Source organism: Phlebotomus papatasi, chromosome 3 (genome assembly GCF_024763615.1).
Source record: "Phlebotomus papatasi isolate M1 chromosome 3, Ppap_2.1, whole genome shotgun sequence".
NCBI classification, from domain to species: domain Eukaryota; kingdom Metazoa; phylum Arthropoda; class Insecta; order Diptera; family Psychodidae; genus Phlebotomus; species Phlebotomus papatasi.
Window position 1 is genome coordinate 75,720,405 of NC_077224.1, and position 60,948 is coordinate 75,781,352.

The 60,948-nt window shown below is 34.2% G+C and overlaps 2 protein-coding genes across 4 annotated transcripts; both read right to left on the bottom strand.

Annotated features, from left to right (window-relative positions):
- Positions 1-33,559: 33,559 nt before the first annotated feature.
- Positions 33,560-43,015, bottom strand: LOC129805820 (cyclin-A2-like). Its single transcript, XM_055854009.1, has 4 exons — positions 42,657-43,015; positions 42,335-42,570; positions 42,242-42,267; positions 33,560-35,286 (listed from the first exon to the last, which is right to left on the bottom strand). Exons 1-4 carry the CDS (start codon positions 42,780-42,782, stop codon positions 34,349-34,351), a joined length of 1,326 nt encoding a protein of 441 aa, XP_055709984.1. The 5' UTR covers positions 42,783-43,015; the 3' UTR covers positions 33,560-34,348.
- A 430-nt stretch (positions 43,016-43,445) lies between these two features.
- LOC129805812 (alanine aminotransferase 2-like) lies at positions 43,446-60,025 on the bottom strand. 3 transcript variants are annotated; one of them, XM_055853993.1, is made up of 5 exons: positions 59,820-60,025; positions 58,804-59,190; positions 58,354-58,443; positions 47,634-48,720; positions 43,446-43,674 (listed from the first exon to the last, which is right to left on the bottom strand). In XM_055853993.1, the coding sequence occupies exons 2-5, from the start codon at positions 59,059-59,061 to the stop codon at positions 43,526-43,528; spliced, it is 1,584 nt and encodes a 527-aa protein (XP_055709968.1). In that variant the 5' UTR covers positions 59,062-59,190; positions 59,820-60,025; the 3' UTR covers positions 43,446-43,525. The 3 variants fall into 3 exon arrangements, with proteins under 3 accessions (XP_055709968.1, XP_055709969.1, XP_055709970.1); XM_055853994.1 differs by having other exon boundaries at positions 59,815-60,025; XM_055853995.1 differs by lacking the exon at positions 58,804-59,190 and having other exon boundaries at positions 59,820-60,019.
- Positions 60,026-60,948: the final 923 nt, after the last annotated feature.

Genomic DNA, 60,948 nt, shown 5'->3' on the forward strand with positions numbered 1-60,948 from the left:
ATAAATAAAGGCTTGAGATTTGAGGTTTAACCAGATGGGTTAACTTCTCTTTAATATCTTATCAGTTGAGACTTTTGGGAAAATTTCAAAGGGAATAGCACAAATAAAGGTACTTTTTCTCCAGAACATTTTTTTAGTACATGACTGTCCTCATGTGATTCTGCATTATCGACTTTTCTTTGTGTTAGTTCCTGTCTCGACTGTTTTCTTCAGTGCTCGTCGTGTTCCAAATCGTCAAATAGTCGTGACAGGAACCAATAGAATGAAAAGTCGATTATACTGATGCACATAAGAACTAGGGTGGAATCACCACTTCTCGCCAGTGCCCCACTTTTCGCCACTTATATTGAAATCGCAATTTTTCGCGATTTATGAAATAAATGAGCCGCAAAGTTACTTGTATTTTTACTGCTGCTACGTAAAGAGTCGAAAAATAGTAATTATTCGTTTTGAATTTAAGATTTTGATCATTTTTTAGAGCAATATTTTAAACAAGTGCATCGAATCCAGTATTTCTTATCCAATATACTAAGTGTCATCAAACTTTCATCAAGTAAAATGTACCTTTTTGGATAAATAATTTGTCTATTAAATATTTAATTACACTTGTCGAATAGACAAAATTTGTATTTAGTTAAATTAATATTTCATTTTATATAATATTTATATAAAAAATGAGGCATGGCGAAAACTGGTAATATTTTGGAATGATTTTACCACCTGTCGCCATCTCATTTCAAAAGGCAACTTCACTTCGTAGATTCTCAGTTGTCAAATCTGGATTTTTTACTCTAAGCAATAGTCCAATAGTTTGATTTCTCAAATAAATACGAAGAAAAATCATTTAAAGTGAGTAATAATACGGTGATCATGAGAAAAGAGAAATACTGAATGTATTCTTTGCATAATATTGCCCAAAATAATTGAGTTTGAACCTTTCCAAGTGGGTGGCGAGAAGTGGTTACAGAACTGGCGAAAAGTGGTAAAAAGCGTCGACGAAGTGATTATTTTTGCATTGTTAATAAAAATCAGTTTATAAGTAGTCCAGCGTTAAATTGGAGGACTATTGTTTTCACTAATTTGCAGCCAATACATCTAAGTAACTTTGTGTCAAATTTGAGTTATCTTGTAAAAAGGATTCAAAAGTTATAAAAAAAATTAATTCCCGTTTTTCCTAAACATGGCGATAAGTGGTTATTCCGCCCTATCATGTACTAAAGCAAATGTTCAGAGAAAAATTTCTCCTTTTCGTTATTTTAACACTAAACCTACCGACCGTTTTTGATCGTTTTCGATCAAATGAGAAACCGCGGTAGGGTAGGATACTCAATAATTTTTTCTTGGAAAAGATGAAAAAATTAAAATTTAAACACTGAAAAACTGCATATTTTAAGAAATTTATAAGATTTGATAGTGACATTGTACCGTTTAAATATGTGTTAATTTTAAACCGGTCAATTTGGCCGGGTCTTGGTAGGTTTAGGGTTAATGGAATAAAATCACAAAAAGCGCGGAACACGGTTTCCTCACAATACTCAAGAAAGAAATAATTTCAATAATCTCAAAAAACTGATTTGATCTACACGGAAAATTTTAATAAATTGCTTACACATTTCATATAAGCAGATACGACAACTGCATAATGTATGCAGTAAACAAAGAGTATTCGAAACCAATCCATTTTCATTTTATAGAATAAATTCTTTATCATTTAACCTCGAAGTATATTGAGGTAAAATGGTAAAAACACTTCCACAATTAATTAAGATAATATTAATGCATCTAAATATAACTACTCATATGACACTATAGATAATGCAGATAAACGAAAATAAATCCTCAGATACAATCTAAAACTTAAGACAAAGATTCAAAAACTAAAAAATATCTTTTTACTTACAGTTATTGAAAATCTGTGTCCAACTCTAATAACATAAGATAAAATCCAAATATCTCGGCAGAAAGTCCACATTCCAATTATAAAGACATCAATGATTGGATGCATTTCGATAAAAAATAACAATAGTGAAAAATAAAAAGCACTGCATAGATAAATTATATACACAGTAAGGCTTCCGAATAGCAGTTTTCCAAAAGCATCGTTAATCTTATTCTTAAGATTTAGGGCATCAGAGATGAGATGTAAGATTTTTCCATTCAACTTAACCTTTCCACACTGTAGGCATTGCTGTAATTTGTCCAACAGTATAGTGAACTTACTCACAACCTCAATAATATAGAGGAGAGTAATGTCCTTTGCATTAATAACCATCACGAAGATAACACGTAGGAACACATCATCAACATTTCGCCAGTCATCTGCTAAGATAGCATATGCTGCATCTGTGAGAACTGAGTGAGTAATCAAGGCTGAGAGCAAAAGCTTGTACATCCAGGAAGTGACAGATTGAGTGGGAACGATATGCTCCAGGGACTTGTGAAAATCTCTCAGGATCTCAAGAAGTTGCAAATGTCTTCTGTTGCTCACAATAGCCATCACAGTTAAGAGTGTTATGCAAAAGCGCTCACCAAAACCATCGAAAATGCTAACAATATCCGTAACGGAAGTTATTATCCGCAGAACCTCACCTCCATCAAACACCAATTGGCTGATAGTCACACAATTCATGATTAGAAGGAAGGATATTCGGAGAACAAAGACACCCCAATAGCGCCATGAATCTCGCGGAGGAAGGTCATGGTTGGGTAAGGTGAGAAAGTGCTGAATGGTGATGAGAACACCCAAATCATCCGGTAGCACCATTTGAGACGATTTTCTGCCACTAAAGAGCTCCCCTTTCAGCACCATCAACACAAAAGACCAAATTAATTGTCTCACCTACCCCATACCACCAGCTTCACACACTAATTATGCTGAAAGTCCCATTTGGTGTGAATTATTGAAATGTGATATATTTGCCCGACATTTTGTGGGCTTCAGAGACAAAAAGCCTACGTTCTCTAATAAACCATATGAATCTCTTTAAGTTATTTCATCTGTTTAGCTATAAATACGGATAATTTTCAACGATCAATGTGATTCTCCCCTTATGCTAAAATCGCGAAATTGACCAGGAAGTGTTTCGCTCCACTGTCCTGAAGTTTATAATTCGACTCAAAGAAGTCAAGGCTGTTCCTTAGAAGCCAGGAGGAAGTGGCCGAAAGTTTAGAATTCAGGACAAGGGGATGGAAAAGAAAATGCTTGAGGTTTTCGAGAAGCAACCCAATCTTTTAGTGCGAGATGTTGGTTAAAAGATAGGAATACATTGGAACTTGGTTCATAAAATCAAGAAGAGGAATAGTTTGACAATCCACAAAGCAAAGGCTGCTCCACATCGGACCGGCAAATACCGTCAAAATGTTAAAACAAGGTCGCGGAAAGTCAACGATCATCTTCTCAAAGGATTCCAAGGCTATGGGAAAGATATTTAACCCACCCTGAACTCCGGAAGATCTAGAAAGAATGGGGAATTTTGAAGACAAATCTCAGGAAGAAGGACCAGACTGCAGAAAACTTGCCGGATTTCGAGAGGAAGTGGAAGAAAGCCCTCCGAGATCGTGTAGATGGGTTTATCAACTCCTTAATGAAGGGAATGAAGAAGAGGTTGTGAGAATTCTGAAAGTTCCAAGAAGAAATTTCTGGGCAATATTGGTGTCTGAGGACAAAATGTCCACCTTGGTAACATCTAAAACATATCCAAAAATGAAAAGTATCAATAGTTTTGTTCTTGATTTATTTCCAAAGAGTGGTTTCTGAAAGATCCAAGAAATGGAGGAGAGCGCAAGGAAAATCGCAATCAATGACGAAGAGCTAAAATTCCAGTTTTTGGTCCTTATGCACCAAATACGGAAAACTTTAAGATTAGACAAGGACACGCTTGTAAACGAAGAACAACTGAAAAGAATTTTTTAAAATAAATAAAAAACCAGCTAAAAAATGAAGAATTTTTTTTATGATAAGGAAAAAGAAAAAAAAGGAAAAAAGAAAAGGAAAAAAGGAAAAAAAAGAAAAAAAGAAAGAAAAAAGATGTGTACAAATTTCTTGAAGTGATGTACCCTTGTAATTCATACGAGTAACACTTTTATCTGAAGTAGTCTTAATACGAACCTAAGTCCTTTACAAGTTCTGGCTTCATGTGGAGTTCGAGATAAACACACATGTAACACTGAGAGAAATCCGAAAAAGTCAAAATAACATTCCGGAAATATTAATTTTACCCTGCAGTATTGATCCGAAATCGGTGTAAATATTGCCCTTTTTAGGTGTATTAAGGGTTAAAGTTACTCTTTTTTTATGTTGATTTTACCCTCAAAAGGTGTAAAATTAACATTAAAAAATGTTGATATATTTTTACACCCGAAAAGTGTTAAAGTTATGGCGAAAAAAAGTTAATTGTAGCCTCTTTTTTTTCTCAGTGAAGGTAAAGTACCCTGTAGTCGGCCGGTTTCTCAACTCGGCCAGTGCGACTATTTATTCAATTTACTTAGATTTGTTATAATATGGTCTTACCGATTTAACATTATAAGGTGTATTATATTATATATAACGTAAATCAGTGAAAATTTCATAGAAGTTGACTATAAAACGTTAAAAAATTGGTTAAATAATTCAACTGACCGAGTTGAGAAACCGGCCGACTAGAGGGTACTTTACCTTACCCTAGTTTATCTTTGATTAAGTATATAGTGAATAATATGCCTTATAAATTAGAGACATCTTGCTCTATCATTTTATAAGTCATCGTCACCTTCGGATCCTTCACTATAGAGGAATGTTGGCATGATTCTCACAGAGTCAACCTTCAAACAACGCAAATTTTGTCTGTGCTTGCAACGAGCTAGTTCATTATTTTTTTGCCATAAGATAGATCATTATTAAGCTCACGTAACGAGATGAGAAATGGTAGATCAGCTCTCTGCAAACAAAGAGAAAATTCGCATCGTTTAAAGGTTGACCCTGTGCGAACCATGCCTACATTCCTCTAATAATTTTTATTATTTGAATATCAGTTTTTTGTGCTATCTGAACATTAGTTCCAAATAGAAGCAAATTTTATTCAATACAAGTGATTAGAAAAATACATCTGATCTATGAAAATCTGAAAAATCCTTTTTCGTATTTAAATATGATTTATTAAATAACATATTAATGGAAACATAAAACAATGTTTCTTCATTTAAGAATTCCCTTCCAATTGTCTGAATTGCATCAAGATGACATTGTAAGATACTACACAGGCAAAAATCTGAAAGAAAGAATCAACTTAGAGTCTAGATCAGTTACTTCACAAAGTCACTCAACAACCCTAAATACGCTGGATTTGTTGATATTGAAGAAACCTAATGCTGAAATTTTTACTCCATCACCATCTTGATGGAGTTTCTTCAGCTGAAAGAGGTGAACATTAAAGTAATGTATCTGGGTCCCTTGTTCATCACTCATGCATCTGTTGAGGGTTACTTGATAGTGAAAGAGGGCTGAACAAAAGTGATCACAAGCCGCAGCAATATGAAGAAGGAAGATGAACGACCTCAATACCCAAATTGTACATGCTAAGACATAGCAGTATTTATAGTCGAACTTGTGTCTAGTGGATAGAAGCCAAATAAGGAAGAAGGTGCTGATACAGCTACTGATAAAGTGTGTGGTCATAGTCACAAAGAGCATTATACCGAATGTTGCACTGAAGGCAGTCAGGATATTTAGGGAATCTTTATCGAATGACAATATTTTTTGATTTAGAGAGATTTTACCCGTATTTATCTTCATTCCCGCTTTAACAAGAATATCACCCAAGATTCGTGCCATGGAAGCTATGTAGAAACTGACTGTGTCTGCTATTACTATACTGAAACTGTAGAAAAAGAACCAGAGAGGAGAATCTGTTCTGTATTTCGCCTCTTCAAGAACCCATACCACAGTGTTCATCAAAACCATCTGTATAATACTCAAGATGAATTTTGCGTTGTTTAGAAATTTGACTGATGCGTTTGGCTTGGTCATAAACTCTATAAATTTTTGCTGATAGTCCTCTACATGGTGTAACATTCCAATGTGACGTTGATTGTGAATAATAGCAGATACTGCAACAATCCCCATAATAACCTTCATCATGATAAAATCGAATTCAGAAACAATATAAGCTATACGACTGAACTCAGAAAATCCTTCGGTGTGACTACTTTTGTAGACAAATACTTGGAAAAAATCAACCCCGATGAAGATGACGAATGGAAGGATTCTAATGCTTGTAACCAACTTTAACTGCAACGGATTCCAATCAGACAATAATCCATAGTTTGGGATTATGATGAATTTCTGAACCGTAAAGAGAACGCCCAGATCTTTAAGGATTGTCATATTTCAACAAACTGATTATAAATGCCACACTATTCGAACCTCTATCAACAGAAGTTGTTGATGACATAATATGATGATTAATTGATGAAATCAATTAAGTATAATTAGGACGACATCCTGTACATAAAGCATTGGATATTAATTTTCAGTCGGTCTAAGTGAATGAAAATCAAGTTATTGAAAATATCAATTCCAGGAAGAATAGGGAAAGAATACTAAAACTGTCTCTCATCAGATGTTGTATGAATCAATCAACCTTTTAGTATTACTACATAATGTGGAATTGGTGTTGCAAACTTGGTCAGTGGCTTTTCTCTCTTCAAAAGTACACCTTAATTCTCCCAAGAGAAAGCCATAAGATCCTAACATTACTTCGTATTACTTTTATGTTTTTTGGTGCTACTTTAGCGCTCTACAATATTTTTCTAACAACCCAGATGGATTTCTCTGAAGAACTTATACGAGACTACGCATCATTGACGTTCATTTCAACTTTTTTTGATATAGTTATTCCCAATTGTGTCCTCGTCATTGTTTTTATCATTCTTTTAATCAAAAGAAAGGTTATTGTTAACACCGTGAACACAATTTTAAATGTAAAGACTATCCTAGAACATAAATTACAAGATCAGAATATTTCAAAGACTATCATTAAGTATACTGTTGGAGATTTTATTATGATTATAGGTACCAAAATCGGACTAGTTTTGCCTACATATATAATTCTTTATTACAATCCAGAAGATGACACAGGTTACTACATTAACATTATACTATACATCTCACAAACTTCCTACTTTGGATGGGCTTTGTTGTACATAATTACCTGTTTAGACTTCTTGACCATATCTAATTCGTCAATTGAGAAAAAGTTCAGGAATTGTTGTACATCACTGAATTTATTGAAATTTTCTATTAAAATTATCAATACCATCAATCAAATACAGAAAAATCTTGGAAGTCTCATTGCAATAATTCTCGGTTATGCACTTTCAAATACCCTCAATCAATGTTTTTATATCTACTGGGTCATACAGAAACCTGATAGGAGACCTTACTCATTATCAGGATATTTTTACTTAATCTCATGCATTATTTGGAGTCTCGCAGAAATAATTATTGTACTAAGAGTAGCTTCGACAACAGAGAGAACTCATCAGCAGGTAAATATTTATTGTAACTTGTCTGAAAACCATCTTTTATAATAACCTAACTCGATATTCTGTCTACTAATGCAAGTTGACTGAAAAGTTCGTGGAATTGTAGGGGAAAGTGCCCATGCTTGATACCATTGGAAGCTTCGTAATGACTAAATTTTTCCTATGTTTCTCAATAAACGTGACTCTGCAATATATTTTAAAAACTGGCCACATTCCCACAGTTTTTAACCCTTTAAAGACGAGAAGCTTTCCTCTGAGCGAAATTCAATGAAATCAATTTTCCCTCGATATTTTAGCCTAAATAACAGATTTATGGTTAGAAAAAAATTTTCCTATCCCTAGAAGTCCTGGAAAACTATGGGTCATATATGACCCAATCGTCCATAAAGGTAAAAAAGCACAAAATTTTTCAGACGACTAATTTACTCGTTTGCTCTGTTATTTTTGTAGGAGGAATAACTTGAATATATTTGTGATAACAAAAAGAGTTATTTAGAGTACGAGTAAAAATTAAAACGATCAAAAATTAATTTAAAAAAATATCTCATTCAATTTTTGGTCTCAAAGAATCTTGAAGAGTGGTACACAAAAAAATAATTTTTATCATAAAAATGTATTAATGTTTGCTTCATTTTTTATTTTTATGATATTAATTGAAACAATTTCGAATACTGGTAACACAGAGATAAATGTCGCATGCCTCACAAATACAATTGGTCTTATAATCCTTTTTTTCTAATAGCACCATGTGCACCTGCGCCTTTCCTCAGTTTTCTTCAAAACATGTTTCATGGTAATGGGTAGGTGCAATGTTAGTTGTCTCTGCGAATTTCAGACGTAGTTGCACATTGCTGTGAATCCGGGAGTTCTTCCGGCGTTGATGCGTTCTCGATGAAAATTCAAAGTCCACTTCATCCACATCTTGTTCCAAGTATATTTTGTCGCTTTCGTTCAGGATTAAATTGTCGTCTGGGCATTATGTGGATGATTTCGTGGTCAATGATCTTGATTTTCTTTTTCCATTTTTGAAATCATCTACAAGAGTAAAAAGTTATGAATTTACAACATTTACGTAGAAGTATTTTATAAATTATCAAAATATTACCTGCTTCAGTCAGTATTTCACTGAGAAATCTCATCTAAATGATATTATCACACAATATTACACGAATAATTGACTATTTTGCACACACATAAACAAAAACATGAAACAGTCTAACCTCAAATCTTCGAAAATCCACTAGAGACATATTCGGTGTCTTTTTACCTTTATGGACGATTGGGTCATAAATGACCCATGCAAATTATAAAGCTTTCCTGAAAATACCAATAAACTATAATTTTTACTTTGTTGAGAAATATTATGTGCAGTTATTACAATTTCTAGTCCCAAGAGGTTTTTGCTTAAAAAAAATTAGAAATATCAAAAATATTAAAATTCAAGCACCAGTCTGAAAATTTGAAAATTCGTCATTTATGAGCTTAAATATTTTTTATATAGCAACAGCAAGTAGCTGGAGATTTGCAAAAAATATTCTAGAGTCCTACATCTTTCTACTTTGTGATTAGGTACAAACATTAGAAAGAAATAACTTCAAGTATAGTCAGGAAAAATTAAGGTAGTCAGGACAGAGTCACGGGTGACCTAGTCGTCCTTAAAGGGTTAAAATATGGTTGCGATGAGTCACATATACATATATTGTGAAACATAGAAAATTTAGTCATTATGAAACTTCCAATGGTATCAAGCATAGCATACTTTCCCTTATATGTAAAAAATTCTGAAATATAAATGCTGAAATCATAAATGAGGGCCCCTTTATAGCTATGTAATACACCGGTGTAATACACTGGCGTAATACATCGGTGTATTACGCCGATTATACTCGATTATTTAGTATCGCTCTTGGTATAAATCAAAGTTCAATTTCATCAGTAATTAAGTTTATAATTAATGTAAGTTAATGATGCTATTCCAATAAAAAATGAATATATTTTTTGCACTGTATACTGTTCTCAGTAGCCTCTGCATTACCGACTTTTCTTTGTGTAGGTTATTATCTCAATTTGTTTGCTCCAGGCCTAGTCATGTTCTAAAACCATCAACAATCGTGATAGGAATTACCACAAAGAAAAGTCGATAATGCAGAAACACTTGAAAACAGTAAAGTTCTAAAAAATCGTGTTCATTTTTCATTGGAATAGAACCATAACATAGTTTTTTTTTAAGCTTTCCGAACTTTTCACTCAACCGGTGCAATTAATTCCAAAGGTGTTAGTCATAAATAACTGATTGGCAATCCAGGATATAAAACTCTCTTGATTGAACTATGTCCAGTCTATTGCGATGTCCAAAGTGAAATCCATGGGACCTCTTTTGAAGTTTCATGACTTTCTTTTTGTACCAGAATCAATTGGGAAAAATCTAGTCTATAGATTTATCAGGCAATATACAGCTCTAGGATGTCTTATCATCTACCTTCTCTACAATGTATTTGTGTTAATTACTTGGCGCGATGAACCTCAAGTTATCGAACATAGTGTTGTAGTGAGTGGGACGTTGCTCTTTCTCGAAGGAAAACTTGTACACTTCATCTGCGTCTTTGTGCCAATCTTGGGCATTGTTTGTAAAAAGCACGATAAGAAACTTGTTGTTAAATTTAAATTAGTAGAAAGACAATTAATATTTCCAAGAAATTCCAAAGATAAAATCAAAAGCTCCTCTCGTTGGAATTTGTTCTTCATCGTAGTTATGAAAATCTTTGTAATTTGGCCACTGCAAGTTTTCTTCTACGGATTAAACGGAGACAGTAATTTGTCATCCCATTACTTCAACATAGCCTACAATATTAGCATGTTTATAATCGAGGTGGAGTTTCTCCGAGCCATAACATTTATAGATCTCTTTGTCATACAACTTGCAATAGCAAATGCCTATCCAGGATTAAATTCTGTCCCAAGTTTGAATCTGCTAATTAATTATTTGAACTTAATTGTAATACTTGAGAAATCTTTTCTTCCTAGTATTGTCGTTTCGATATCTTTGATCTGTGCAAGTATTCTGGCTCAATTTTTCTATATGATTTACTGGGGTTTCTTTATGCAAGACGAAATGTATTATTTCGTTGATCATGGAATCGCGCTTTACTGGATCGGTTCTATACTTTACATAACAACCAATATCTTCTTACTGATTCGATTGGCTATCGTCGGAGATAAACTCAAAGAACAGGTAAAAGCTAGAAAATGTCATTCAAAATGTGAAAAATATATTTTTTGATGTTATTTCTTTTATTATATCTTTTTATGTTAAGATTCTACATAACTGAATGCAATAGATTAGATATCGTACGAAATAATTGTAAACGGAAAAAATTAATTTTTTTCTTAAATTCTTTTGTCAAAGTGATAATTACTATAATGATGGGATTGGATTTGAAAATAAAATAAAATTATTGGTATGGGCTCAAAGTGAAAACAATCAATCGATTTCTTCGTCATCAGGGATCCCTCCTTCTACTATGTCGCCAATATATATCTCATAAAAAATATTGATTATATTCATTTTTTCAAAGTCAAAATTCAACTACACAGAAAGCTTACTTCTCAACAGAATTTTATTGAATTTAACTGAAAGATTTTGAAACTTCCAACCGAGCTACATCGACCCCAATCAGTATATAACATTTTAGAATACCGTTGTATAGAATCATATTAAATGGTAATAAATAAAATTTAATATATCAAAATGGAATTTATATAACACATCTACGCGGATGCAAACTGATTTAAAAATTCAACTTTATATCACCTACAATATTTTGGTATAATTTTCAGAATAATAAAATAATTTGTTGATTAATATATGAATGACATATGATTACAGATATAAATTTTATAAGGGGTAGCAAAGCTTCGCAGGCTTTACAAAATACTCGAACTCGTGACTTAGATGTTATACCTCAAAATTACTTTCGTTTCATTTACCTATATTATTAAAGTTCTTTGTTGATTCAATTCAAGAAGAAAAGAGTAGTGCACTCGATTACAAGTATTTCGCAGAAGTTTTCCACTGAGCAATTTCCTCTTAAAGTTACTGGTTCATAACCAATCTGAAGCGATTCATATCTTACTTAAAAGGTTGCCCAAAATATCTTATAAGTAATATAATTCAATTTATTATAAAAATTAATTATCTATTATGAACCGGTTCATTATCGGTTACTGAACCGGTTCAGACTTGTTAAAAATTCCAAGACCTTTCCAACAAGCATAAATATAATACCACTCGATTAAAAAATTTTTAGATCTAGAGCCTTAAAAACTTTTGACCTTGAAAAACCATTATTAGAAATTCTGCAACAGTATTTTCGTATATGGACGAAATATCCAACTAGGAAACTTATAAAACATATCCAAAAATGAAAAGAAAAATCTCATGACACATTTTCGAGTAATCCATAAAACATGCTTTTGGAGGGGCGGGGGATGAATGGGTTAATGGGCCCAGGGTCGACTTACGGAAGAGTGTCTCGAATGTTCCAAGTATCTATTTCTAGGCGTGGTAACAACCGGACGGACGAACGAACGAACAAACAGCCTTACGTCAGAAAAATCGAAGCTACAGATTTCCAAAATCCTAAACCTCAGTGGATCAGTTGGTAGAGTAGTGTCTCTGTAACTGTGAGGTCTCGGGTTCGAAACTCGGCAGCTGCGGATTTTTGAGTAGCCGTATCTAATTAATCCAGTGAATGGATGAAAAAGTAATGCCTAATGCATTGTCAATGAACCGTCTAAACAAGAGAGTCTGGTATAGAAACACGAATTCGGCATAAAGAGATCTGTCGGATCTGTCGATGCAAATACACATTCACTGCAACTGATCCAACCAAGGCTGGTCTGCCGCAATATAGAAACGGCACTATGTGTGTGTACTCTGGCACACAGAAGCCGAGATATCGTCCGACGAGATAACCGACGATATAAAGATGTAGGACCGCCTTGGGGATTCAGATAGAATGGAGTAATGGGGAGTGCATAATGGGCCCAAATAAGTGGCCTGGATGCAACGTAACCGATAAAGGTTTAAGCCAACCTATAGACAAATCTTAAATCTTAATCTTTCCAAAATCCTGCCAAAATATGATACGCTTAGGGGGTAACGAGTCGAAATATATATAACTCAAAATCGAGAGATTATATTCTTCTCTCTTTGTCGGGGTCAAGCAGTCAAAAAATCAGATGAGAGAAATTTATGCGAAAAACCTCTAATAGTGGTCCTAAACTCTCACTCACAGTGTGTTATTGCTAAGGCTGATCCCTTACCCTAAAGGTTCATTTGCTAAATATCCTAGAATATCATTCCGCGGCTACTTTAATGAAAGTTGATATTGTGATCTATAATAAACGAGAAACAACAATTGAAAGTAAACCGAGAACAATTTTAGTAGACCAAAAACATCAAAGATCGCCAAAATGATTTTAATCTAATTTTCTGAGATTCTAGAGAGAATTTTTTAATTGACTCTAAATCTTAAAGATGGTAAAAACCTTAACATTAACCATTCACTTTTGCCAGTATTTGGCTCCCAGCAGTTAAGTCATATACTGAGCCAAACTTAGAAAAAATATAATAATAAGCATAAAATCCTAATATTTGAGCATAATGTGTAGTTTTTTTATTATCGCTTTCCGAACTTTTCAGTCAACCTGTGCAATTAATTCTAAAGGTCTTAGTCGTAAATAAGTGATTAGCAATCAAGGGTATAAAACCCTATTGATTGAACTATGTCCAGTCTATTTCGATGTCTAAAGTGCAATCCATGGGACCACTTTTGAAGTTTCATGACTTTCTTTTTGTACCAGAATCAATTGGGAAAAATCTAGTCTATAGATTTATCAGGCAATATACAACTCTAGGATGTCTTATCATCTACCTTCTTTACAATTTATTTGTGTTGATTGACTGGTGCGATGAACCTGAAGTAATCGAACATAGTGTAGTAGTGAGTGGGACGTTGCTTTTTCTTGAAGAAAAACTTGTTCAGCTTATATGCCTTTTTGTTCCAATTATAGGCATAGTTTGCCTAAAGCACGATAAAAAACTGATCGTTAAATTTAAGTTACTAGAAGGACAATTAATAATTCCAAGAAATTCCAAAGATAAAATCAAAAGCTCCTCTCGTTGGAATTTGTTCTTCATCGTAGCCATGAAAATCTTTGCAATCTTGCCACTGCAACTTTTTTTCTTCAGAATAAGCGCAGAGGACGTGGTGTCGTCCCATTACTTCAACATAGCCTACGACATTAGCATGTTTATAATCGAGATGGAATTTCTCCGAGCCATAACATTTTTAGATCTCTTTGCCATACAACTTGCAATGGCAAATGCCTATCTAGGATTACATTGTGTTCCAAATTTGAATCTGCTAATTAATTATTTGAACTTAATTGTAATACTTGAGAAATCTTTTCTTCCTAGTATTGTCGTTTCGATATCTTTCATCTCTGCCTGTATCCTTGCTCAATTTTTCTATATGATTTATTGGGGTTTTTGTATGAAAGAAGAACTGTATTATTTCGCTGCTTATGGAACCGCTCCTCTCTGGATCGGTTCTATACTTTACGTAACAACCAATATCTTCTTACTGATTCGATTGGCTATCGTCGGAGATAAACTCAAAGAACAGGTAAAACTAGCAAATTTCTTTTAAAATGTAAAAAGAAATAAGTTTTAGGGTTATTTTTTTTATTTTTTATGTTAAGATCCTACATCACCTAACGCTATAGATATCACAAGAAATGATATTAAATGGAAATAAAAAAATATTTCTTGAAATCATTTTGTGAAGATGAGATTCACTAAAGCTAGGCTTAGATCCAAAAATAAAATAAATTAAAATGGTATTTTTCTTGGAATAAATGTGCGAACTCAATGTGAAAGCAATCAAGGGGGGGACCTGAATTAGAAGGCCATAATTAGCAATTTTTCATGATTTTTTTAGTGAAGGAAACGGCCAAGCTTTATAAAATTTTAGTGTATACTTTTATATATACTTGAAGTAACACCAATTTTTTTCGATGAAAATGTCACATAATGGGGGTCTAACGAATTACTTAGCTATACAGATTTCAGACCTAAGGCTTAGCCATCTGGCTTAACACCTCTAATTCCTTATCAGGCATGATTTTTTTTTTGGAAATTGCTGTTTTGGATTAAAATTAAAGACAAAACATCCATTAGATTTTGAAAAATCAATAAAATTGCATGTTATTTAGATTTTTAAGACCTTCGGGAACTGGGCTAAAATCCAGTCTGAAGCCGGCACTACATTGCTTCGTCGTAACACACCCCAATTGGTGGGAAAAAATATGCAGCTCTTAATTGTTGTGTGATAAAGAAACTTTAGATTTTATATTTTTTATTAATGTTAAACTCAAAACCGAAAAAAATCTTAAATACTAAACTTACTTTAGGGTTTAAAAAAGAGAATTCACATATCGGGATAAAACTCAGGTTTTATCACTTCATAAAAACTCAATCAGATACTAGGGTTGGGAACACCTGTTCGACAGGAACCACCTATTGGCAATTTCGCCAAAATATTGAAAATTTATCAATGCCTATTAAAATGCAAGTAATATGACATATTTTTCATTAATTTCCATTTCCATTTCATTCATTTCCTAAGGGGATTTATTCATTCATTTTCAACCGCTTATCCCTATTGGGGTCGCGGGTTCATGACATCCAAATTAGCAGCCTATGCTTGTCGATCCTCCGCCACTTCAGGAAGATGTTCGGGTTTGATCCCGAGGCGTTCCAAGGCAAGATTCTGAATTTGATTCAGCCACCTTGTCCTCTCGAGGTCGAGGTCTCCTCACAATGGCTTGCATAGCTTTTCTGGGAATTGGCAAACGTACGACTTTTTTCGGAACGGAGGTACTACAAAAATAGGGTGCCAATAAGTCAAGGTACGATTTCTTATAGTGATTTCTTAAAGTTGCATGCAAGCGTCAAAGTCTCAAGTTTGAAATGTAATATTTTAAATTCAAATTGAGTTTTTTATTCTTTCTTCTAAAAGAGTGTTGCTTGGAACCTTGTAAAGAGTTTACCGTCTTTATTTACTCTAAAATCATTCTTAATACATTTTAAAATGAATAAAAATATAGACATAGCTTTGGTGCCCTATTTCGACCACCTTCATTCTCATAGTTCCTTGCCCTTCAGGAATTCTTCCAATATCTTTTTCACGCCATCTCGTTTGTCGAAGCTACATTTTTTGTTAGTCTTTTGCATTCTACAATCTCTAGAGTACGTAAAATCTAAAAGTTCATGGAAATTCGAGGAACAAAAAAGGTGGCTGAAATTGCAAGCTGCCCGGAATTTGGCACACATAGCCTAGATAAAAAAGGAACACTTTCAAAACTTCGTACACTGGTAAAAATAAAAGGATCAAATTGATCCAAATTTGATCCTTTTCCAAAGGATGGATCAAATTTCAAACTCTGCACATTTTTTTCACAATAGAACATGTTACTTTGATACATCCTTTGCAAAAGGATCAATTTGACCCTTTTATTTTTACCTGTGTATTATGTGGTATCTGTTTCACCAATTGATAAGAACAAAATATGATTCATACTTTTGAAAGATTCTTTTAATTCTTTCAAAAGTATAAAAGTTTGGCTTGAATTACAATTGATCACGATTCATGTCAATTAAATCATTTTTTAAAAAGATCAGTGATTTAATATTATGAGAAAGGATAAATAGGATGAAACTATTTAAAGGATACCTTTTGATCCATTATTTTTTTAGTGTATATCGATAGAATCGATTTCTAGCTTGTCACTTGTTCAATCGTCGCGATAGGATTAATCAATTAACGTAAGCATATACAAACATAAACACGTAGATAAAAGGAAATGTCTATCATTTTTGGACAGTATATTACAATGTCTGTTGTAGAATCCATACGACCTCTGCTTAAAGTTCACAATTTACTCTTCCCAAAAGTTTTAATTGAACCTAATTTCTCGTGCAAATTCCTGAAGCAATATACTCCTCTTAGTATCCTTCTATCTGTGCTATTCTATAATATTTTCGTGTATCATGAGTTCCATTATGAGTTAATTTTAATGAAAAAAAGCTCTCTTGTTGGTCAGACATTGCTATTTCTAGAAGGGAGACTACCAAGCATTGTCTGCCTTTTCGTAACTATTTCGAGTATTCTCTTCCAGAAGAGAGAACAACCAGTTGTAGCAAAATTTGAATACTTTGAAGTTGTACTAAAGTACTATTTATCAAAGAAATCTGTAAAGAGAATTCGACGATGGACATTATTGTGCTTAATCTACATTGTAGGAATTAAAATTTTTGTAATGTTTCCAATGCAAGAATTCTTCTACGAAGCGATCATAGAAAAAGACGTAAAGTCAAGCCTTCTGAACGTCACCTACAATATAAGTGTTTTTGTAGTTGAAATAGAATTCCTACGCGCTATCACTTTAATAAACTTTTATTATATCCAACTTGAAACTTCAATATCTGCAGATAATTTGACTTCTGTCACTACTTTAAGATTTTTGATTGACTACCTAAATTTACTTAAACCTGTTGAAAGTGCCTTTCGTCATATCATAATTATCTCCATATCATTCTTTTGCATTAATTTTTTAGTTCAATGTTTCTATATGTCATATTGGTTGATCTTCATAGAAAATTTAACTGATATAGGCCCTGTGGGATTTATATTTGGATATTTTGTGGGTACTTTTATCTGGGTCAGTACAAGTACCTTACTCCTCATTCGATCAACGTTTATTGGGGAAATGGTCAAAAACCAGGTAATTCAAAAAAGAACCTCTACACAAAATATTTCCACTATTCTTTAAGTTATGCATTTATTATGATAAAGTCACGCTTGTCAACTTTCTGACAAATTAGTTTATCACGAAGCACCTTATACAGTTTTGTCTAAATACTCAGTGTGAGAGGATGTCTCTTGAGAATCTAAATCTCAATTTATCTATACAAAAATTTATATCCATCCCACAGTACAAACTACCAAAAGATATTGTTACAAAATGTTTCGTATTCATAATCCGTATTATTCCTGTGAGCATTTTATGTTCTGGAGATATCTTCCTGCTCCTCGATACCTCAACTTACGTACTGGATACCCAAGATAGTACATCTTATGTATTCTTAGAATCTTTCACCATAGCAGTAATGTTTTTAGACGCAATTATTTCTCGATTGGGAATGATTTTGTTGATTCTGATCAACATTCATCAAAATAAGAGACATATTAAATTCATTGGTATTTTAAAAGATTTTGAAAGTGTTTCTCCAACTTGTCGAATCTCCGTAAAAACTAGAAGATACAACTTTGAGTTACTCTTTGTAATCCTACATCAATATGTGTTTATCAGTCTAACGTATCCTTTTCTTGCAAACCTAAAAGCTTATGTTCCAAGTATTATCTATATAACACAAAGTATTCTCCTGGACATAACCTTCATCTATTTGATTCATCTAATACGGCATTTAGCCACCAGTTTCAGTACTGTTCCCGTAACAATGCTCTCTATACGTGATATGGACACATTTTTCCAGCTTTCTGAGAGAGCTCAGACGATACTGAGAATGTTCAACTCCTGCTTTAAGATCGTTATTGCTTTTATAATTTTGTGCAAATTTCTCGATGGATGCCACGGATTGTTTATTTCGCATTCTCTTTTTTCGATCCTCAAGATGACACCCTCAAATATCTTCCAGGGTATTGGTAATATCGCCTGGACCGTAAAGAATTTCGCATTCATCATTTATATTTCAAATTCTTCAACAGAACTGCACAGAATGGTAGGCTATACTTTGTAGTTAACGTGTACGATTAAGGGATACTGGGGAACCACCGGACGGTAGCATCGAACAGTAATTTTTATTTCTAAACTTCTTGGACTATCTCGACCATTTCTGCGGTGGACGAGTATTCCTCCCTATAATACCTGTAAATTCCTATTGGTATTGCCTTCTGAAGTCTAATATCTGATTAAAAAATCGGAGCATTCGGTGCTACCCCGTGTTCTTTGGTGCCCTAGTTTCCCCTATATGTAGTAAAGATTACTACACTGAGAAAAAATTGCTTATTTATAAATCTATAATTCAAATAGTTGGTTAACTCTTTTACCCCTTTAAGGACGATTGGAACACCGGTGTTCCATAATGAAAATATTTTTTCCTGACTACCTTAAGTTATTTTTTTCTTATGTTTGTACGTAATTGCAAAGTAGAAGGTTGAAGGAATATAGGACATTAGGTGTGATTCCTTCATAATCACACCTATTGTAATACTCTGATTTTCTAAAAGTGCTCCGATCGAGCTGAAATTCACAGGGTATATGTTTTGAACATCCCTGATGCCGAAAATGGTAGGCCGCCATTTTCGGGTTCGGCCGGTCATCCGGGCGTCCATAGTACGCAATAAATCTGGTTTGGAAGAGATATCTTCATTTTTTTTTTTTTAAATATATCTACTTGCGCGTACGACGATTTCTATGCTATTAGTTTTTTGAAAAACCGGTTCTAAACCGGTTCTAAACCGGTTTAAAACCGGTTTTTCCAGGTTTTCTCGAAATTAGCCTATGCAATTTGAACCATTTTATGTTCATGTTGTAGCATTATATTTTTCATTAGAGTAAAAATTATCATTCATTGGTATTGTCAGAAAAATTACTTAAATTTTTGGGCTATTTTTGCCCCTATCACTTATAGAGGTAAAAACTACACCGAATCATAATGTTGAATTTTCTAAGGTTAGTTGTAAGACCTTTTACTGATTTTGTTTATCGGTTTTATTTTTATTTCTGATTTTTGGTCCACGAAAACTGTCTCGTCGTTAAAGGGTTAAGCCTCTACCTCTATTAATAGCAGTTTTATCCAGTTTTATTTTTGAAGAAAAATGTCTGCACTGCTGTAGGTGGAAACGTTACAATTCGGTCAAAAATGGCATTAAAAACTACAATAAATATTTTTGAAAAGAAGGAAAGTTTTGATTCAATGGGATCCCAGTCAAAATCCTGAAAAACCAAAATCCCGAACGCTAAAATCCCGAAAAGATCAAAATTCCAAACGCCAAAATCCCGAGTAGCGAAAATCCCGAATTCTTTAAAGTATTATAGCTACTCCTATGACTGCTACTGCGCTTTTTGGAAGTAAAGGGAAATTTTTAATCTTTCAGAAACTTATGCTACGCATTATCCTCCATATAATTTCGTCTCTTTCAGGATTTCGACTATTCAAGATTATAGCTTTCGAGAATTTGGTTTATAGAATTTTGGCTCTCGGAGTTTTTTTCTTTCGGGATTTCGATTTTTCGGGATTTTGTCTCTTCATGAGTTTGGCTTTCGGGATTTTGGCTTTTGGGTTTTTAACCTATTTGGGATTTCTACCCATTCGGGACTTTGTCTATTCGCAATTTTGGCTTTTGAGATTTTGTCTGTTTGGAATTTTGGATTTTAGAATTTTATCTTTCAGGATTTTGACTTACGAGACTTTGACTTTTTGGGATTTTACCCCATTAAAGATTTCGACCCATTCGGGATTTTAGCTTTCAGGATTTCGACTCTTTCGGGATTTTTGCTTTCAGGATTTCGACCCATTGGAAATTTTAGCTTCCGGGATATTGTCTCTTCAGAATTTTATTTCTTCGGGATTATAGGTTTCGATATTTGGTTTCAAAATGGTTTCGAAATTTTGGTTTTTCGGTATTTTGGCGTTCGTGATTTTGACTCTCAAGATTTTAGTTGGCACCCGATTCAATGGAATTCTCAAGAAAATTTTTTAAATGCTATGGAGTATATGGTTTCCACTCGTTCATATAGGTATAAAAAAAAGTATTGAAGCCAACTTGGTTAGATTGGACTTGTTGGAGTGAAAAGAGTCTCGTCCTTAAAGGGTTAGGTAGAAAATTAATCAACAGTTGGTGCAGGTATTAATATCGAGCAACACTTTTTCAAAAAAAACAAAGAGAAAATTTTATCCTCTAATACGTATAGTGCCCTGTTCCCATATATTCTGATTTTAAGACAAACTTGCAGAGGACTATTTTTTTCTTAAAATATTTATAAAATGATACTCCTTCAGTTCAATTAATTGCATAAATATTTGAAGAGATGTTCTTAGGATAAACCAATAGTTTGATTTTTAAATAATAATTGCAGGATTTATAATACGAAGCCATATGAAATATAATATAAATAAATATGAAAAAATTAAAGTCAGGTTACTTTAGTAATTAAAGACACGAATATCTTAGTAGGGGAAAGTGGTCTGCCTTTGAAACCTTTGAATGCGGCAGCCTTTGAATGTTTAAATTTTTCTCTTATTTCTCTAAGCAAAAATTCTATTTTGTGAACTATAGTTAATACTAATTAACTATTTTCTATTAACTTTTATTAACAAAATGGAATTTTAGCTTTGGAAAATAAGAGAAAAATTGAAGCATTCAAATGCTGCCGCATTCAAAGGCAGGCCACTTTCCCCTAATATTATCAGCGAACACATAGAATAACAGAATTCATTTTTAAACCGAAAGTTGAATATAATACCGATCAATATTAAATAACGCAGCAAAAACTAATTGAAAGTTCCCAATGGATTTCTCAAAAAAAAACAAAATGATAATCGTTGTAGGGTCAAAGGAACACCTATGAGCACTTTAAGAACTTTAAGGACCAATTGGCACCCTATTTTGTACCATTTGGGATATAAAATTTGAACACCTATCCTTATAGGAAAATGCAGATTAATGGAAAAACGTCATAGGGGAGACCGGGGCAGAATAAGCCACGTATAGTATTCGATAGTGGAGTCTTTTAGTTTGCCTGCGAAGGAATATTGAGAAAGCTACTCTTTATTCTAAATTAATTGACATATGTTTCAGCCTTATACAAATATTTTTTGTACAAATTATACGCAATGAAAAATTTCATTTGGTGGATAATTCTACCCCGGTCTGCCTTACTACCAACAATTTATTAGATACATTGACTAAATTTCAATAATTTCACGATATTGCCAATAATTGTGTCCTGCCGAACAGGTGTTTCTTTTACTTCCAACTTTTGGCTAAACGATAATCGTTAAAGCATTACTATGGCATCGATGGCATCCGTTTAAATCCCAGTAAATAAGACAACTGTAGGAATTTCTTTATTCCTGTTATTATCGTTGTATTTTTGATAATACAACAAAGGAAGTTTCAACTTGTTTTTACTGTGTAGTTGATTAGTGTGAAGAAGCACGAGGTAAAAATAATTCTTAACTTTAGATAAAGTTTGACATAAACCAAATTTTAGTATCTTATAATACAGATTGTTAGATCGAGTTCTAATTAATATGGAATGGAGGAATGTGGTATGGGGGTGCATTAACGAGATGGAGTGTACTGGACACAAAATGTTTCTAAATTAATCCGATTTTATCGGTATCCTATATTATTTGACACCTGTATATCTGATTTAACTAAACACATTACATCTACTTAACCTCTGTCTTCACTCAATATTACCCAAAACACTTCTAGAACCCCCTTCTTTTACTTCGAGTGACATAACAATAAGTTAATTGCTACATTTTATGAGGGACTAATATGCTTACATGTACTCTTCCGATTTTTTTCGTGATATTTTATTTTATTAGAAAAGTATATTAGTTCGGTTGACAAATTAGAGCGATAAGGATGTCTCTGGATAATTTAAAGCTTCATCTAGCTCTTCAAAAACTTATTTCGATACAAACTTACAGTTTACCAAAGAATGAACGTTTCAATAAAATCTTAACTGTTCTAATTCGTTTGATTCCGCTTAGTTTTTCATTTTCTCTAAATATTTTGTACTTTTTGGAAATTTTGATGCGTCACAAGGACAATCGGGCGAATATAGAACTTAAATCAATGGACCACTTTCTTTTATTCATTTCTTTCATAGATATACTATTTCTTAGTTTAGGGACAATATTGATAATCTTGTTCATCATATCACGCAATCAGAGACATATTCGAGTTATTGAAAGCCTTAAGAACTTTGAGAGATTAATTGGAAATGAAATTCGTTTTGCTGCTAAATCTCAGAGATATCTCCTTGAATTACTTCTTGTGGCACTCCATCAATATATTTACATAATTTTTTCATCCTATTATTTAAAAGATCTAGAATTTTTCGGTAAATCCTGTATGTTCGTCTCGCAGACAATTCTACTAGACATAACATTAATATATTTGATACATATTATCCGATATTTTTGGAAGTTACTAGAGAAATATCCTCAGGATCTTTTCAATGCTAACGACTTTTCCAGATATTTTGTAATTTCCCATGAAACATTCGCATTTTTAAAACTGTTTAACTTCAGTTTCCAAACAGCGCTTGCCCTAATGATTTTGCAAGTCTTCCTGGAAATTGCTCATGGATTTTTCATTTGGGTCTGTCTTTTATTCGAAGTAGAAATGGATCATAAAATAATTATTCTGAGAATTGCCAATTGCATTTGGAATGTAAAATATATGAGTTTTATTTTATACATTTCACAAACTTCATCTCAGCTGCATAAAATGGTTTGAAAATTATAAAATATTAATATAAAACTTTGTATTTATCAGCCTGAAACCTCTTTCACTAGAAATAGCCTTAAAATCTCCAAAAAAAAATGCTTTATTAAAGATTGCTCGAACCTCAAGAACAGTCAGCAGGGTCAGAATGACCGATGAAATTGTGCAAAGAATGCAAAATCCTGCCACTCATCGTCATATGAATGAGGATGAAAAATGGAAGCATAGCCTTTACTTCAATACCCAAAGATTTCTCCTCGGTACCTTCCATCAACCCACAAAAGTTTCTGCAGGTGGATTCTTTGACCTGGATAATTCGGTGATTTACACGGTAAGTGCGTATAACACCTAACCGCAAAATACACACAATTAACCCATCCTCCTGACGCCGTATACCCTCAGGTTTTCTCATCCGTCATCAGCTACATTGTCATTCTTGTGCAGTTCAAGCAGCTGGAGGAGGAGGTGAGAAGCCAGAATTGATTTAGTCAATCTCAATTACGACCACTGGATCATTAATCACCGCTTATTTGGCGAAATTAACCCTTGTTATTGGCGATTATAGTCAAGGGAGCAAAAAGAACAGAACGGGGGAGAGAACTAATGAAAGTCTCATAAAAATAAAGATTGCCTTACAGCTTCATTACTGAAGATTTCTTCTTGCAATTAATGTTAAAGAAATATGTTTATCAGCAGAAAAATTGTAAAAATACAGCAATTATTTTTTAAAGACTATTGATTCTTTACCATAAAGACGGTTCCAAAAATTATGCAACAAGAACTACATTAGAAGGTTTATTTCTGATGGTATTTGGAATATCAAGAAAACCAACTCTTTTGGCAACTTTAAAAGAAAGGTTGACAACAACATGTCTTTGATACATCCCTAATCAGTTTTCTCTATCATCTATCGGTAGTACAACCGCACCAGCCATTTGTGAAAAAAGAACGGTAAGAGGGAGCATATAGTACAATCTGTGGGCTACAGATACTTACAGTGGCAACAAGATAAATAGCACACATGAACGATTATCCATATTTTGAGGATTTATGATACAATATCAATCTTTATACCTAATCATGCTTTATTTTTTAGAAAATATAATGCCCATTATAAATGAAAATGATAATTATTTAATATTTGTATATATGATAAAACCATGTGTTTAGGTATAATTCGTGCGGACAATTTAAATAGCACACTTTCATTTTATCTGAAAATATTACTTGAAATTTAATTTTTATTTTAAAATTCATTATATTTCTGTATTTTTGATTACTTATCGGCATTAACCCTTTAAGGACGATTGGGTCACTGATAACCCAAAACCCAAATTATACCGCTCCAAGAAAATGATTCGCTCTAAAGTCAGAAAAATAATTTTTTCAGACCCTGCTTTTGACTCTCTCGTCCTTAAAGGGTTAATGCCACAAATTTTCGTAAAATAAAGTTATGAGAACTCATAAATCATGTAAATAAAACCTTTGGTACAGATGTACAGGTTTTACGTAAAAAAATTTAGGATAAATAGGGGAAAGGCTCATAATTTTGTCCAGTTTCTTATTTTGGACACTTTTAGGATAAAATTGGACAATAAAAATAAATTGATTAAAATGATGGATTTTTATTCCAATATTTGATGAACAATGAATTCTATCTAAATATTTGTTCTTTTTGGAAGATTTCAACACAAAAAAAATTAAATCTTAAATATGATTTGAGTTAAAATTGCTTTGTTGAAAATTCAGTGTGAGCAATTGCTTACGAGAAAAATGACAGAACTTCGTGTTTACTTCAGTCTTATTTAGCTGTGTTGAAGTACAGTAGACTCTCTCAAATTCGGGCATATGGGACCGAAATGTCAGCCGAATTAGACAGAAATTCGGGCGCCAAACTTTTTGAAATGCAACGATTTTTTATTCATCTGCATACACATATAGAGTTTACACACTCATTTAAATCGTAAATTGCATGAAAATCCTTCAATAATGCAAAATCACATCAAAACTAAGACAAACCATGCCAAATTTGAGCATATTTGCTTCATTTGATAATCATAATCAAACTTGAAAAATGACAACAAACTTTTTTCAAATGTAACCGCTGCCCGAATTAAAAAGTAGCCCGATCTTAGAAGAGCCGAATTTGCGAGAGTCTACTGTACTCGCAATGTTTCTTCGCTTTTTTTGAGTGATATTATTGAATATTCATTGAACATTATCGTGTTGATTCACGTTACTGGTGATTTGTACATTTGACCTGAAGTGAGATTTGCCTTGTGAATTAGATTTTTCGTGTGAAAAATGGGAAATTTTTTAAGACATTTACCAGTGAGGTGATGGTTCTTATTTTGGACAGGTGTTTTTCTCACGAAATTTCGTGAAGTTTTTGCTTTTGTGATGACTAGGTTGGACAAATGCCTGGAGAAACAAGGCAGCATCATCTCTACGAAAGAGATGTAGCGAGAAATGTCTTGAAAGGCTCCCGGAAAGGTCAGGGAATAAGCGAATCCGCACGTACTTGGAGTATCGAAGTCAACTCACTTTAATGAATGATATGGAAAGTTTCCGGGCTTCTTGTGACATTTTACAGTTCCCTTACATAAACAGGAAGAGGACTTGGTGAGATTGGTTCATGATATGAAGACCAATGGCCATCCTGTCGAGGCGGATTAGCTGTCCAAATTTATAGCCAAGTCGTCCAAATTAATAACCAAGTTGTCCAAAATAAGAGTCAAATTTCATCTTTACATATTAATTCATTTTTAAACGTATTAAAACTAATTTTAGTAAAAATAAGACGATAAATAACTTGCCAAGTTTCTAAACAACCCTTCTGAAAAGAGAGTAACAAAAAAAGTCAATTAGTATTGAAAATATCGCACTTCAAACTTGGAACATCGATGCTTATAAGCAAACTGGACAAAATTATGAGCCCTTACCCTATATACAAGTTCATTTATTATAATCAGTTTCATAATTTAAAAGCATAATTTTTAGAAAAATAAAGTATACATTACTGCTAACGCAAAAAGGCATTTCGACAGTTTAATAGAGCAGCCAGTAAGAATTAAATTTAAAGTCGTTTTCCCCTCTCTCTAAGCTTTTAGTCCATGTTCTTCGAACTTAGCAATGAAAAGGCTAGGTGAAGTGGTTTCAGCTTCTGTCCACACTGATAGAACTTCTGATACTTTCTGGTATTTCCACTGACCTGTTTGTATGTGAATAAGATGGGGCTCTGGCTGGCACCGGAAGCACCTCTTGGACGAACCTGTTTGTGTGTGAATGACGCGTTATCTTCACTTGGAGCTTCTTTCTCTCGCTGCTGTGCAGGAGGAGCTCCAAGTGAAGATAACAGACAAGTACCCAAAGCTGACAGAGGAGGATTTCGGGCAAATTTTCCCATCTTCTGGGTCCTTGATAAATATGGTACAGTTATGAACGCCAGTTCTAAGTCTCAGATAGGTTTCAGCTTAAATGATTGTCGTATCCGTGGGAAAGCTCATCTCAATGAGGATTAAGATCTACTCTCCCACCAGGGTTGTAAGTCACGTACCATTCCAGGTATTAAACAAAACCGCAACAATTATAGTGTCCGAAACTGTACTAATTATCTTGTCGCCACTGTAGGCTCTATTTGAGCCCTTATGTCTACCCAACAAACCTTACTCCGATTCTTTTAAAAACTGACTGAACTGCCAAACGTCCTGTGCTGGCGCTCTTTTGACATCCTTCAGTTTAGGCACTCCTTTTTTAAAGAGCTTAAATCTCTGGCTTGAGAATTTGGAACAGTAACATAAAGTGCGTTCTATTCTATGCAAGTTAAGGTAACATCCACACCCAACTCTACAAGATGAGAATTTAGCAAGTGTTCTGTGTAAATTCGTATAATTACCGTAAAGTTCCCCTATTACGATTTAAAAGGAGTTGAGATTTATTTAAATCTAATCCATCTATAACGGATTTCGCGTAACTACAGCTGTATGCTGGATGCTGTATTTTTGTAATATTAGGAAATAATCTTTTCTGGTTCTGGTTTAGGACCTATGAAGTTCTGATATGCACCAATCTTCGCGAGTTTATCTTCTATTTCATTACCTATAATATCGTTATGACCAGGACACATCAGAAGAATAATATTATTATTTTCTGCTAATATGCAAAGATTAGTTCTAACCTTAACTATTCTAGATATCAAAAATAATACCCTGATCTGGCGCAGAAAGTGCCTTTTTGATATCAAGAGATAACATAAATATTTTTCCTATCAGATTTTCGCTCATTAACATATTCGTTGCAATCAGAATATAAGCTTCGATTCTTGCCAAGAAGACTGTTTTGAACCTTCCCAAAGAGAAATAAAATTTGTGGCAGTTTTTGAGCATGATCAGAACAACAGGAGCAAGCATAGTTTTGTGTTATAAGGATTGTAGTGGATGATATAAAGTGTAATGACTCTGGATTAGGGGTAGCGAGTGCAGTGCAAGGAGAGTCTATACTGCCATTTATGCCATTTACGGCTCTTACTTAACAGACTGTAGTATAATCACACTATTACGTTTGCATTCCATTACGGATACAGAAATAATTCTGGATAAAAATCATAAGTGCTTCTGTGAACCATTAAAATTCTCTATGAAATATTAACTTATTGCTCCAAGTGTTGTCTGTTTGCATAATTTCTGAAATGATCTTTGGACTAATCGATATCCCTACCCGTTTGGTCTTCTATCCATTAACAAACCAACAAGAGAATTTAACTGAAGTGCAATCATGGTTTTCCATTACTTTTGATTGATTTTTCTGCAAACACCTCAATTCCTATTGATCTTTTCTGCAGAATTGAAAGCTCAAGTGCATGGTGGACAATCTGCAGGCGCCACTTTGAGTGGTTCCGCTGATTCATACTCATTTCCTCAGCTCCCAGACCAAGGTTTTTAATATGAAAGTCCACATACAGACCCATCCCTAATCCACTCCATTCATCCATCATCCGTTCGACAAAAGAGCAAATCTTGTCATATCCCAAACCCCCAGGTTCACCCAATTTCTCCCAATTGATTGGATCCACCAGTATTGCATGTGTTTTTTAACCAAACTTTGATGTCTTTTTTTACACGGACTGTGACTAATCCCAGAGCATCTGAACAACGTGCAAGTTTCAGAAATCAAAGATATGCACGAAATCTTTCACAGCTGGAAGAATTTCTCTTTTTGCTATGTGACTTCTTGCGGGATTCAGTGATTTATACGACATTTCACCCACAAAATCTTTGAGAGGGCGAATTTAGCTTTCTCTGTTGCTCGAGGGACTTTGGGAATTTTTAATACACCCGCTGCAAAATGTTCGTGCACGTGGTGGATGTAAAAAAGAAGGTCAAATATATCGGTATGATATATTGCTTCGCAAGAGTGCTATCGAATGGAGCAAAGTTTACTCTCTTTTTGGGCCCTTTTCCCGATGGAAGGAGTAATTTACGCAAATATGACTTTCTCAAGACGTAGAATGGAACAGAAATTGACGGAAATAAAGACTTATTAATCAGTAATTTAGACAGATTTTTAAAATTTGTATTGTAATTAAACTTTTATGAATCTTTCATTATAAGGATATACTAGAAAAGTCGTATTTTTTCGTTTTTAATTTTTAATGATTACCGAAGACGGTAATATGGTCCTAAAATTGCATTCTATAACATTAACCGAATTGAATAATCGATAGTCATAATAATGACTTGTGGAATGCTACAAATCCCTCTAGATTCTAGAAGATCACAATCTCGAAAGGAGCGCTAAAATTTATTTTCAAAGTTTGAATATCGAAATCTTGAAATCCTCATTTTCGATTTCGAGTAAATTTTAGTAAGTTATATCTGAAATCGAAATCTTTCCAACGAGTAGGTGGACTAATCGAAAATATATACAATAAAATCGGTGTGTTCACAGTCCGAGGTTGATTCTATAAAAGTCTCCGCTAAAAGGTACAGTTAAGCTCGAAGTTCCTCAAACTCCATATTTGAATAAGTTTCATTCTTTTTCGTCTACTTCCTGCTATATATTACTACGTTATATAATGGAAATGAAATGCTCTAACATGAAGGTTTGTTTGAAAATACGGACAATTGAGCTTTTAGAAAGAAAAGGAGTACTTCTAAAAAAAAATGGCAACGAGGTTTTATCTTGTAAAATAAATAAATATGAAATGGGAGTCTTCTTCTTCTTCTACTTTAATTAGGCAAGGCAAATGCCTGTTTTTCCCACAGCAGGGCTACGGATTGTTTATCATCGATTGAATGCTTGAAGTAGGCATGGTACTGAGCATCAGCCGAAGTTGTGGTTCTGATGTCCAAGACTCGCACCAACTTTTCGGTGGTCTTGGTCTCGTAGTCGATGCTGGAAGATTTTTTTGAACTCTTTTCGCAAGTCTAATGTCGTCCATTCGGTTCACATGATCTTTCCTGTATCGCCTTCTTGACCTTGACCATCGCACAATGTCCTGAACTTCACACCCCTTGCGAATAATTGAAGTATTATAGTTACTAAAATTCCATTCCCGACAGCAATTCGGATAAAAATTGCACAGGAATAAATAATCTGAAATCACTCAATTTGCGTATGATGTATAATACCATGGTAAGGAATGGGTTAATGTAAGGAAGACGTATCGTGGCGGATTTGAGCTCTTTTGATCAAGTTATCGACAACTTATACTCCTGCTGCAGACCTATAGTCTTTATGTAGAGCGTTTTTCTTGCATTTTCTTAATTCCGTCCCATGGACAAGTCCGCACCTTTGACACCTGAATTTATTACTACAAAACTTTTTCGTATAACCATACTACAAACACTTCTCACAATATATTGCTTTAGGGTTCAGTGGATGAACTTAAACAACCACCCCGAGTAATGGTTGTTCTGAACTGGTAGATCTCCGAGTATCTATATGCAGCGGTAATTTCATTGTTGAACGCCATTGGGTACCTTCAGTTATGAGTAGATCGTCTGGATTTTTGCGTTAGCAAGGTTTCTCTCGGCTTAACCGAGTTCTTTATGTGAAGAATTTCGGTGCGATGGGTGTAGCAAGAATTGACGGAAATATTAGACCTTTCTTGACTTTCGCAATTTTATTCTTTACGACGTTGCGATGATAAATGTCCTCTTCATCAGGTATCGAATTTTATTAGGAAAATCACGTACAGGCGGGAAATGGTTACACTTTTTTTGGACTTGGATTACAGATTGCACTTTGAAGTTCACCATTCGACTGATCGTTCTTTACTTCCAAAGTGTGAAGCTCGGAATTCCAATGACTGGACGAGGTACTTAATGAAAGGATTATTCCTGAGGCATGTGGTCCGGTAGAATCGGGCAGTACAGAACCTCAAAGAGTATCCTTTCTATTTTAGTATTTATTTATTTATTTAGAAAGACTCCACAGAAAAACTACGTAAGCCATTATGAGGAGACCTCGACTTCGAGGCAGACCTAGGACAAGGTGGCTGAATCAAATTCAGGATCTTGCCTTGGAGCGCCTTGAGATCGAACCCGAACATCTTTCTAAAGTCGCGAAGAATCGACAGGCCTGGGCTGCTAAACTGGATATTATTGTACACTTCATGTGGGATTAACGCCTTTAAGTCCAGGGCAAATAGTATTTAGACATTTAGAGAGTCAGAAGGGGTCAGGGACGAGATCTCAACCTGCCACCCGTTCCCCTTTTCCAACCACTCACTCCCTCTGGACTTCACACAGGTCACACGTCCTTTCAGGTCGGTGACCAATCGGAGACTAATCACTCTCTCGTCCGTCTCTTTGTTCTTACCCTCTCTTCTCATGATCGCAACATGAGTCAGAGGTGGCAAACCTTATTGTCCGTAATGTGTGCAAGAGGTAGGGTTTCCAATACGGGATCCCGGGATCCCGAAATCCCGGGATTTCAGCCCTTTTTTTTGGATGTTATTCCATCACCACACACAGGGACAGGCCATCTCCATGGATGATATGGTGGCATCAAAGATGGCAAAAGGGAACAAGCCCACCGAGTTTGGTAGTCGGCTAGTCTATGGCTTACATTATAGGTACGCAACACCAACAGCAATAAGCGGTTATTTTTGGAATGTTGTACATTTGAATGCTATGGAACTTCTGAAATGTATGCATGTTAGTGCCTTATGACAGTGTCACGGTTCTAAACTAACTCTAACAGCTGGAGACCAATGGGTGGAGGAAAGGCAAAAAGTCTTGTCCTTGCTCAATTAAGAAGTTGACGCCTCTCACAATAATGGTTTACATGGCTTTTCTGCAGAATCCTTCTTCATTCATGCACTGAATAGGCTGAACATGACCATATCATCGAAGATGTGATCTCTCAACCCGAAGAAGCAACTCCTCGACTGCTAGTTCCTCACGAACGATTACGTTCCTCACTCGATCTCTACGAGTGATTCCCTTAACCGCCCGGAGGTACCTCATTTCGGCAGCTTGTACTCGCGATCTTATTCTTTCGGTGATTACCCAAAGTACCCAAATCTCATGACCATGGGTGAGAGTAGGAATGAACATAGCTTTGAAAACTGATAATTTAGCAGAACGACCAAGCACGACCTTCCTGAGCAGGCTTCTACCAAGCTCCCTCTTAACTGCAGAAGGCTGACCGATCCGCAAAGGCAGTTCTACGCCCATCTTACCATCACTCGTAAATAAATCCCCGAGATGTTTGAACTTCTCCACCTGTTTTTCTTACAGACTATCAGTCAGGTTTTCGCTCAGGACACAGCACTACAACTGCATTGGTTAAGGTCACTCACGATTAAGCCTCGTTTGTTGATCGCGGTAATTTTGGAGTGTTGATGCTCCTTGACTTTACAACACCTTTTGATAGTTTACCACATGATCTTTTGTGTTATAAGCTGTATAATATCTATGGTTTTTCCTCCACTACAGTATCATTAATAAGGTCGTACTTCTCTTGTCGATGCCAATATGTAAAATTTCAGGAGCAAGTGTCTCCTCCTCTTCCTTTGACCCCAGGTGCCCAGTAGGGTGTCTTAACGAGGAAAAACATTTTTGGCACTATTCTCACGGTGCTGTATTTGATGAGACAAGAAAGTTTTTCTTCGACAACCATATGATCAGACGTCGTTTAGAGGTGGCTGAACGACCCTCTCTGTAGAATATTTTTCTGATTTTACACTACAGAGAGGGTCGTTCAGCCACCTCGTCGAAGAAAAACTTTCTTGTCTCATCAAATACAGCACCGTGAGAATAGTGCCAAAATTTTTTTCCTCGTTGAAACACCCTAGTGCCTAGGTATAGGACAGGGATCCATTCTTGGGCCCCTGCTATTTTCTATGTTCATTAATGACTTACCGTCCACACTTAAAAACTGTGCATTTTACTTGTATGCAGAAGTTTTGCAACTTTACATTGAAGGCACGATGCATAACTCCACAAATACCTTTTGAAAATGAGTTATTCTCTGTCAATTCTGAGACGCCACAAAACCTTTACCCCGGAAGGCACACCCGATTAATACTTGTCAGGTCTCTTCTGGTTCCTCTCGTCACATTTGGAGCTGAACTGTTTTTCGATGCTGATAAGTAAACACTTAGAAGACTCGCCGTAGCTTTAAATAGCTGCGTACGTTATATCTTCTCCTTAGATCCGTTCGACCATGTGTATCCATTTATGGATAGTTGTTGGAGGGGACTTATGCCCTAGACACACTTACGACTTAAGCCGAGAGGCGACTTAGTGGAAAAAGATGGAAATGTAGGTTGACCATTATTTCTAGTATAATTACGCTAAGCCATCTCTCGGCTAATCCTCAGGTCTGTCAAGGCCCTTACTGACCCTTCTTCATTGCCGTGGTGTCGTTTTTGTGTCGCGTCTTTTGATTTCTGTTATTCCAGAGTAACTTTCATGCCTGCTTGTTCGGGGTTCGTCTGCCTGGGTTCGTGGATTGCTGGTGCAAAAATCTCGCTCGGATATTCTGTACAGAACCCTCTTCTACTGAGGAGTCATACTGTACAACGAGACACCCAGAAAAGCTAAAGTTTCGCCTGAGGCGATTAAAATGTATTTTCTGGGGACTTACCTTTCTCTCTTGTGTAGCCTTGCTGCATTTCTTTTTCTTTTCTTTCTTTTTCTTTTGCCTTTTTTCTCTTTTTCTTAAACTGGTTGTAAAGGAGGCAGCCCTAATTTCAGTTAATAAATTATTATTATTATTTTGTCATATTGTTATTGTATCCCGTGTTGGAAGAATCTGCTAAGTCCAAACCGCCCAAAAGCGTCTTAACTTAAACCTCTTTAAAAATTAACCGCTTAATGGGCAATTTTTCCAAAAGACTTCATTTATTAAATTCCTTTATAAATGAAAGTATTAATTCCCAAAAGTCAAAAGCTCGCCAACAAGCAATAGGCACATTTGCATTTTTGAATCATATTTTATTAAGAAAATGTCGTTGCAAAAAGTGTCATTATACACGTCATTTTAATCTTAACCACTACGTATTGATTTCTTACTTGCAAAATTGTCTTTTTTCGGTTGCAAAATACAATAAATTACTGTACAATTAAATTTAAGGCATTTATTGTGCGCAAATTCTTTTTTTTTATGGAGTTGCAACTATCCATTATTCACTTATTCTTCAATTTAAAAAAAAATCATTCTTAAGTATTTCAATGCGCAACACTTTACTATTCTTATTTGGAAGAAAAACTATTTCTTTTTCACTTCTTTTTCACAAATGCAATCGCGGGGATTGAAAAAAAAATAAAAAGGGGAATGCATTCAAAGTTCAAAATAAATGGATAATTAATAGAAAATAGACGTGCTTGATTGAGATGCTTTATATATATTAAAATTTATCTTAAATTGGATTATTCGTGGAAAAAAAATTTCGTTTTTGTTCTTTTTTTTTGTTCTTATAGAAAATATACATATATGTAATAAATGCAGGCAGCGAGAGAGAATACAAGACAAAAAAAAACAAACACTAATACAAAATATTCTAGGATCATGGCAAATTAAAAAAATAATAATAATAATTAAATTAATCTGTCGAATTACAAAAAAAATATATAAAAATAAAAAAATGTTTTGAGATTATTTAAGATCAATGGATGCATGTAAGATTCTTTTTGCAAAATCAGATTTTTTTTCCTACTCTGAGAATTTTTATATTATCTCTCTCTGTTTTTCTCTCGCTACGATCACTCAAAGAGAAGGGAAGAAATCATCTTACGAACATTCTCATTGGTTTCCCGGTCGACAGCTTCTTCCTCTTCGCGTGCAATTGACTTGGCCACTGTGTCAAAATCTTTCGCCGTTAGATTGAGGTATTTTCTGCCATCGGAGACACAGAGATACTTGGACGATCGGTATTTATCCACAATGGCTCTCTGACTCAACATGGTACTCTTATGATGAGCCTCATTGAGCAGACACACCAGATCCTGAATATTCTGAACAGTATACCCAGTTGTCTCACTTAGAGAACGATTCCACAACCTCTGACTATGATGCAGACGTGCCAGGGCCAAAGAAGCAGCTGCCAAGTGCGAAGGGAGGAAGGGCAAAAAGGTATCTGCATCGAGAAGAGCAAGTTCACAGAAGAACATAGAAAGATATTTCACTGTGTCAGGAATATCTTCAATTGCTGCATACAGGCAAACAAACATGTATGCCGTTGGTGTAGATAGATCAAAGGACAACACCTTGAGGATCAACTGTTCCATCCGCAATACCTGCTTATTGGTATACGTTTCATCGGTGATGTAGACAAAGTCTGACACATCCGGAGGATAAATCTCCTCATATTTGGCCGCAATGTACATTGCCGTTGTTCCGACCAATTGCAACTTTCCCCTCACCACTGACATGTAGCTGAGGAAGCGATCAACATAGGAGATGGCCAGATAGAGAGTCTCACAGTCCAACTTGTACTCCTCACAAACCTCCACCATCCAATCCACCAGCACAGTTCGCATGTGACTATTAATATCTGGCTGCTTCTGCAGATAATTGCTCTTGGGGCGCGATCGATGTTCCGCCTCAAATAAATACTTAAGAATATCATACCGATACTCATAGATCTGCAGGAAGCGCTCACGATCAGTTATCATACTGATACTTTCTGGCTTTGTCACAGCTGAAAACAAGCATTTTATTTCCATCTTATTTTTTAAGTCCACAATCCTTCGTTTTCAGATATACTGCTATTATATATCGCCGACCCCCCAAAAAAAAAGGTTTGTGAATCTAAAAAGATCGTATCTCATAAACTGCCTAAAAGCAATACTCTTTTTATGCAAACGCAAACATTCCGAGACACAATGGCCTCAATTATAAGGACAAGATCATCATCTAAAAAAATTCAAAATTTTAGCAGTACTAAATTAAATAATCAAAATCAAGATATCAGATCTACCAAATGTCTTTACGGTCCTATCACACTAGAATTTTTCACGTTTTAATTTTAAATTCAATTGAACCAATTGAGCATTAAGATTTCAAGAATTTACTTGAAAATTCTCACAGTCAGGACACATTTTCAAAGAAATTTGCTCAATTTTAAATAGTACCGCGAGATTTTTGATTGTGAATGACTCCGCAAAAAGTGTGATAGTACTTAAAACTTATAAATCACTTATATGTTATTCAGAAGGATCACCAAAACTAGAAAAAAAAACTTCGAATGGCTTTGGAAGAACTTAATAAATTACTCCCAATACTTAAGCGCTTCACTTCATGCAAGTTTATCATTAAAACACTGTAACTTATCTTATTTTTCGGCAACAAATAATATTAATTACGAGTAAATAAATTTAATAAGAATAATTTTCTTCAAAAGGCTAACTTCTTTAACTTTAATAAACTTGAAATTAATGAGCAATTTTAACATTTTAATTTACTGAAATCAAATTTATTTGAGCAACCACATTTATGCTATATCATCTGAAAATTTATTAAATTGTCTTTCTAAGTGCATTAGAATCTCAAAATCGCAAAAAAGTGAGTTAACCCTTTGTAATTTCCAAGGAGCTATATATAAACAGGTTTTTCTGGATCAAGTATTAATTTTTATTAATAAATAAGTGAAGAACTATCAATTCAATTGGTTTTTAATGCAAAATAATTATTAGGAAAATTGATCTGAAAATTAAATTGAATTTACAAATTGAAAAAATCCTAGTGTGGTAGCACGGTTAAATCTTGATATCCAAGACGCAATCCGTGATAATTCCAAACCCTTGCAATTCCATAAAAAAGATTTTGATGATTTGAAGACGTTCAATTTCTTGCTTTCCAAAAAAACCATTCGAAGAATCATTCAAGAAATAATTTGAACGTACTTGAAAAATATCCTAATAATTTGAAGAGTTTTATACGGAGTATCCTCATAATAACAAATATTTTCATATAAAAGAGAATAATGTAATTAAAAAATAACGAGGGAATTTAATGTTTGTACTATAAATCTTATCTAATCTTATCTATCTATGTAAAACATTTAAACTCCAGACCGAGACGTTCCTCTTTCTTATCAGTTCTAAACCAGTGATGAACCGAATAGTTAATTTTCATCCGAAAATCAATTTTAGTAACTTTTAAAACCTTAAAGTGGGACAGCTTTAAACTGTCTTCAGACTAAAGGTTTATCCCAGTTCCTGTAGGTCTCAAAATCCTAAATAGAGTTAATTATTATTTATTATTATCTTTAATAATAATTATTATTAATCTTTAATATTTAGATTATTTATCTTTAATAATCCAATCCTTAGTTAAATTCTCCTAAAAAATCGTGATTGATAAGAAATTAGAGCAGTTAAACCATTTGGCTATGTCTTAGGTCTGAAGCCCGTAGGGGAAAGTACTCTCCCTTCGAACGTTCATGCCTTCGAATATTGTGAATTTCTTTTGGTTTTTCTAAAAACTTACACATTTCTATCAAATATTAGTTAGCTTATTATCAATTACGAGTCTCCTCCAAAAATAGAGGGTCTAAGTCATTCGTTTTTATGCTTTTATAAGAAAAAATTGAAAATGGACTCAAAGCTTCATTTTAATATAGAATTTTACATGTGTTTTTTTCCTATTTAAAATGATTTTTGGAAAAACGTGACTAGTGTGAATGATAAAGGGTTAATTAAAGTTGATTATCGTCAACATAGTTTTTCTCGAGAAGGATACCATTTTTGTGGGTGGTGGATAACTTTCAAAATCACCCATACCTTGCCTTCGAATTTAAGAATTTCATGCCTTCGAATCCTTATCTAGTAACACTACCGCCATTTAATATGTCATATGATATTCCACAACCTCACATTTTTGTATGTTTTGCTTCACATTGCGCTCGAAAAATCCTCAAGGATTCTAGTAGTAAAGCAAATAAATTCACCGTCGCTGCTGACTAAATGCATCGTATTATGTACTTACTTAAAAGTAGGATTATTCTTGTATCGTGAGGAAAATAGCAAATTTTACAGCTTTATTTTCATTTCACCCCAATCGGAATGGTGACAGTGTAATGCGTTGTCTTTTTGAGAGTCTGGAAATGATGGTCCGATGAAGATGTTTAAAAGTCTTCAAATCGGTACGTGGCTAGAGTTATTTCATTGCTCACCATGGTGATCTTGCAGGATCACAGAAAGGCAAGACATTTGATTGATATTATTTAAGAAACAATTTCCAAAATTTTGTTTTTATTTGTTTCCGGAAACAAAATAACCTCAGTTTATTGACTTCAAAATGGCATGAAGTATCACACTTCTCTTTTTACAGTCGTATTTTAGGGTTGTCATATCGATAATATGGCTTTTCCAACAATTTATTCCTATTGGAAAAGCAGTATTTCAGAAAAATTGGAAAAGATTCTTTTTGTTAGTGTTTTTCTCTGTAGTAATAGTTTCAGTGAGTGTATTAGACCTCAGGCTAATCAATAATAGATTGTTTAGTGTTTCGATAGAAATATTTTCCGAGAAAATTCTAGATTCAAAGGCATGTACCGTCACATTCGAAGGCAAAAATTGTACCATGCCTTGGACCAAATCGACGTAGTATCTTTATTTACCTCATAAAAAGATACTAAGGGATTTCGAATGGTAAATTAGATAAGCATGGGATCTCAATTTACTGGAGATTTTTTTGGTGTAATAAAAATTGGGATTAATTTTCGATTTTCCCAGAAAAAATTCATCAAGTTTGAACTTCATATTTGTGGTCCAACCTAGAGTACTTTCCCCTATTAGGGTGATTTATGTATCGGCTTAACCCTTTAAGGGCGATTGGGTCACCCCGTCACCCGTTCAATAAAATTTCGTAATATTTTTCATTAAAGTGAAAATTATCTTTCAATTGTATCGTCAGAAGTATTAGTTAAATTTTTAAGCTATATTTGTCCCTATTCTCCATAGAGACAAAAAATACACCGAATCTGATTCTATTGGATTTTCCAAGGTTAGATGTAAAACGTTTCATTGATTTTGTTTGGGATCTCAGTGCCACAATAGGCAAGACCGTTGGGTCTTGGGCGGATGAGATCTCTGACTCGACTCTCGCAGTTGTAAGTTTGAGTACCGCTCGGTGAAAACAACTGAATGTTCAGGAAAAGACATTTTCACACGGAATAAAACGCAATAAAATGCACCGCCTTTAAAGTCTCAAAAAGGGCATTATATTAATGCAGCGTTTTAATGTGTTATTGCAATTATTTTCAACATTTCAACCACTCTCTTTGAAATTTCTGCAGTATGACTTGTTTTCAACCAACTATACAAGGAGAGTATAATCCCGAAGAAACCTTTTACAGAACATCTTCAGGTAATATTCCCATAACAAAAATACGGTAATTTCTCTTATCTTTACGTTTTCTAAAGGATTATCTGTAGAAAAACGATTAAAATGCCTTGAGGTTCTTAAATTATTTTCACTAAAAAAATGTTTTTTTATCTACCTGCAGAAACTACAAAGTTGAAACTATGTTCAATTTTCTCGCTATTACAATATTTGCAAATACTTCTGCAAATCCGCATTAAATATTTAATATTCAACTCGTCAAATCTGTCAAAAGTTTCGCTATAAAACTTAACTAATAATATCAAATTTGCAACAGGTTGTTTAAATATTCAATTCATTCAAAGAGTAACTTTATTAAGTGTATTTACTTTATTTAACTTTTAATAAAAATAATTTTTTTTTTTAAATTAAGAAATGAAGTACTAAAGCAGGCCTATTTAATTAGAAAAAAACACCGCCAATGCATGATATTTTTTTATATTAAAAAAAATTGTAATTCAATATTTACGACTGTTGCTAATTTAAAATTCGGGCAGACAAATTTCTTATAAGGTTTATGGATTATTAAAGAGCTTAAAAAATGGAGTGTTCAGATTAGGCCTTTTACCTTTAATGCATTAAAACCTTAAATATGGAACACAGTAAATTTAACTGCGATTGCCAAACCCAGAAGTAAACAAAATAATCTTTTACGAAAATCATTAATTAAAATTAATCCAGGACACCCAGTAATGAGATTAATTAATTTGATTAAATTGTGGTTTTACTAAATTGTCAATCTCTTTGCATAGAATAATAGGAACAATACGAAAGGATACTCTTTATAGTTAAAAAGTGGGGCAAAATAAGACAAAAAGATGTTCTATTTTCTTCATGAGAGTCTCTAAAAAATAAAACCTGAGATATTTTTAATCAGCATAGGGGAAGTGTGCCGAATTTCGGCCAGCTTCTAATTTCGGCCACTTTGAGTGTAATTTCGGCCATGGAATTAAATTACAGTAGACTCTCACTCAATCGACTCTTTTTCAATCGGGAGGCAAATTTTGTTGACAATTTTCACGTTTAATTATGAAGTTAATTCGCTCAAATTCGCTGTAGTTCTTCCTATTTTATCGTGATTCTTTATAATTGAGCGCTTTTTGTGGAATTTACAAAGGCTTTGACGCTCAATTCTATCGCTAAACCGGATGACATTATGTCCCATATTCCAGATTGAGAGAGAGTCTACTGTAATTAAAATTATGAATGTTATCTTCGAACAGTCAATGAATTCATTTTTCTTTTAAATATTTATTCATTTTAGGATGTATTAACACAAATACCGTTAAATTCTTGGTATAATTTGAATTTAAATTGCGTTGTCTCAGTGTGGAAAGAGTCTTACGAAAAATGTGACAGATCTATTGTGTTTCTAGCAGTCTTACGATTTGTGGTGAAGTGCAAAAGGTTTTCCTTCGTTGTTTTTCATGAAAATTGATTAGTTTTCATTAAAGATTGTTACTGGTCATGTTAATAATGAATCAATCTTTAAATTTCGGGTAAAATTTCCCAGCTGGATTCTGTATTTCGCGTTAAAAAATATAGATACTTTGTGAGCGTCTCTCCGGTGAGGTAGTGTTACCTATTCCGGCAACATCTTTTGCTTTCCTAAATTTCTTATTCATTATGTATTTTTTTCAATTTCTGAGTTTCTACAATATCCAGAGAAAAAAACCATCGCTTCTATGGAAAATATGACGTGGAAAAGGCCTTGGAAGAGTTCAGGAAATGTAAATTGCTACGGGAATCTGAGCGTAAATTTGAGATTCTACTCTTCAGGTCTTCAGGACAAATTACACGAAAGATGTCAGGGCTTTTGGGTCATATAAACGTATTAAACTAAATATTAAACTCGTTCCGTTTGACGTTTTGAAATTTACTATCCATTGCCAGAAAAAAGGTGGCCGGAATTTCACTCAAAGTATTTCGGCCACTTTGAGGTATTCCGGCCCAAAGCAATGCCCATATTTTTATTAATTTTTTAAAATTTTTGGAACTGATTTAAAGAAAACAAAGATGATAAACTAGTTTTCAAGGTTCCACACAACCTTCCCGAAAAGGAAATAAAAAAAAATATCAATATGAATCAAAATTATCGCATTTCAAACTTAGGACTTCGGTGCTTATATGCAACTATGCCGAAATTTGGCACACTTACCCTAAAAAGTAAAATATCCGTTTTGTGACTTTTTGCCCCTACTATTTAAAATAGAAAATGACTAGTCCTAAGCCCAGATAAGCTTATGGAAGCTAAGATTCTCTAGCAGGGATTTCGGAGTGCTCTTGCAACTCGAAATATGTGAAAATTCGATTTTAAGTTAAATTTTAGAGGTAAAGAATCACTTCAAACTAACTATATCCGTTTCGAGATTATCGAATTCTGAAATTTTAAATTTGTTACATTTTGCCCCAAGATCCCTTACTAATTTAATTTTACTTTTCTTGCTAAATTTAATTTTTATATACGCAAAATATTTTTCGATTTAAAAATAAACATCTGTCTTTTAATTATTTTCGTTTTAAAGTGTCTTAGAGATGTCCAATTCATGTTAACATTTAATCCAAAAATCCCGTGGCCTTCGAATTTTTCTTTCCGAGTTTTCAATCAAAAAAATTTATCAAACGAATCGGCCATTTATATTTCAAGGTTTCTAATTCTAAACAAATTTGAACAGGTTTTAATCCACACTGAGAAAAAAAGAGGGTGCGATTAACTTTTTTTCCTCATAACTTTAACACTTTTTAGGTGTAAAAATATATCAACATTTTTTAATGTTAATTTTACACCTTATTAAGGGTAAAATTAACATGAAAAAGGGTAACTTTAACCCCCAATACACCTAAAAAGGGTAATATTTACACCAATTTCGGATCAATACTGCAGGGTTAAATAAACATTTCCAGAATGTTATTTTAACTTTTTCCGATTTTTCTCAGTGCACTACGAACTCTTTTATTGTTGTTTGTGATTTTTCCTATTTTTTATTGAATCGAATCAGTTAGGAACGTAAAAAAAAACGTGACGAAACACAAAAAAGAAATACCGGAATAACTGGGACCGTTGAAATCACGACTTAAAAAAAAATCCTGCCCAATTTAAACAGATTTTTTACAGCATTTTTCTAAATAGAGAACACAAAATTGAATCTGGAATTGCAAGGGTTTCCCTGAAAAACCTCCCCCAGATTCATTCGGAAAGATCGCAAAGATCCTATATAAACAATATAAAACGCCAATTTACAAAAAAAAATTAATAAACATGTACTTACGTAGCGGAAGTTCCTGAAGAGGATTTCTGCAAATGGAAAAAGTCCTAGTTAGTAAATTTTTGCATTTCATAGCAGGAAAGTGAACAAAATTACCTGCAATTTGTGTTGGATGTGCCGGCATTTGCAGATTCATTGAGTTCTATGGACATTTCGCTCCTGATTGAAACATCCGCATCTTTCTTGCCGAAGGCACCAGCTTCCTCGTCATCATCGTCATCCTGGTAAATGGCAATCTGACTCTGCACAACTGGCACGACATTTTCGCACTTGGACCTGAGAATATTCTTGAGATTCTCCCTTCCCTTGAACACATTGTCCACCCGGACGGGCTGTTTGGAGGGAATGGAAATGTTTGACAGTTTGCTTTTGGCCTCCCGGGGAAACACAAAGCTTTAAATTCCCCATGAAAACTCACCTTTGTGTCCAAATTTTCCTTTTCATTGAAGGTACGTGGCATTTTGTCTTCCATCCGGGGCTCCTTTTTCAAATCAGCCTCCCGCAAAATGTTCATATTTTGTTCGTTCTGGGAAAGCGTCGCCATCTCTTCCTCCGTTTTGCGCCTTCCCCCGAAACCAACTCTTTTTACCTCTTGCTGTTCAATTTCTTGAACACTTTCACACTTATGGGATGCAGAATTTAACTGACTACATAGAGTGCAAACAAAATAAACAGTTTACTCAAAAATAAGACAGAAAAATGAGAAATAAAAGATGAAAACACAAACGCCACAATGAGGCGAAGTTACAGTAGTTCACTACACACTGATACACTGATGATGGCGCTGACGTCGATCCGGAAGAAGTCCGAAAAGTGCAAGAATTCCCCCGCAGAGCGCGTTCTAGCAGTTTCAAATTCAAATTTCACCGTTTTCTCAAATTGGTTTTTGCGTTTTGCAATTTATTTTTTTTTCTGATTGCTTTAATTAAATGAATTAAATAAATATCGATGTTCATAAAGTTGATCAAGGATAAGAACACTTTTCATTAGATCACCTAATTTATCACTGGATGTTTTTTAAATAATATACATATATGAATCAAGCTTTTATTGAAAAATTGTCATTTTTATTTATTTAAAACAATACTTTTCTGCAAAAATTCCAAGCTGCAATTTTTTAATTGTAGAATACAAATACAAACAAATAAGACAAATAACGTAGATGTAGAACGTGTAGAACAATTAAAAAAAACATTGTAAACGCAGGTTTTTTGTGAAATGCAATTTTATTGCTCAATAATTTCGAAATATACATGTACATTTTTTTTTGCTTATAGCACAATCTCTTCATTTATACTGACTCATAAATTCTTTATGGAAATTGTCAAACATGCTTAACATCTTCTTGAGGTCTTCTTCCTGTGGCAAAATTGTCGTCCGGAAATGATAAGTGCCCTCCTTCTGACCAAATCCACTGCCAGGAACTATACAAATGCCTGTAAAATCCATTAAACATTAAAAATAAAGTCCTGAGACGCCTGAGACAAAATCGTAATATTTGAAAATATTCTTAATATTCCCAAAATATTCATAATACTTGGTGAATATTCGCGATATTCACGAATTATTTGGGATATTTTCTAAATATTCACAAAATTTCCGCGAAACATTTTAAAATTGCCAAATTCCCGTAAGATTTCCAAAATTAACGCAAAATATTCCCAATATTCAAAAAATCCTTCAATATTCGCAAAATATTCGTAATGGCCTCACAATATGCTCGTGTTGGAAGAATCTGCTGATCGTAGATCGCCCAGGTCCCGGAGTATTTTTTTTTTTTTTGGAAAAAAAGGTGTATTTTATTACGTTTTATCACAGTGACAATGTCTTTTTATAGACATTCAGTTGCACTTGTGAGTCAGAGATCTCACCGCCCATATAAGAATATAAGTCTTGCCTAACCTATTGCGCCACTGAGATCCTCACCAATTTTACAATTTGAAATTCGCGTTTTTTATCAAAAAAAAAATTGTTCGAAAATTTCATAAGAAAATCGTTAAATAACTTATTAAAAATATCGGTCCTCGCTAGCTACACATTTTTACAATCTCTTTGATGACATATGGATATCTTGAAGAAACACTTTGGACCGAAATTATCCATCAACCCAATTCTCTATTATCTATTTCTTTGCAAAGTACTGTTCAGTGAAATCATGTGCCATTGACCGGAACAAATGATTGTCGGAAAGGACCTAATCTAGAGAATCCTTCTATTGTACAGTGCCTAAAAGCCTTTGTAAATTCCACAAAAAGCGCTCAATTATAAAGAATCACGATAAAATAGGGAGAACTACAGCGAATTTGAGCAAATTAGCTTCATAACGTAAGAATTGTCAACAAAATTTTTCGCCCGATTGAAAAAGAGCCGATTGAGCGAGAGTCTACTGTACCACAAAAACCAATTTATTTTCAAGAGTAGATTTTTGAATTTTTGCCTGTTTTTTAGTGAACTCATGCACACTACAAAAAATCCTTCCGAAGGAAATTTCATCACCGGATTCAATATAAAGTTACCTAGTCCACTCCTATTCCCAGTTACCAAAGGAATTTTCCTCGACAAGTCTCCAAGATTACCCATCATAGAATTTCGAGTAGAATTGCTCGAGAAATTACGCACTAAAGAGTAAAAAAATTCCCAAGTAGATCATAAGGATCATAAGGGCTTCCATTGGAATTTTCCTTTTTCGAAAACCATGGTAACTTTCTAAGGAGATTAAATGGAATTCCTAGAGAAATTTCTATGTGCAATTTCGATTATCGTTCTCTAGAATTTTCCACCGAAATTTCGATATTTACGTCAGGGTTTTTCTCCCTAAAATTTCCGGCGATTTCAACAACGGGAATTAAAGTGAAATCGATGGAATCTCTAAAAAAAATTACCCCGCTGAGGTGTCCAAATTTTCCAAAGAGATCCTTTTGTATTTCCTTGGAAAGTTTTCCTTAAAAATTCCCTCGGAAAATTCGACAGGCTCCCAATGAATTCCCGATGAATTCAAGAGGAAATTTATAGTGAAGTTTCTACCGGCATTCTTGGGAATTTAAAGGGTAAATTTCCTCATAGTAATTGGGAAAATTCCCTGGCCATTCCTAAAAGAAGTCTCCGAATTTTCAGACCATTTTAGAAGATTTCCCAGGGAAATGAAGGGGAAAATTCCTTCTGGAGATACACGAAAATTCCGTGGCGAATTTAGGGAAAATTCTGTAAAAGTTAAGCTTATACTTCGGGCGAGATAGTTTTCTAGTTGCAAAAGTTCATATAGAACATCGAATATTTGACAAATGATTAGGGGAATTCAAGCAGCCGTGTAAGGGAGCACTATAATACGAGTCATGAACATGAGTAACAAAAAGGAAAAGGTAAAAAAAAGGCAAAGATAAGAAAAAATAAAGAAATAATCAAAAAGGAAAGAAAAATGTGGAATCTTTTTTATGGTTTTTCCAAGAGATTTTCCTGAGAATTAATCTCAACTTTTTCCGATCTTTCCCGAAGAATTCCCAGGGATTTCTTTGAAAAATCCCCCTAGTTTTTCCGACCCCTGACTTTTTAAGGAGAGTTTACGGGGTATATCATGGACATCATTCATTCATTTCCATTCATTTTGATTTTTCAATGGTATGCAAACGCTTGAAAATATCGCTTGACACGGATATTCTTCATCCGAATATAATAATCTATATAATCGATATAATCATAATCTAAAATTGAAATATTGTAATCTTCATCCGAAACGGATATTCGGAAAATATTCCCACCCTCAAAATATGCGTAACCGTGTAAACAGACGGAATTCCCACGGGAATTCCCATGAGATTTTCCATTCCGGATGGGAATTCCGGATGGAAATTCCCATATTGAACTGTCAAATTTTTACCATCCGCTCTATGCGCCTCTGGTGGACTTCAAGCGCAACACAAAAATGCTCCGAAGATTTGAATTTCAAATTTTGTTTTTTCCGAATATAAATAACGGAATGTGTATTTAGAAGATATTTTACGTACTTTATTTTATTAAAGTGGCTTTATTATACCACAAGGATATTAGTAATATTATCTATTAATAAATTTCATGGAAAATCTTTTAAAATATCTCGAGAAATGATTAGAAACGTTGTTATAGCGTAAATATCTTGTCAAAAACCCCCAATTAAAGTGGATAAATCAACGACAGGCTTTGGATATCTTTGCTGATAGGACCTATTGATAATTTTCGTTTAATTGTAGTGCTGATAATTTAAAATTTTATAAAGTGTTGGGAGAAAATGTATAAAATATCCTTGGGTGACCAAGCAGTCAATTCATTCGGAAAAGAGATGTTTACAAAAATTAGTTAATTGTATAATAATTGAATACAAATTGTTTTAAAAAAACAAGAAGACTGTAAAATATTTTAAAATTTTATTTCCAAAAAAAAGTAAACAATAAAAAATATTGAAGTAATATTTTATATCCGAAAAGGCAGTTTATATGGTTTCTGGCTGTAATTTTCATCAGTGAACTTCGATAGTTCTTACTATTCTTTGTATTTCCTTATTTACATTATTATATTCTTTACATTTTTTAATAATGGGATTTATTGAAAAAGATAAATTTTGAATCTGCCTTTCCAATCATTTAAACCTCTTCTGAAATGTTATTGATGAATATTTAATTTAATCCAGAAACACTAATCCTTTCAAAATTATTATAGTATTATTATTCTATTTCAAATTTGCTTTTAAAATCAATGTTTTGATCACTACAGGAGATTTTACATGTTTTTTCATATATTATTTGCTTAAAAACACTCCAAATTAAATTTTCGGAATTCTCCGGAAGCAAAAAGCTATCTCGAGCGAGATAGCTTTTTTCCATTTTAGAAAATTGAATATTTCACCCTCCAACGGAAAATTTCCATTTGAAATTCAAAATATTTCAAGACATTCGGGCAGTTTCGTGCACTTTTGCAGAGGGCGCTTGTATAGCAAATTTACCATTTGCTCGTGGGAATTCCCGTGGAAATTCCGTCTGTTTACACGGTAAGATTCATAATAGATTCGAGATTATTTGCAAAATTGCTTCAGTATTCGCAATATATATCCAATATTCTCAGAATACTCGCAAAGTATTTGTAATTCTGGCAATATTTACGAAATATTCTCCACATTCCCAAAATATTTGTAAGATTTGCAAAATTTGAAAATAACTTTGATTCGGAGATTATTCTCAAAATATTCACAAGATTCATAAAATATTTGCAAAAAATCCTAATATTCACAAAATATTCCAGAATATTCCATTCTTATTCACAATATTCGCAAAATAAACAGAATATTCGCATATATTATTCACAAAATTTTCACAAAATACGCATTCATATTAAAATAAATAATAATAAATTGTGATTGATATCTGACCTGTTCTCTCGAGTAACTGGAATGCATAGAACGCATCGGGCTTCTGACCAGCTTTCTTGGCCGCCTCAATGGCTTTCGGCGGAAGTTTGAACTGCGGAAAGGCATACATGGCACCCATAACAGGATTGCAGGAGAATCCCTCGAAGGAATTGAAGGTTTTGGTAACCATTTCAGCTCGTCGCTTCAGAGATTGCAATACATTTGTCTTCTCCTTGATAAACAACTCATAAGATGGCTCTCCAGGTTTTGGTGCATTCACCACACAATCAATTGCCGCCTGACCAATTGTACTGGAACAGAGTTGAGCTGAGATTGCTTTTAGCAACATTGCCTTGACATCTGGAGCCATATTCATAATTTCTGCATATCCTCCACGAATTCCACATTCTCCCATATAACCCTTTGAAACCGACATAAAACTAGCCATTTCCATCTTGGAATACGGCTCTCCCATCTCAACGAGTACCTTCTTGAATGAGTGGAACTGTGAGTCCTTGTCATAAATATTGTCCTGGTAGACTTCATCAGCAAAAATAAAAAGTCGCTCCTTATACGCAAATTTAATAATTTCCTCAATATTTTTCCGTGTCAAAACCTGACCAGTCGGATTGCCCGGATTTATCACCACGAGCACTCGTGGAACACAAACTTTTCTGGCCTCATTCACAGCCCTCTCCAGTTCAGCAATATCTAATCCCCATTTTTTCGATTCATCCAGATAATAGTCCACTTGCTTGAGATCAAACTCAGCAATTGATGCAGAATACAGAGGATATTGGGGAATGGGAACCATTACGCCTGAATTCTTCCCATTTATGCTCGAATGAAAGAGTGCCAGAAGATTTTTAATGGCTCCCGAAGCACCAGTAGACAAAATAATGTTGTCAGGATCGGATGGAATTCCACCATCGCGCTCCTGAATGTACTTTGCTACATGCTGCCGAATCACTTCAATACCAGAAGAGTCAGTGTACGATCCCATTGAACAGCCACGAGTGCCACATAAAATTGTCCTAGCGCGCTCTTTTACGTCATCCGTGATTTTGGGATCGTCAAAAAGTGCCTGATTTAGAACTAAACTCAAAACCTGAAAGGAATAATGGCAATAATTAGAGCTGGCCAAAATATGTATTTGCATGTTTTTATTAAGCATTCTCAGGCTCTATTTGACCCTTTATCTTCACAAATTGGGCTCTTGTGGTTCTAATAAACCCTATTTAAAAATGCATATTTTGACATATTTCATGTTTATTTGCATATTTGCATTTTTGCATATTTTTTTTGCATATTTCCGAATTTTGTTTAAAAAAATGTTTTTTCTTGTAAAATGAAAACCAATATAATTTCTATAGCTGTATAAAAAACATTCAAAGTTTGGAATCCAGTTATATAAAAATATCCCTTTACACTACTTGATGCTAACATTAACACGAAACGAAAACGAACACACTAAACGAAAATCGTTTTTTTTTCTTTAAATATTTCTTAAGAATGTATTAGTTCATCTGCAAAATGCTTATGTAAAACTAATGTTTTACGCACTTTATTTCTAAAGCGTAATATTTGTACCTGTGTACTCAACAACTGAAAAGTTAACGTCTTTAGGGGAAAGTGGCCTTCCTTTGAATGCGGCAGCCTTTGAATATTTCAATTTTTCTCTTATTTTCCAAAGCAAAAACCCTATACTCTAAACTATAATCAATACAACTAACTATTTTCCATCAACTTCGATTAATAAAATAGAATTGTTGATTTGGGAACAGTATCAGTTTGAGGACAGTATCATTTACCCCTCCAATTATTTAAAAATCTGCTAAAGGAGTTAAAAAAAAGCGTACTAGTATTGCATTATATTTGATCTTACTAGTAGATAGAACTCTTCGCTAATTTTATTAAAGACTTTTTAATTACCATTCTTCAAACAAATTATCTGCAAAATAATTTGAGATGTTTTTCTTTAACATTTGACGTTGAAAAAATTGATAGAAGGAATGAATTGAAGTTATTGTATAAGGATGAAATGATGTTCAATTACGTTTTCTGTATATAATATTCTAAAAGACCAAGAAATCCTCAGATCGGTTTTTCGGAAAGCGCCTAAACCACGCACAGGTCAATCATAAAACGGTTCAGATTGAGCTTCAAAATACGCACAGCATACACGTAAAACGGTTAAGATTGCGCTTAAAAACATGCACAGCTTAAACATAAAACGCTCAAAATTACGCTTAAAACACGTACAGCACATATGTTAAACGGTTCAGATTGTGCTCAAAAACACGAACAGCACACGTAAAACGGTTCGGGTTAATACGCTTAAAATCACGCACAGCTCAATCATAAAACGGTGAATGCGCATAAAATCACGCACATAAAACAATCAATACGCTTAAAATCACGCTTGCGCTTTTTCAAGCGCAATTTTAACCGTTGTATCATTGAGCTGTGCGTGATTTTTAAGCGTAATTTGACCCGTTTTATGTTTAGGCTGTTCGTGTTTTAAGCGCAATCTAAACCGTTTTGTGATTGGTCTGTGCGTGTTATTTTACACACAACTAATGTCGTTCATGCTGAGGCAGTTGGGATTTGATATATAATATTAACCTTTTTCTTTATGCTTAAAATGTACACGTTTTCTAAAATCGATCTGTGAAAATATAAACCTATGGGTTCTGTGTCTAAAACTAACCGGAAAAGTTTATATAATTAATTCTGCAAAGCTTCAAAAATTAAGTCTTAAGTTTCTAAAATCAATCCAGAAGGTTTCTTGATTTGATTCTGTAAAATTTTTATAAACAATCGTACAATTTCTAAAATCAATCCCAAATGTACTGGAACTCATGCAGCACTTATAGATAGCTTTAAGTATCACCTTCTTATACCAGGGAAAGATTTGGATCATAAAAAATGTTATAAAATGTAAAATATCATTTGTCACATTTTACAAAGAAACAAAAACTAAAAGAGCATATTTTTAAATTTCAAATACTGAAATAAGATTGGTTGTTATTGAATGTTGTATTCAACTATTTCAAAATTAACAGACATTGTTTAATTTCTTTTTAAATCGTATTCAATCCACCAACTGGATTTATATTTATCTATTATTGGCTCAAAATAAAAACATACTAAATTTATTTTAAGTAAAACCAAAATCTTAATTTAGAAAGCAAATTGTGAGATAAACGAGTTTGAAGTTTCCTTGCTATCTTTGCTATACTGCGAGTACAGTTTATTTACAGCTGTCATTTTGCATATTTTTCAAAAATATTGCTTTAAGCAATAAAATAGTGCATTTTTAAAGAGTACTTCAATTAAGCAACTCGAAAATTCTTTTGAAGAAGTAAAATACGTGAAGTGATTACTGGAGTTAAGTCTTAATAAAAAGTAAATTTCCTATAGATAAAGGGTTTTTATGTCAAAGTGCTACAAAACACTCTTATTTGGGTTGAAAAATGAATTAAATAAATGCATATTTTTCTTGCCATTATAAATTGTCATTATAAATTATGCGCAAATTTTCCTGAAATTAAAATGTCAAGGGACCAACTTGCTTGAGTTAGTCTCTTGTTTCACAAAAATTTGAACGAAAAATTTATTTTGTGCACTTTTACTTCAAAGAAAATTATGCTAGCAATCTTAAAGAGTAAAATTGTGAAAAAATTTCTAATAACAAAATTTAATGACTTATATCATCAGACAATTTATTAAATTATCTTTCTAACTGTGCTATCACACTAGGATTGTTTCAATTTGTAAATTAAAACTAATTTTCAGATGAATTGCTCGTATCCGTTATTTTGCATTAAAAATCATTTTATTTGGTAGATTCACATTTATTTATTGATATAAACTTATACTTGGTACCATTAGGAACAAATTCGTGAAATAATATTTGTAAATTTAAAAGGCATTTCTCATGAATCGCCAGTGCTGAAAATTGGCAGATAAATTAGCGCTAAAAGATAATTTGAATATTTCACAGCATTTCCGTAACTTATTCGAAAGAAATCTCCTGCATATATTCAAAGTTTCCCAAGTGTTATAAACTGTAAACCCATATCGTGTGAATTTTTTCGATCCCAAAAATGTGCGTACATAATCTAATTCAATTGAGATCAACTGACCTAAAATATTTATTTTGAAAAATTAACGTAATTATTGTTCTAGACTTTTAGGAACTGGACTAATGGTGCTATTCCAATGAAAAATGAACATTTTTTTTTAGCACTTTACTGTTCTCAAATGTTTCTGCATTATCGACTTTTTGTATTGGTTTTTGTCTCGACTGTTTTCCGTACTTTTCGTCGTATTCTAAAACCACAAAACAGTCTTGTTAGGAGCCAATACAAAGAAGTCGGTCATGCAGAAGCACTTGAAGACAATGAAGTGCTACAAAAAAACATGTTCATTTTTCATTGAAATGGTCTCAAAAATCTCTAGTCTGAAAACCGCACTTATATTTTAACCATTCCAATTTAGATGAGAATCTATTGCTCTTTCTCTTTAATTTTTAGAATAGTATTTGTTAGTACATTTAATATTGTAAGAGAGACTAAAAGTAGAATTTGCAGACTCTGAGACATTTTATATTTTAACTAAAGATTAAAATGTCACTTAAAATGTTAAAAAATTTTATGTATTCTTTATCTAAAATTTCGTAAAAAGTAGTCTCATGATAATCTTGATCTTTTTTTAGGTGTGATTCCTTCATAATCACACCTATTGTGATATTCCGATTTTCTAAAAGTGCTCCGATCGAGCTGAAATTCACAGGGTATATGTTTTGAACATCCCTGATGCCAAAAATGATAGTCCGCCATTTTCGGGTCCGGCCGGCCGTCCGGCCGTCCGTAGTACGCAATATCTCCGGTTTGGAAAGAGATATCTTCATAAATTTTTTTTAAATATATCTACTTGCGCGTACGATAATTTCTATAAGATTAGTTTTTTGAAAAACCGGTTCTAAACCGGTTTTTATAGTTTTTCTAGAAACTGGCTTATGCAATTTGAACTATTTTATGTTCATGTTGTAGCGCTACTTAAGTAGACCAATCTAAAAAAAAAAATGGAGATTGCTCCATGATTTCTCGAGATATTTCAAGTTAAAGATTGCAATTTTAAGAAATTTTGCTCGTAGCGTCAGGTGGGGAAAAAAGCGGGAGAAGCGGCGTCACACATGGTATTGCGCTATTTCTCCCTCTCTCTCACTCCCTCTATATGTATATATACATACATACATATAAACATAGTATATATGCAGATTTTCGCGGGTCGCGAATGTTTTCGCGTATTTTCGCGGGCCGCGAAATTTTTCGCGGATTTTCGCGGGTCGCGAAATATTTCGCGGATTTTCACGGGCAGCGAAATTTTTCGCGGATTTTCGCGGGTCGCGAATTTTTTCGCGGATTTTCACGGGTAGCGAAATTTTTCGCGGGTCGCGAAATTTTTCGCGGGTCGCGAAATTTTTCGCGAATTTTCGCGGGTCGCAAAATTTTTCGCGGATTTTCGCGGGTCGCGATATTTTTCGCTGAAAGAGGCCCCAAGCGGATGTGAAGTTTGAGGCCTCTATCTCTCATAGTTTTCAAGATAATCGACTTCAAAGATTTTCAGACACTTTTATGCATTTCTCGTCCAATTTTCTTAATTTTCCAGTGAAATTTTGCACATATCAAACCTGAAAGAGGCTCTAAATGGATGTAAAGTTTGAGGCCTCTATCTCTCATAGTTTCCGAGATAATCAACTTTAAAGATTTTCAGACACTTTTATGCATTTCTCGTCCAATTTTCTTAATTTTCCAGTGAAATTTTGCACATATCAAGCCTGAAAGAGGCTCTAAATGGATGTAAAGTTTGAGGCCTCTATCTCTCATAGTTTCCGAGATAAACGACTTTAAAGATTTTCAGACACTTTTATGCATTTCTCGTCCAATTTTCTTAATTTTCCAGTGAAATTTTGCACATATCAAGCCTGAAAGAGGCTCTAAATGGATGTAAAGTTTGAGGCCTCTATCTCTCATAGTTTCCGAGATAAACGACTTTAAAGATTTTCAGACACTTTTATGCATTTCTCGTCCAATTTTCTTAATTTTCCAGTGAAATTTTGCACATATCAAGCCTGAAAGAGGCTCTAAATGGATGTAAAGTTTGAGGCCTCTATCTCTCATAGTTTCCGAGATAATCAACTTCAAAGATTTTCAGACACTTTTATGCATTTCATACAATTTTCTCATTAGTAATAATAATAAGTTACATACAGTTTAAGAATTATTAAACGCAATTTGCATTATTTATGTATAAATATCGTTTGAGTTTGCCACAATCTAAATTTGCAATGAAGGAATCGCACTTCTATAAGCTGATCTAGGCTTATCACTGGCTTTTTACTAATAAACTTAAAAATATATGCCTAAAAAGAGGCTCTGCAAATCAAATTCTTATTTGAAGTGATATTTTCAGATAATGCTATAAAAACTTAATAGCTGTTTAAATATGCAAGAGATCACCTGTTTATGTTCTGTGGTATATATTGTGTTTTTCTTTTTGCACATGCGATGCCTTCGTGGTATGACTGTGATAGACTTTTGTGTGAGTTTTTCAGCAAAAGTCTTTTATTTTTCTCGCATATTTATAGAAGAATTGGTATAAAAAACGACATTGCAGATCATGTCATATGAATTCTGTAGAGTTGCATTTTCCCAAGGTTTTCAGATAAAACCATATGTTTAACAAAATAGTAATTGACGTATTGATTGAGTAAGAGATAACGCTTTAAAAAATTCAAACAAAATGCGATAAGTACAGCTAAAAATGCCCCACAATCAATAACAATTGTAGAAATTTCCTGAAATAATTTAAGCAAAACGGACAATATTTGGCCTTTATGGAGGAAATATAGATGTGCTTGAGTGAATTCATATTCTTGTTATCATCCAATTTTCCCGCACAAAGAAGCTTTTTCACACCATACAGCACACAAAACTTCCCATAAATATATCTGAGTTTAATCTTTCTGTGTAACTTTTTCACTGAAATGCACACAAATGACTTGTGCAAATAGCAAAAATAATTTATTCATTCTTTAGATGGCGAGTTCTGTGAGTAAGAATGAGATAATATGCGTCATTTTTCGCTCAATCGTCGATTTAGTAAACGCTAATTAGAATGAGAAAGTGATGCTTTCAGTTTCATCTTTCGTCAAAATGTTGCTGATGACAAAGTTACAAGAAACTAATTTGTTTGCTCTCAATCTGATTGTTCTGCCGAAGTCGAAAAACTTGCTAGTTTTTTTTTTTAATTGCTCTTACAGTCCATGACGAAGAGTGAGAGTCAAGGTTTTGTTTTTGTATCTAGGCTAGACTTAATGATTGAGTGTGCGTAAAAATATTCATTCAACAAGACACACAGTCAAAGTTAATATTTTCCAATATATTCTTTAACAATTCAATCGTGTAATTATTGTGACCGTGAAATGCCTCTTTTCACCGAATAGCGGAGGGAAACTCAAAAGGAGAGATCTCGTGACAATGATCGTGATGAGAGACAATTTGCCCTCTGATTAACAATCGCGCGAATCGCGCATTTAGCACATGGAAAGAGAATCTGCTACTCAATATAAAAAAAAAACGATCATCATGCTGTTGACTGATGATTATGAACTTTTGGTTGATGATCGCTAAAAATCTGGAAATTTTCCGAATATTTCTACAGGTTTCTTGACTAAAAAAAAAACTGAAACATCTTTCACTTTAATTAAGGGGGAGAGTCATATAAACGAGCAAAAAATACTCTGAAAAACAAGGTTTAGTCAATTTGACAACAAAAGTTTGTCAAAAGAATTTTCTTTCATACAAAATATGAAAAAAGTTTTGTCAATTCGCCGGCCAACTTGAATTTGTAAAAGTTTGTAAAAGTTAGTAAAAGTGTTACCTTATCTTTTAAAATACGTAAGCTTAGGAAATTTCATGACTAAAATCTTAAAATTAAAGGAACTAAATAAAGCAATGAGGAACACAAAAACACTTTTGTAAACATGTTTGTAACGGATTCCGGTCAAAATCCCGGGAATCGGTGAATGTTATGCCCAATGCACAATAACTTTTGATTAGTAAACATGTTTTTGACATTTCAATGAGTGTGAGTGAGATCTAGATGTAGTCATCTCGCTCTCTCTCATAGCAAATTTTGAAAACATGTTTACAAACAAAAATTATTATGCGCTGGGCATTACAGCCGTCATAGCTACTCCAGCGATTACACCCGCACGTTTCTTTTAATCGTGTCGAGGCCTTAAGTTAAGTTTGTCTTGCACAAAAACGAGCCACGTCAATGGCAAGTGGACTTGCCGACATCAAATCCCCTGTTCCACATGAGGCATCGGTTTTGGCTGAGCTCCCCACGGAGCGTTGACATGTTTTCGCAGTAAGTTATTTCGTGTCTTGATCTTCTTTTTAACATTACTGCAGTGGGTTTTGCATGCGATAATTCGATCGAGAGTTCGAAACGCAACTTACCACTGTTTTAGAGAGATTTGGCTTTAATTGGTTCTCCTTGTAGAATATGGAAAATTCCACAAGGCAGGTCTCAAGCTGGGACTCCACGTCTTGAAACGTGTTTGCCTTAACAGTTAGAGCCAAATCATCTGCGTACAAAAAGGTCATGGAGGAAGACGGCAGTGGCTGATCATTTGTGTAGCATAGATATTAAACAAAGTGAGAGCCAGAACCAGAACACTACCTTGCGGTAGGCCATTTTCTTGCAGTCTCCATCTATTTTTCTGACCACGGAACTCAACAATGAATCTGGATTGGATTCAAATGACTATTGAATGCCATCCTTTAAATATCTTTCAGGTGATGATGCAACAGTTCCCCGAATACTTTGTTTAAGGCTATAGAAATTCGTATCGCAATCGGTCGAGAGATGCTCGACCTTCATCACGAATGTCCCATGTTGAAATCTTGGTGCGACGACCAATGTTGGAAAAAAAATTTACGCACCACTATGGCTTGGAATCCAGAGAATATCAACCAGAATGAGTTCCAAGAACTCAAACAAGTAACTATCAAAGTAACTATCAAATAACTATCCAAGAAAGCAACTTAACAATCAGATTTCAAATCAGGAAAGAGGAAATAGGCAAATTTTGACAAATTAGAGGGGATGTCGAATTTTCTGTTCGTCATTTTGAGCAAAAATTTTGTATAACTTTCCGTGAAGCAAGAAAACAGTAATAAAATGCATTTTCTTCTCTATCGGATTATTTTTTCTCAAGTAATTTAAGGACTAAAGTCACTAAAAATCCATTCCCGACAGCAATTCGGATAAAAATTGCCCAGGAATAAATAATCTAAAATCACTCAATTTGCGTATGATGTGTAATACAATGGTAAGGAATGGGTTAAGGGTTAATGAACTAATAAAATAAAGTTTACTTTTTGCAAATTTTGATGTATCTCTCAATCAGCTTTAATCAGTTCAATATTGGTACAAATAGAGGGGTGGCAAAAAAGGTCCGAGACTTTGTGAAATACTTGAACTCATGATATAGATGGTATACCTTCAAAAGTACTTTCTCATCATACCGGTTCTCTAAACAAAATGGGTTTCTGGGAAGAATTGAGCAATATAAAGAAATCCCTGGTCGTATCTACGATTATGTTCTGGAGGGATGTTTTCCTATACATAAACAAGCTATTTCCACTAGTTTTGCGATGTTTGGAAGGAACTGGATTCCTGACCAAAACGGTCAATATTCGCTTCAATATTGACGTTTCATTTCATTGATACATTGAATTGAAATGTTTTTATGGCCATAATTTACCTAATGTGAAGACAGCTTAAAATAGCTTAGGAGCAATGAAATTGAATTTCAAGGCAAAATTGCTTATCGATTCATAAACGATTCAGTACTGATTCATAACTGATTGGAATCGGTTCATATCAGAAATTGTTATATGTTGGGCATGCTAATGGTCCCATGTGCGACTTATGGGGAGGTCCCCCGAAGATCCTAAATCTCTATCTCTAACCATTTGGCCTTTATGCATGGTAAGCGTGGTAACGACCCGATATGCCTGATAGAGATATGCCAGAAGTATTCTTATCAAAATCTCAGAATTTTCTTGATCTTTTCTATTAGATTTAGAATAGCAGAATTTTTAGATTATTTTTCTTTACATACCCTTCCCCCTTTAAACAGTCATAACGCTGATAAATCTTTAGAAGTCTTACAAGAGATAAAAACCAATATCTCTAATTGTGGAAAATTTCTCCCTCAAATCATTATTTAGGAAACCCTTTGAGTGCATCTTCTTCTTGAATCACATATTTATTTGTTTCGATCACTGCTAAAAGAGTGATAAGCTCCAATTGATAGTCCAAATCAAACTTAGCCTTCAAATGACAAAATATTTGTACAAAACTTTAGAAAGATCGTCCAGCAAGATCAAGACAACAAACTGCGTCTTCAATTGGGCAAAAAAAAACAAGATCATCTTTAGCTATCAGACGCGAAATTCCAAAAAAAAAAAAAACATGATTTTGGGCTTGGAAACAATTATTATACTGACGGAATCAATTGAAAACCGTGGTAGAACGCCATCGAGACTATCTTATCAGTCTGTTTGAGCAATAAATGACCGATAGCGGGAATATGGGAAGGTTGGGAAGATATCGACTTTGGATTTGGATCTGGTTTTGAGCGGGAAAATGAACTTACCTGTCGAAAGAAAGTAATGGGCTTTTGTCCCATTGCATGGCAATCTCCGATATTGGCCCGAATGACATCCTTGAAGGGTTTTTTGACGCCCTGCAAGACAAAAACGAGGGAATTAGGACATTGAGCCGGAGAATTGCATAAGAGAATTCTTGGTAATGGATAATTGTAGAGCGCATGCGAGACTTTCACTATCGGCTGAATGAAACTTTCATGAATCTTTGTTTTTTCGGTCAGCCAGACACTCTTGAGGAGTATTTATTGGCAGCAATTGTTGAGAATCTTGTTGGTATGGGAGACAATGAAAAAGCTGAGCGGAAGCATTTGAAAAATTCGATCTAAATGTGACCAGGCATTCGACCTTGTCGGGGGAATTTTCCGAGAGGGCAAAGGTGATATCCGAAGCAGGCGGATATTGTTTTTTTTTTTTGTTTTTTGGGCAGCCTGTCTCACCTTTTCGAGCTCCTTCTCAATCTCTGTAGCCCGGATCACAAGGGGACCACGCACAGCGTACTCCATCACCTTGATACAGGGATTGAGATTTTCAATTGTGAGAATTTTCTCACTGGATGCGGAGGCCATGGTGCGATTTATTGTCACTTGCACAGACGACACGGTTCCCTTCACGTCCGGAGGCTGACTGAACGTCACGCAGTACGGACGTATGCCGCCGGGACGGCAAATGCTGAGTAGGCGGCTGACGGTCGACATGGTTACCCCTTCTCTCAGCACGCTCTCTCTCACAACCTCTCTCGCTCCCTCTCACACCAGCTGCCTTCGTGCTATCTCCTTCACACTAATCCTCACCACTCCACAATTTTTCTCTCTCAGCAACTACAACTGCAAGGAGTGGGGAGAGTAAGCACTTGAATCGCACATTCTCCTTATCTCTTATCAGAGGACAAAGTGCCTCCAAATGAGCGAAGCGTATCAATCAATTGTAGCCGGTTTTTTCCTCTCTCTCTATTGCTCTCCAAACAAAAAATACATTTTTCTATCGTCTCGCTAATTAAAATAATCTCCCGCGCGAATTCCGTCAGATTATTTTTGGGGAGAAAATCCTCTCCTTGTCATGCGCAATTCTCTCCCATAAATATCCCTCATCCATTTTTTCTTCATTATTTTTCAAAAGAGCCCCCCAAGGCTATTTTTCTCCACCAAAATCCTCTGTTTACCAATCAATTTTCCCCCAAAAAAAAACCAATCACTAATCAATACCCAAGAAAAACCTCGGAATTTGATCTGATGCCAAGAAATTTGGTCCTCTACGACCTCGGGAAAACCCTCTGTTATGTCATCAGTATTTTTCCTGCCCAGACTCTGAGGAATTTACAGTCCAATTGCGTAATATAGATGTAGGTCAGGAATAGACATAATCAGTGCACTATTTGATACATTTTGCTCATTAAATCATTTTTACAAATCCCAATGGAAAATTTCCTGAGAAAAATAAAACGACATAACCTTACTTTTGAGATCACTTTTTTGGTTCACTTTTATTGCACAGACGCGCAGAGTATTATCACTTTATGCATACAAACTAAAGGAGACTAGAAGATACTTTAGCACTGGACAGACAGCTTCCACTGACGAAAATGCGAAAAGCACTGGGCGAATGTTTTTCTTCTCCCAAATCTTTGAGAGGAGTATTTTCCGGCATCCCCACCACAAAAACACAGTGACGCCTTCACGGCAAATCCAAGAAACATCAAATTGAATTTTTCTAGCAGTTTAACGATGATATGGATGATGAATTGGAATTTTCATGAATAAAGCTGAGATCGCTAAGATTTCATCTATTTATGATCCATAATTTTAATTAAATCTTTACAAAAAAAAAAACAATAAAAAAGTGAATGTACCAAACAGTTAATCTACTAAAAATGTCTCTCTAAGAGCAAGAGTGGGCTATCTAAAAGAGAAATGCATATAAAAATAGGTCTCTTTTGCTCTGAGCGTCTCAATTAAATCATTCGAATGATTTAATTATCACTTTCTCTATAACAAATAGACTAGAATAAATGACAATTTAATATCTAACCGCGTTCTATCTAGAATCATAGCCTATGCACAGATTATCTGATATTATTATAAGAGTTCAACGATAAAGTCCCGGAAATTTTTTTTAGATCATTTGCAGATGATAGGGTTGTGCTGAAAGCTTGTCTAAGCTTCCTTGAAAACGCACAAGGCCTATAAAGCTTCTAAAATGAAATATGATGGACACACCTACTGACTTAAGCCTACAGACTGCTTAACGTAATTATAATCTAAATTTGAATTATGGTTTGACTACCCAGCGAGCACAGTTAGCAGAATAAAATAGGATTTTCAGCATTTTTTTGCTGAATCGGTCTGCTGGCCAATCAGCAGCTCTCGAACAAAAAGTGCTAAGCAAATACATGAAAATGGCACTGTTTAGCGCTCGCAGTGGATGATGGCAGAACTAAACACTGCCGGTAGATGGCGCCGGGAAGCATTTAGCAGCAAATTTTCTCTTTCATTTTTTTTCTTTTTCTCTCGAAATGTCAAAATGGACTTGGAATCTCCTCTGAAATTATTTATCAACTTGGGGGATATTATAATCACGATTTTTAT

Bases quoted from the DNA above. Each gene is read 5' to 3' on its own strand.
- LOC129805820 (XM_055854009.1), bottom strand. From the start codon at position 42,782: ATGGCGACGCTTTCCCAGAACGAACAAAATATGAACATTTTGCGGGAG. The intron at 42,571-42,656 runs GTGAGTTTTCAT...CCCTCCAAACAG, and splicing joins AGGAAAATTTGGACACAAAG to CCCGTCCGGGTGGACAATGT. The intron at 35,287-42,241 runs GTAAGTACATGT...GCTTGTTTTCAG, and splicing joins TCTTCAGGAACTTCCGCTAC to CTGTGACAAAGCCAGAAAGT.
- LOC129805812 (XM_055853993.1), bottom strand. From the start codon at position 59,061: ATGTCGACCGTCAGCCGCCTACTCAGCATTTGCCGTCCCGGCGGCATA. The intron at 58,444-58,803 runs GTGAGACAGGCT...TTTGTCTTGCAG, and splicing joins TTGAGAAGGAGCTCGAAAAG to GGCGTCAAAAAACCCTTCAA. The intron at 48,721-58,353 runs GTAAGTTCATTT...TATTCCTTTCAG, and splicing joins CCATTACTTTCTTTCGACAG to GTTTTGAGTTTAGTTCTAAA.